General features: G+C 40.9%; 2 protein-coding genes across 2 annotated transcripts; one reads left to right on the top strand and one right to left on the bottom strand.

Moving 5' to 3' along the window:
- Positions 1-7,307: 7,307 nt before the first annotated feature.
- On the top strand, positions 7,308-28,442 carry SLC6A4 (solute carrier family 6 member 4). Its single transcript, XM_065418383.1, has 13 exons — positions 7,308-7,767; positions 9,711-9,845; positions 10,821-11,040; positions 11,294-11,432; positions 12,771-12,905; positions 14,793-14,896; positions 16,285-16,412; positions 16,872-16,984; positions 18,103-18,234; positions 19,911-20,010; positions 20,374-20,474; positions 23,489-23,656; positions 28,368-28,442. Exons 1-13 carry the CDS (start codon positions 7,308-7,310, stop codon positions 28,440-28,442), a joined length of 2,010 nt encoding a protein of 669 aa, XP_065274455.1.
- A 9,845-nt stretch (positions 28,443-38,287) lies between these two features.
- NSRP1 (nuclear speckle splicing regulatory protein 1) lies at positions 38,288-71,344 on the bottom strand. Its single transcript, XM_065418316.1, is given in 9 exon segments — positions 38,288-40,414; positions 43,044-43,152; positions 48,378-48,585; positions 49,705-49,836; positions 51,812-51,868; positions 66,408-66,495; positions 70,770-70,984; positions 70,987-71,037; positions 71,039-71,344. Coding segments are annotated over 9 exon segments (2,232 nt in total). The 3' UTR covers positions 38,288-39,348.
- Positions 71,345-72,089: the final 745 nt, after the last annotated feature.

The raw sequence follows: 72,089 nt of genomic DNA, 5'->3' as shown, positions 1-72,089 counted from the left end.
CCTTTCTCACACAGGATCACTGAGAAGCAAATGAGAGGAATTCTTTGTATGTTGCACACCTTGCCACTAGAGGTCACCATATGCCTCATGAAATAAACCAGCAGACACCAGTAAAACAGGGAACTGCCATAGTCAGGTCCGAGATGGGACTGGAACCCAGGGCAATGGCATTCCAAGAGGACTTTCCTACTAGATGAGCCGAAGATGTAGTTTTTGTGGATGGTGTAAATCAAGACGTTGCTAATGAGCTTTAGAGCCGTTCCCATTTACTCTCTAGCCACGGGTGGGAGTAACCAAAAGTCACTATTATCTAAAAGCCGTTTGGCCTATGTGAACTAATGACTTTGGTCTAGTTTCTAGTGAATACGAGTCCACAATTCACAGTGAGGCTGGCATTTTAGGCAGAGAGGTCAAGGACAGAATGGGTGCAGAGGGCAGACTTCCCATGACCCTAGAGGTGGCTTCTCTAGAGAAGAGTGAGGTACACTGGAAGTGGGTGAAGCTTGCACTGCTGGGCCCTTTCTGTGCTCTGTACTATACTCAATCTGTGGATAATGAGAGGACCGTGGTTTACAGTATTGTCAGTCTGTCACCTTTCACGGACCCCTAAAATCTTTAATCTCTGTGTCAGTACATTCTCCGCTCAGAACTAGAAGGACGGGGAGAGGAGCAGATACTTCGGGCCTCTGAAAGACTAAAACCACACTTATGAAAGGCAACACAAAACTAACTCCAGTTTCCAGGTCACATGTTCTTTATAAGCTTTTTCTTTTGTTTTTCTTTTGTTTTTTCACCCTGCAGCTGTTTCAGTTGTTGATAAAGAGCCAATATGGGTTTACGTAAGAGTGACCTTTGCAACAGCTCAGAACAAAAATAGATAATAAACTGTTATCCTTGACACTATTCACTAAAAGAGCCAAATAGTACTAGATACTACAGTGACAGAGAGAGACAGAATACAAGAGGGATCCTCCAGGATTGGCATAACTCTACCCAGGATCAGGATACCTATCCCGAGGGCCCCTCCACATCCCACAGTATGTTGTCCACCTCCAAGAACTTCACTTCTACTCGTATTAAATATTTATACCATTCATATAAATATAATCCCTTTGCATGTGTGCTGTCTTTTCTCTTAAGTTGTAGCCAGTAAAGAAACAAGACATTGTCTGCTGTCCAATGGCACTTTCTGGGTGTTAAAATCCTAGGACTGTGTGAAATTATATGCTAAATTTAGCTCACTGAGGCTCCAGAATTACACATCTGATGAAGTGAGCTGTAGCCCACGAAAGCTTATGCTACAATAAATTTGTTAGTCTCTAAGGTGCCACAAGTACTCCTGTTCTTTTGGCGGATACAGACTAACACGGCTGCTACTCTGAAACACATCTGTGCTTATCACTACACAGCTGTAAGTCTGTTGCTCAAGAGACATTTCCCGCAACAAACTGCTGTAACTGTTTTTTTAAAAAGGAGATCCAGTTCATGTTGAGGTCCTGGGGAAGTCACAACCCATTTTATGGGCTTGAAATTAATTCTACTGAAAATCTTACCAAAATATTCCAATTCATCTGGTATGTCCTTCCTTTCTATTTGAACGTGGGTGGCAGGAGCCCAGAAGGAGTTTTGTTCTAGACAGACAGAAAATCTTACTTGCCACAGACCTAGGTAATGAACCCTTTGGCTATCTTTTCTCAGTAAAAAAGAATGTGTCCATTTCATAGACACAGATTGACAGATGAAAGCATCCTGTAAGAATGCACCTGGATGCACTCTTTGTGAAATGTCCTTACTTAGCCATAAGTAAGCGCCTGGCTCATCCCCACAGTCTTGAGTACCCAGATCCTGGGATTAAACCCGATTCATTTAGTACCCTTCTTGGGATTTTTAGAAGAAATCTAAGTGAATGGGGAGAGATGGAGGGGCCACTTAGTTATGAGCAATTTAAATAGTTTCTTATTTCTTAAAATTCCATTTTGTACGCTGATTCTTTAAGGCTATGTCTACCCTGCAATTAAACACCTGCGGCTGGCCCATATCAGCTGACTTGGGCTTGGGCCACAGGGATGTTTAATTGCTGTGTAGATGTTCAGGCTCGGACTGCAGCCCAGGCTCTGGGACCCCATGCAAGGGCAGGGTCCCACAGTCCAGGCTCCAGCCTGAGCTCGAATGACTACACCTCAGTTAAACAGCCCTGTAGCCTGAGCCCGGTAAACCCAAGTCAACTGACATGGGTCAGCCATGGGTGTTTACTGCAGTGTAGACATACCCTAAAGGGCCCAAGTTCCCTGCCTTGGAATAATAGCAGAGGGATGGAGACACAGAATCCAGTGACAGTGATTGGAAAGAGGCAATAAAAACGATAAGAGGATGCAGCATGTGTAAGGCTAAGATTTGGTTACGGTTAGTTTTAGTAAAAGTCATGGACAAGGATCGGCAATAACCAAAATTCATGGAAGCTCATGACCTGTCCCTGACTTTTATTAAAAATAATTATGACAAAATGGGGAAGGAAGAGGGTCCAGCACCCACTGCTGCTGGGGCTCCAGGGTCCCCACACCCACGGTGGCGGAGAGTGCGGGGTCCCCCCTGCTGCTGGTAGCAGCTGGGAGCTGTGGGCTTGGGGCCGCAGGGATCCCCCATCACCCATGGCTGCAGGGGAGTCCCTGTCGGCTGACAGCTCCAGCCCTGCCACTCTGGGACTAAAGCAAAAATGTTACAGAGGTCTCTGGGAGTCACGGATTCCGTGACTTCCATGACCTCTGTGACCAAATCGTAGCCTTAAGCATGTGTAATACATTTGTTTAACTCAGTGTTTCTCTCTGGATGTTGCATTTCCCCATGTCTTGCCATAAAACCACTTCTTTTTAATTGCTTTCCAGCAGGTGCAGGACAATCTCCGTGAAATCATTGACACATCTTGTATAGGATACTACTTGCAGGGAATTCAGGCTAGGTCTCTGTCTAGGAGCAGAGGAACTGCAATACTAGAGAACATCATTGCTTGATTTAACCATATACCCTGCCACCAGCAGTGGCCTATACCTTATTTTCTGTTATATATGGAAAGCTTGTGTAAACTGGGAGGGCTCTTTAATGCTGTCAGAGAACAGAGCCTTCCACACGGATCTTCCACCTGCCCCCTCCTCCCCCTCGGCTTTTGGGGAAGTGGTGGGCAGGGCTGGTGGCGTTTCCAGGATATTTATATTGTGTTTGAACTGTATATTTCCATTGTAAGGGATGGCTGCCCACTGTGATTTTCATAAATATAATGTCTTTATTGTCCCGTTGAACAAGCTTACAAGAAAATTTAAATAGGCTGCTCAGGCTCCAACCAACTCACATTTTGCAGTGTGGTATGGAGAGCTGCCTTCCTTGAGGTTCCAGATTTAGTGTGTTCCCTGCTAACATCTGTGCACCCCCCTTTAAACACTGAAGGCCAGATTTTCAAAGGTATTTACGCCTGAAGATGCATAAGGTACCTAGTAGGATTTCAGAATGGTTAGGTACCCAGCTCCCATTGATTTCAATGCAAAATAAGCCTGCTCAGGTGCTTTCAAAAATCCCACTAGGTGCCTTTCTGCATCTTTAGGCACCTAAACACCTTTGCAAATCTTGTCTTGAGCTCTTTATTGAGCCCTCAATCCAATGCCCTGCCTCTGCTGAGATGTTAGCATGAGAACTTAGCTGGGGGTGGCTTTCTGTCCATCAGTGCTAGCTTAGGGATTCTGCACCCTGTCAAAAGTGATTTTGGTTAATGATGGCTGAGAAATATCCAGGTTTGATACATTAGCCACTGTGGCTTTGGAGCTGCACACAATTAGAGTGCAGTTGTCCAAGGGCACAGATCATGTCTAATCTCAACCAAACACTGGACTTGTTTGAGGAACAGTGCAGTAAGAGATTCCTTCTGGAATACAAAAATATCAATGTATATCTCCCAATTAGCCATTGGGAGACATAAATGAGCAATAAAGGATGGTGACTTGAATGGGAACAGAGCCCAACATAGTTTAAGTTGGAGGAGATGGAGGTTGACTAGAGATACCTTAAATGCTGATGTTCAAGGCATGGAAAGTTCAGTCACACGAGGTGTGTAGTCAGCTAAACATCCATTATTGCTTTCTAGATTACTAGCACAAGTGTAAAGTCCAGTAGGGCTCAGATTACTTCTCCAGATTTGTACCACACCCTCGATGCCGAAAGAAGAGAAGGAGTGGCTCTGGCCTTACCTAGATCTTTTATGTTAACATCCATGGCGTGAAGGTCCTCCTAAACTGTATGAGTTCCTCTGGGAGACTGGCAAGGGTTTGGACTCCAAAGATGCCCAGTTTTTATAGTCTTGCAGGTAAAACAGAAACCACTCGTCTTTGCTGTATAATTATTTTTTTCTGGGACTTTGAAGATGTTTCAGTCTTTGTGGATGATTAACTTACATTAGTAAAATATAATTAAATACTATTATGAGAATTTGGTGTTAACTATACAGTGCCTAAGACGAATATCTGGGTGACTGAGGAGTGTATACTGTATGAATGAAGAACTGATAAGGTAGCTGTGAATTAGTAGGCTCTATTCATACCTCCAGGGATCTAATCTTGACAGCTTCTTACTTGACAACTCACCTCCTCTTTCCTCTTACATCCTTCCATGAGTAGGAAGAGATTTGGATCTAGCTGTCTGGGCACAAAACTGGGTGTCAGGAACCCCTGGGTTTTAATCCTGGCTCTAACAATGACTCCCTCTCTAACATTCAGCTAGTAGCTTCACCTCTCTGCCTTAGTTTTCTCATCTGTAAAATTGAGGGAATACTTATTCCTCTTCATGGGGTGTTATGGTCATTATTTGCTGTTGTAAAGTGCTTTGAAAATGAGAAGTGCCACACAATAATTATAATTTGATATATTTCATGTCATGCAGTGGTGTGCATAGCAGTTTGCAGGCAGAAAGAAGACAAAGTCCATGCCCCAAGAAACCTACAGTACAAGAGCTAAATTGCTCGCTTATTCTCTCCCCTGAGTAAGGGGTGAGGCACAGTTGCATCACCCCAGCAGCAGACTCCAGAACAAAGTCACCATTCCTCTCCCACTCCTTCCTTGCTCTGAAGGAGAAGTAATTACCCCTTCTCCATGAGCACCTTGCTTCCCTTGGGATATTCTGGAGGGCAAGTGGGAGGAGAGGGAGGTGAAGCCAGGGCTCCTCCCACTGCCTGCCCCCTTACTTGCAGTGGGGAGTCTGATCTGAGTAGCCCCTACTCTCCCCGCATAGCTGGAGTCACAATCAGAGCACACGAAACATGAGAAAGGGTGGGGGGCTTACTGCCTCGAGCACTCAAGTAAGGGCTGTGACAAGCTAGCCCTAAATGAGCCAGAGATTACCAGGAAATGAAAACAAACTACGGCATAAAGGGAGACGAGAGCACCCCACGCAAGGGAAAGGGAGGAACACTGCTCCTGGGAGGACACTATTTACAAAGAGTTTTCCGCTATGTTAGGTCATTGCATTGTATTGTCTATGAGAGACTTTAAATACGCTTGGAAAGCACAAAACTGATCATAGTAGGATGTCCTTTCCAGTAATGCTTTGCTACCGGACTGGTCTCCTCTCCACGAGTCTAGCTTTCAGACCCAAGATAAACCTGAAGATGGGTCTCCAAAATAGAAGTGCTGTTATTTAATTTGTAAAGATAAGCATATGAATCTCTCACTTGTTAGTCGAGCACCTAAATAACTTCCATTTGCTATTTCTTTTTCACTGTTTAAAAAAAATAATTAAAGTAGCCCTGACCATCTTCCCCGCTTATTAATATTGCATGGAACCTCAAAAGATTTGAGAATGTTCTTAATTCAGATAAGTACCTTGCGGTTTGGATACTTAACTGAACCTCCCCTTAAACCTCTTGGATCTGCCAAATGTGGCTGATTTTGCAAGAAATCTCTGGTGAGATTTCTGGAGAGATGTGAATATGAAAAATAATTTGCAAATATGTAACGATGTGTTGAAGTAACACGTGCTATCCTTTCCTTAGGGCCGTGAGCCCCTCAGACAGTACAGCTAGAAGTCATGAGATGCAATTATGAAAAGGAAAATGCAGGCTGACTAGCCAGCAAATTCTGCCCCCAGTTGTGCAAGTCAGGATGGAGGCCCTGATTCAGTAGCGTAGCTGGGGGGGTGCAGGGGAAGCAGCCGCTTCCCCTCAGCACATTTTCCAAAAGTGGCGCCTTAGTTAGTGGTTACCATGGCGCCAGCGGGCGGGGCCCACGCTCCGCTCTGAAGCTTGGCCTGCCGGGCCGGCACTGGGCTCCTGCAGGCAAGGGGGGGCAGCACAGCCGGAGGAGCCATGGGGGGGGCCGTGGGAGCGAGGGGGGGTGCAGCATGGCAGCCCGCAGCGCGGCCGGAGGAGCCATGGGGGGGGGGGCGGCGCGGCAGGAGGAGCCATGAAGGGGCCGCGGGGGTGGCACGGCATGGCCGGAGGAGCCATGGGGGGGCCGTGGGGGCAGCACGGCACGGCCGGAGGAGCCATGGGGGGGGGGGGGCGGGCGTGGTGCAGCCGGAGGAGCCAGCCAAGGGGGGCGGGGTGCAGAGCGGCCGGAGGAGCCAAGGGGGCATGGCCAGAGGAGGAGCCAAGGGGGGGCGCCTTTTTAATTTTTGCTCCCTCTACTCTTAGAACCTGCCTACGCCACTGCCCTGATTGTGACACTGGTGTGGTTCCGCTGCACAAGGAGATGATAGGATATGGCAGGAGCATGCTGGGCTGTGCCTCCCCAGGAATGCAGTGAACTCTGTAGGGCACATGTGCTGGACAAGTTAGGGAACAAGCTGGACAGGGGAACTGTCACTCCACAGAGCCTGCAGTCCTCTCCTCATCTCTCCCACAGTGTGGAGGGTCACAAGTTGTTGGCTACATGGGGTGGCTCCACTCCTGTTCTGCAGCTGGAGGGGGAGGATTAGGCCCCCACTTTCTTTGTGGTTCTCCTCAGTTTGAGACACACTGACTAATCACAGGATTATCCTCTAAATGATACTTATCTCTTTTGGGGTGGTTTTATTTTAAAATAGTATGTTTTACTCACCATACCTGTAGTAGCTATACCTGTACAGCCACCAGCACCAGCAATCCTTGTAACAGAGTTCAACTCTTTTTCTGCTTCTTTGAAGCTGTGTGTGTCTGCAGTCCAGTGGACGTAAAGACAAGAGAGTTTCTGGCGGCAGTGGGAAGACAGAGCTTCAAGCAGCCACTTGACACAAGGGGATTCTAGTCCAGGTCACTCACAAATGGACAGCAGCACCATCTTTTAACCAGCAGAATGAAGAAGTCATCCAGCAATGAGACCCAGACTCTTACTTCTAAGAAAGAGCTCTTGGACTGTACGGAAGGTGAAGATTGCCAAGAGAATGGACTCCTGGTCAAGAACCCTAAATCCGCCCTGCAGCTGGTGGAGGATGGGAATAAGGTCCACCCCAGCCAGGGAGATAAAGGGGAAGCAGGTCAGATCTCCAATGGCTACTCAGTGGTTCAGAGCCCAGTTACTTGCAAAGGAATAGGAGATGGGGAAGATGTCCAGTGCACGGCCCCAGCAGCCACCACTACCACCACCACCACCACTTCCACCACTTGTGGGGTGGAGGCTCAACCACAGCTGCTGGAGCTGGAGGAAAGAGAGACCTGGAGTAAAAAAATGGACTTTCTTCTCTCTGTCATTGGCTATGCAGTGGATCTGGGCAATGTATGGCGATTTCCCTATATATGCTACCAAAATGGAGGAGGTCAGTGCTCAGCCCTATATGCCATTCCTTAGAAGCTGGCTTCTTTGAGTATAAATGGGTCACTTCTATGGCTCAAGTTAAACCTATGAGACCAAAAGTAAGCAACAAGGGATTATGGGGCAAGAGGAACTGATTTATGAGTAGGGCCCTACCAAATTCACGGTCCATTTTGGTCAATTTCTCGGTCAGAAGATTTAAAAAATAATAAATTTCGTGATTTCAGCTATTAAAATCTGAAATTTCACGGTGTCATAATTTTAGGAGTCCTGACCCATGAAGGAATTGTGTGTGTGTGTGTGTGTGTGGTTATTGTAAGGTTATTGTAGAGGGTGTTGCAGTACTGTTACACTTACTTCTGTGCTGCTGCTGGCAGCGGCGCTGCCTTCAGAGCTGGGCAGCTGGAGAGTGGTGGCTGCAGGCAAGGACCCCGGCTCTGAAGGCAGAGCTGTCACCAGCAGCAGTGCAGAAGTAAGGATGGAATGGTATGGGTATTGCCACCCTTACTTCTGTGCTGTTGCCTGCAGAGCTGGGCCCTCAATCAGCAGCCGCCACTCTCCGGCCGCCCAGGTCTGAAGGCAGCAGCACAGAAGGGTGGTATGGTATGGTATTGCCACCCTTACTTCTGTGTTGCTGCTGGCAGGGTGCCGCCTTCAGAGCTGGGTGCCTGGCTAACAGCCGCCGCTCTCCAGCTGCCCAGATCTGAAGGCAGCATAGAAGTAAGGGTAGCAATACTGTGACCCCCCTGCAACTCCCTTTTGGGTCTGGCCCCTCAATTTGAGAAACACTGGTCTACCCTATGAAATCTGTATGGTATAGGATAAAAGCACACAGAAGACCAGATTTCACGGCGGGAGGTCAGATTTTACAGTCCATGACATGTTTTTCATGGCCGTGAACTTGGTAGGGCAGTATTTATGAGATAGATTAAAAGAGCAAAATATGTCTAGAATCAGATAAGGGTTGCTGGGACATATACATCAACTAATAGATGAGGGCTATAAACACAAAGGTGGAAGAGGAATTATCTAGAATGATGCAAGATCCAGTATAGCTGGAACGCATGGGATGAAAATAAGAAAAGGAAAATGTAGATTTAAGATTAGGCAAAACATCCTGACCCTAAGATCAGTTGGACTGTGGAACAGTCTCCCAGAAACATTTAAATTCAGACTAACCAATATACCAGAAAATGTCAATGCTACAGGTGTTCAGTACAATCAAACAATGATTGTAACCAGTGAGTGCACTGAAGAAGGACCTATATCCCCTTAATGCACCTAGGCATTGTACCAGAGGAAGAAATTCTTTTATCTTTTGCCCCATTCTGCTGCTGCATCCATGGTAGCCAATAAAATCTTTGTCAATTCCCTGTATGTTTGGGTACAGAAGCCTGGGAATAGTACTGTTGACAGTGCCTGCTAGGAGACAATCTTACAATAGTTCACAACTTCATTCCACTGGAAACTTAGAGCCAGATTATGACCTTCCTCACAGTGGTGAGCATTACCTGTGGCACCTGAGAATTGGATTTTTAGCCATTAATGATACTCCAGCCTGACATACAGTAACTGAACTGCTTTGGTGCTTATGGCATTGTCTTTTGAGACAGATAGTTGCCACACATAGTGGTGAGCAGTTACTCGCATGAGTAATCCTATTGAAGATGATAGGACTAGTCATGTGAGTAACTGCTCACCAATGTGAGTAAAGGGGTCACAGGGTTCCCTTCAGGAACAACCCCACAAGTTCCGTTTTTTGTGACATTACAGAAAGTTTGTCTGGACTGGCCTCTCGAGATCACGGGGTCACATAGGTTTTACTGTCGTAGTGCAGTGCGGTGTGTATTGGCTGTGGGGCATGAAGAATTGCTCTTTATGAAGTGCTGATACTGTTACACCAGAAGTACTACAAGAAGTTACAGTCATGTCCTTTCTTCCTTGCAGGAGCGTTTCTCATCCCGTACACCATCATGGCCATCTTTGGAGGCATCCCCCTCTTTTACATGGAGCTAGCACTGGGACAGTACCACAGGAATGGGTGTATCTCAATTTGGAGGAAAATTTGTCCTATTTTCAAAGGTAGTAAAAGGAACAGGAAGCTTACCATGATCCCTTAGGGTAACTGGCAGAGATTTTCTTTAAGGGTGGAACAATTACTGAAAATAAGAGATAACATGAAGGGTTAATGTCAAGTGGTTTAGGGCCCACATTTAGGTTATGTAAGAAAGGCTTTCATGAAACCTAGAATTAATTACTTTTCAAAGTCATGTGCTTTTTAAAAAAGCAATGTCAAGTTGTTTTATTTACATAAACATTGCCCTAATTGTTTTCCAATCCAAAGGATGCAGTCTCCTACTAGAATCTGAAGACCAGGGAGTGAAACTGACTAGAAACAACCCACTCTACTTTCACTGTCCCAAGCCAGAAAAAAAAAAGCAAAACCATACAGAGAACATTATAAGGGTGAAAGTAAATTGAACTTTCAAAATTATTCCAGTTTTAATATTTGAAATGGTATTAGAAACACAGGTTGGGGAAAATATTGCAAATCCATTATTTTTATCCCAGAGATCTTTTAAACAAATTACCCTTCAGCTCCATTCCATTTCTCTCAGCCATCTCTACTGGCAGTGATACTAGAGGATCTTTTATAGTTGCCTTTTACAGACTTGTTATCCTTGCTCCCAGTACCCGAGTTAGATTTTGTTCTGTTTTGGTTGGTTGGTTTGTTGTTAGGGGTGTGGAGGATGAGGTATGCATCACAGTCAACATTCCAGAGACTGGGTCCTGAATAAGGCTAGCATTTACACATGTTCTGTTCAGAACAGGGATGCTTTTCTGAAGTGGGGCTTGGGCAAATCACCCCCACTTTCTGAAGACCCCACAAAGTTCCAGAGCAGTCTAAAAAAATATAAAGGGAGGCAATGGTGTATGTGTACCTATTTGGATGCCTCCGGCAGCTACTGATTTTAGTTCACGTGGATTATCCACTCCTGCTTTTACTGGACCCGGCCCTCACATTTCCACTCACATAACTGTTTTCTGCCTTACCAGGAATTGGCTTTACTATCTGCATAATAGCTTTCTACATAGCCTCTTACTACAATACCATCATGGCTTGGGCCCTCTACTACCTCATTTCATCCTTCACGTCAGAACTGCCATGGACCAGCTGCAAAAATGCTTGGAACACCGTCAACTGCACCAACTACTTCACCAATGCCAGCATTACCTGGACCCCACACTCCATCTCCCCTGCAGAAGAATTTTATACGTAAGTGCATGTAAGTGGAGACAGCAATATCAGAAAGAAGGGTAGAAAATGCAGCAGACTTTTCTTTAGAGGGTGACCGGGGTATTTATCAATCACATACATGGGTTTTTTAAGACTGTCTAGGGATTAAAATGCATGCAGTTGTGGGTATGTGTAGGATGGGGGTGTCTTTTATCTCTCGTGATTTAGAGCCTAAGCACTCTCTGTATTTGTTACACAAACATCAACAATGTGCTTTTCTCTCCTGTTTTAGCCGCCACATTCTACAGGTGCAAAGATCCAAAGGGCTGGATGATCTGGGAGGCATTAGCTGGCAACTGACACTCTGCTTATTGTTGATATTCACTATTGTGTACTTCAGCATCTGGAAAGGGGTCAAAACATCTGGCAAGGTGAATGCAAAAGCAAGAGGAAGTTGCTTGGTATAGCATAATTTCTGCAACATGTCTGGAGCAGCCTATTAACATGAGAGAAAGTAAGCTTAGAATTGTCTTCAGGACAGGGACTGCAAATTCACGTACATGTGAATAGTGAGTGCTACTGTAATCTATATAATACATGCTAACAGCATGTTGGGTTGCTGTTCTGCATTTAAAGATCATCCTACCCAGGGGATCTAATGGGTGTGGAGGGTGATCTCCGATTACTGCTCTGTTGAGCCTCAGTTCTATTGTTTCTTTTTCTACAGATGGGCCTTGCTATCTGCTGTCAGAGCAAGCCATGTTACCAAAATAGGGCTGCTTAATGCACATTCATTTACAAATAATAAGTACCATAATAATAAATCTTTCCACTGACAGAGAACCTCCTATGTGAGGACCTTACGAAGATTGGTGTTGTTATTCCCATTTTACAGAAGGGGAAACTGCAGTGCAGAAAGGTTAAGACCAATGTTTTCAGAAGGGTCAGCTAATTCTGCATGCCCTGATTTCTGAATGCCCAATCAGAGACAGTTAGTGCCTGACTTTCAGGGGTGCTGAGCTTGGCATTTCTGAATCTCCTCATCTGGAGTTGTGAGTACTCAGCAGCTCTGAAAATCTGGGCCTAAGGGTCCCAGGTTAGGCACCCAACATTTGTGGACACTTCTCAAAATTCTGGCTGCAGTGACTTACTCAAGGTTGGACAATTATTGAGCAGCAGAGCTGGAAATGGATTGTAGGAGTCTGACTCCCATTCCCTGCTCTAACCACTAAACCAGGTTAGTCCCTTTTCAGATGAAAAAAGGCAGTGGTCGTGCACACAGATGGTATAAAATTAAGCAACTCGTCTGTCTTCTGACTACAGCTACAGCAAACCTGGATTCAGAAGCTGGAGCTGACTGCCTCTGAGAATGCATAACTATCAGTGGGGCAGTCAGACCTATGGTGTTGAATAAACTAGCTAACACACCATAAATAGTGACCTGGGTGGCATTAATGAAGGCAATGTGACCTAGTTGTTAAGAGGAGGGGAGTAGGAGTCTGGACTCCTGGGTTCTAATTCTTAGCTCTGCTACTGATTCACTGCAGGATGTTGGGCAAGTCATCTAACTACTCTGTGCTATATTTTCTCCTTCATTTAAAGTATAGTAATACGTAATTGTCTTTGTAAAGCACTTTGACAACTTTGAATGAAAGGTGTTATAAGTCTAAATATTACTGTTCATTCGACATTGTTACCATTATCACCACTTAGCAGTTTCCCTCAATTAGTACCCATGGCAAACACTGTCTTAATGTTTTCTCTAACAGGTGGTGTGGGTGACTGCCACGTTCCCTTACATCATACTCTTTATCCTGTTAATACGAGGGGCCACACTGCCTGGAGCCTGGAGGGGGGTTGTCTTCTACCTGAAGCCTGACTGGCAGAAACTCCTGGCCACTGAGGTAAGGAACTTGTTGTAAAGGGGCAATTGATTTCAGCCTGTAAACTTGTACACTTTTCAGAACAAGGCTACTGTCAGCATAGTAAATAGGTGCTTATGGATTCTGAAGCTTAACCCTGAACTCCAATTCTTTTAAATCTTTGTACAAATTTTTTTGCAGTTGTAACAATTAGGCAAGGTAGAGATAACCAAGCTGTTACTGCTTCTGGTCCTACTCTGCTAGCTAACCTTAATCTAAACTAGTGGGCTACCCTGTAGCTCAGCTGACTGCCGGTAATCAGCAGATGTTGGAATGGGCTAAATCACCTTTAATGGAGTCCACTATCAGGTGTCTGGACTCAGTGCCTGCATTTCAGAATTGTGCATATTGCCACCACTGAAAAAACTCAAGCCATCGGTCCCTAAGCTCTGGCAGATGATCCCGAAGAGACCCTCCTTTCCAGCCAAGTGGTGCTTGACTCAGGTGGAAATCTCCCACATACTCCATGCAGACATGGACAGCAGGAAGACTATCAGACTCAACACACTAAGCCTGATGAAGTGATGACAGCTGGGCCGGTGTGAATGTGTGGGGAGAGGGAATACACCACACAGGCCTACAAATACTACCAACTTTAGGAGAGAGAGCAGGTATAGGGACGAGACCATAATAAAACAAAACAACACGTCAACCCAGTGTCTGGTTTAGATTTGAACCCGTGTGGAAGAGGCACTCAGTCCATCAGGATGTTGACTGCGTTTGCTTCACTACACATGAAAGTCACTAATGGGGAGGGAGATGGAAAAAACCCAAAGCAATAAATACAACAAATACAAAGATTACAAACTCTAATGTTTGTGAGTCTGCAGCTTCCCAGCTGATATGAAGAGTTTTCAATGAAGAGGAAATGAAGAGACACCATTTTCTGATAAAGCAGCATCTCCAATAAGGAACCACGTCTTCCTAAAAGCAATAAAGGATATTGGTATTGTATTGAATATATCTGAAGTGAGGACAGCAGATTGCAATCTGTGCGCTGGCTGGCAGCAGAGCTCTATCCAGGGGAGGTGCAGGCTAGCCGCACAGAAGGAGCATGTTAGAAACGAGCTGCAGTGAACTCCATGTTGCAATCAAGAGGGAATAAAGGAACCAGGACTTTTCCTTTCAGGGATGGAACAGAGATCAACAGTTTGGAGACGCCACTCAGTAAGACTCCGACCAGTGTAGCACAGTGTTTTTGTAACCAGGTCATCGCACTTTTATCTGACATGGCTACAACATGGTTGAGTTGTGTTCACACAGCTGGAGTTGTACCTACACCACCAAATGTATTTGGATCAATCCAGGGAGCAATCCCACAGTGCTTTAGCCCAGAGGACATGCGCCCAGAGACACACATGGGGCAATGCACTCCAGATGTCCTTCTGCACAGAGACCCTGGAGGAAGGAAGACAGGCCAAACCCATTACAAAGGCACAGTTACAATGCAAAAACAATGTGCTACAGGAAGACGCCATCTGTCAGCCTAGGATACTGTCAAGGGTGAAACACTGATAGCTGCCACTGTTACTGAATATTTACTGTGTTGTGTATAGAAATGGGGTAGCATTTCACCTATGGTGACCTCCTCGAAGGATAAATCCTAATTATGCCACAAGTGAAAATAAGTATGATGGCCTCACTGTGCTGGGTATTTGCCTCTGTCATAAAACTACAAAAGTATTTGTCACACTTCAGCACAAAATCTTTGATCTATGTAACAAGCTCGTAATAAAATGTTTGTTAAAATAGGACTAGACTATATACAGGTTGTTGAATCTAATTCGCAGCATCAGTGGACTGTAGAGTGGCATTTGCTCTATGTTTAACATCATCCTTTCTTGATCCTCTGCCTCTTACGTTTTTCAGGTCTGGGTGGATGCTGCAGCTCAGATTTTCTTCTCTCTTGGTCCAGGTTTTGGGGTCCTACTAGCTTTTGCCAGCTACAACAAATTCCACAACAACTGCTACCAGTGAGTTCCACCTCAGTGTAAGAAATAGTCAATAAAAGGATGGTATTAGAATGTAAACAGTCTGGGTATTTTTTAAAAAAAAGAGAAACGTAATGCTGGTGAAAGTTGCCAGGTTGTCAGTCCTGTAGGATGAATTCTATCTGCAGAACAGGTACATTCCCTTTAGCATCAGAGCAATCTTCCCTCACATCACACCCAGTCAATGTACCCCACCTCAAGGCAAGTTGGGAGTTTGCTTTCCATGTCTAGACAATTATTATTATTAATTATTTGTGTTGTGGTAGTACCCAGGAGCCCCAGTCGCTGACCAGGACCTCTTGTGGTAGGCTCTGTACAAATATGGAACAAAAAGATGGTCCCTCCCCAAACAGTTTACAACCCATGTAATTCTTGATCTTTGCTGAAACTGCCCATAAGGGGGGCAATTAATTGTAGAGGCGAGGTTGTGATGCAGACACCTGTCCAACAGGTGGACTGAATCCACCACAGAACAGCCATCAGATTGTAGCAATATTTAGTTACTGCAACCAGATCAGCTATAACTTGGTAAAGGGCTCCGTGTGGTTGTTTCCTTATTTTCTTAAGGATGTTTATTATGTCCTGTGAAATTAAACCTGCAAATCATTATTCTCTCTAAAGCTATTACTATATCATTCCGAATCCAGTATTAATCAGATTGGTGTGGTGTGTCTGGTATGCAGCCAAACAGAGACAGCCAAACAGATGTTGAATGAAATGTCTGAAGTTCTTCCTTAGACAATTCAAAAGTCTATCCAACAGAGAACCAATATATCAACAGACAAATCTGTAGTGCCCCAATTTGCTGGGCATAAAGGAGAGACACACCTTGTCTCATTCCAAGACAAGACAGGACATCAACAGGGCTGGGGTACAACCTTTAGAGATTCAGGCTGCATCATACTGGTAACTGCTAAATGGGAACTATCAATGGGTCTGGGAGCATGGTCCGTGATCATCTCAAAATGTTTTAAAAACTACCAGTACATATCAGTCCAGTGATCATTTCACCAGTGAAATGCAGCTGCCTTTGGGGCAAAACAGCAGACAGGTGGACAACCAGCAGGGCAGAAGAAAATGTAGCTAAGGACATCAAGACAAAGCCTTACTACTCTTGTGAAAAATGCTATGGGATTTTTAGCATCCATGCAAAGACAGAACCTTAATTTTCCTGAGGTCTTTCCCAACACACCCTCACATATTAACATATATGGATCAGTATTTATACAATCTGGAAAGTTGAAGGGCTGTATTGAAACATGCTCCCAGGTGGTCTCGATAGTTCAAACTCAATACTGTGCCTTCTGGCAATGCACCATTCTTTCTGGCAGATGTTCGCTCTCTGAGATGCATTGGGTTTTCTCTTCCAGGGATGCATTGGTTACCAGTACGGTGAACTGCATGACTAGTTTTGTGTCTGGATTTGTCATTTTCACTGTGCTTGGATATATGGCTGAAATGAGGAATGAAGAGGTGTCGGAGGTTGCTAAAGATACTGGTAGGGGAACTTATTCTATTGCTGTCTTAAATTTCCTCTGAAGTTTTGATAGAACTTGTTTGATTACATTCCAGATGGGGAGATATTCCTTCCACCCAAACATGACCATGTAATCCATTTAAAATTCAGGATCAGGGGAAAGACCCTGGCCTGGACAAACACTCCAAACTACGCATAATGTTTTGTATATACTATGATTAATCATACTACTTTATGCCAAAGGCCCTAACATAAACCAATCAGCAGCATATGGTGTGCAACACAGCTCCAAAATTGTTCTATGAAGAGAAAAGAATGTAGAAATCATGTTACATGTCACCTAGTGAACCTTACTGTGGGTACACACGGTAACACTCCCCTGTGGACAAAGGCATTTCCAGGTGTGAGTGAAATGGTCCCTCTTTTTCAGAGCAGTAGGGTTGACCTGTAATAATTGCCTGTTCTCCCTCTTGGTACCAGGGCCCAGCCTTCTCTTCATTACCTACGCAGAGGCCATTGCAAACATGCCGGCTTCGACTTTTTTTGCTATCATATTTTTCTTGATGTTACTCACTCTGGGATTAGACAGCACGGTGAGTGTATATCATTAGTGAGAGGGGCCATGAATGGATGGATGGGGTTAAGCATTTGGAATTATTCCAGCATGTTCCAAAACAAATCTGCAGAATTAATACATGAACTCTTCTTTTCATAATAGAGCAACTATACTAATACTTAGAGGTCCTTGGATGAAGGGTGCTAAATAAGTGCAAAATGCATTGCAAACAGTCATTAATCTTTATAATCCCTGGATCAGAGAATAGTATTTATTATCCCTGTTTCAAAATTGGGGAAACTGAGGCACAACAAGATTAAATGGCTTGCCCAAAGTCACACAGTGAGTCAGTGGCAAAGCTGGGAACAGAACCCAGAATATTCAACTTCTAGAACCCAGCTTTTAACCAGCAGGTGATGCTCTCTCTCTTCTTGTATATTGGAAGCATTTAATTACCTGTCAACATGCAAATGAGTGACATGTTTCTGGGATTTTTCACAGGTAACAGGATTTAGAAGGTGGGAACAGAAGGTGGATTTCTCAAAGTGAGGCAACGTGCTATAAAGATTTTGCCACATAGTTATTGCAGATTAAGGACCAAATTCAATCCAAAATCAACTCCACTGACTTCATAGTCTTGGCTACAATGAGCCATTTACTTATTATTTATTATTTGTAATATGGTAGTTCCTGTTATGTGCTAGGCACTTCCCACACACATGAGACAAAATCCCTGCCCTAAAGAGATCAAGGTCTCTGAAGACATGATGGGGATGTTTCCAGAGCAGTCATCTCAATCCTATCACTCAGACACATGCCAAAGGTTCATTGTCCTAATTGTATCTTATGGTATGTCTACACTTAAAACACTATAGCGGCACAGCTGTAGTGCTTCAGTGTAGACACTCACTACAGTGAGCCGAGGGGTTCTCCCATCGCTGCAGGTAACCCATCTTCCCAAGAGGTGGTAGCTAGGTTGACAGAAGCACTGTAGCTCTGACTTTCTGAGGGTGTGGGTTTTTCACATGCCTGAGAGATGCAGCTATGCGGATGTACATTGTCAGTGTACACCAGTTGTGGGGTGTATGTGGGGAATGCAGGATGGGAAGGATGCTTTCTTTCTTTCTTTCTATGACTCTTTTCTGTGCCTTTCAGTTTGCAGGGCTGGAGGGGGTGATCACTGCGGTGCTGGATGAATTCCCACATGTTTGGGGAAAGCGCAGGGAATGGTTTGTCCTTGGTCTGATCATCGCTTGCTTCCTGGGGTCATTAACAACCCTGACATTTGTAAGTACCGCACCCAACATTGTGAACCTTGCTTATTGGCAGTAGGCTCTAGCTGACATCTGCAGGAGGGAAGTGTTTCCCAAACAGAATCTCAAGGAGTCTCATCAAATATGTGAAATGCTCTTAGTCCAGTGGAGAGGAGCTGTTTTCCTTATGGGATCAGAGACTGTCGGTGGAATGAATGTGAGCAGTCGCACTCATGAGGGAATCTGACAATATTGTAACTTGACAAAGTTCCAGTGTACAGTACATAATAAACCACACAAATACTGCCCAGACTGGTACTACACCACTAAGCAGGTTCATTCCAGCTGTTTAACCTTTCAAACCTGCACCCAAAATCCCAGCTTTTACAAATTTAAAAATTATCAGTTTAATTTTCAAAGGGTTAGAAATAAATTTCAAATCAAGAGAAGGATGGATAAAAAATCCTGTTCTAGAAACTAACATAAATGGAATTTAGTGAACTGGAGTCCAGAAGTCCTGGCACGGGATAATGGCTCATGTGAATCTGCAGCACTTACATATTCCTTCTCTCATACAGGCCAAATATTGCTCTGAGTTACACTTGTGCAACCTCTGTCTAGTCATTGGGGCTTCATTGCTGTAACAGGAGCACAAATTGGTACTAAGAGGTCAGCTTTTGTAAAAGATGTGGGGAAAAAATTCACTGGCTTTTACATTCCACTGCTTGTTTTATGAGAAATTCCCTCCTGGTTTAAAGTATTTACAAGGAGCCAGGTTCCTGTAGAAGATGCAATTCTCTTTCTTTGTAGCTGAGTCCAGATCTAGGAGGAAAGAATAGAACCTAATGCTGCCTTTGTTTTCTGCTCAGTGACTAATGCTCAGGGACAGAGAAGGAAGTTGCCATCAAAGGAGGGCATGGAAAAGCACAGATCCCATCTGATTAGCTCATTAAAATCCAAATAGAAATGCCCGCTGCTTCCCTTTCAGTTTTTCTGCATGGCCGTTCTATTGGCAAAGGATGATCACAGAAAGTTAAAGCAAGGATACTGGACAAGTCATTAGTACTGTCAAGTATTACTCAAGGCCAGAGCAGGCAGGAAGTAATGGGATAGAGTGAATTTTGCACTGGTGAATGCTCTCTTTCCAAATGGGGACAGTATATGACTAAAGAAGGAGGAGTACTTGTGGCACCTTAGAGACTAACAAATTTATTTGGGCATAAGCTTTCATGGGCTAAAACCCACTTCATCTGATGCATGCAGTGGAAAATACAGTAGGAAGATATATATACACAGAGAACATGAAAAAATGGGTGTTGCCATACCAACTATAACGAGACTAATCAATTAAGGTGGGCTATTATCAGCAGGAGAAAAAAAACGTTTGTAGTGATAATCAGGATGGCCCATTTCCAACCGTTGACAAGAAAGTGTGAGTAACAGTAGGGGAAAAAATTAGCATGGGGAAATAGTTTTACTTTGTGTAATGACCCATCCACTCCCCGTCTTTATTCAAGCCTAATTTAATGGTGTCCAGTTTGCAAATTAATTCCAATTCAGCAGTTTCTCGTTGGAGTCTGGTTTTGAAGTTTTTTTATTGGAGTATTGCGACTTTTAGGTCTGTAATTGAGGGACCAGGGAGGTTGACTAGTAGTACAAAACTTCTGTTCTGGGGATTTTGGCTAATCAGTGCCACAATCTCTTTTCTAGGGTGGTGCATACGTAGTGAAGCTGTTTGAAGAATATGCTACAGGCCCTGCTGTCCTAACGGTGGTGTTTCTAGAATCCATTGCGGTGGCCTGGTTCTATGGTAAGATTGTTCACGCACTTACAACCCATGCTGAGCAGACTCCCGGACATTTGCCGAATCGCGTTTCTGCCAGCTCTGTGGACAGGGGCACTGATGTCACAAAGAAAAAGCAATTTATGGATTACTGAATCTGAAAACAATGTTACCAGTTACTTTGTCATGTAAGCACAGTACAATCTTGATCTCCAGATGTGTTGGGAGACACTGAATGACTTTGGATAATGGAGGTTTCTGTGTAATGAAAAGGTTGCAGGGACATGACCACACTGTTTCCTGCTGGATGCTAAATTCACTTCCTGGTTATATCAATGTTTGAATAACTTTTTTCTCCCTGTCACCTCTACCTTCCATTTATTTTCATAGGCATCAACCAGTTTTGCAGTGACATGAAGGAAATGCTGGGCTTCACTCCAGGCTGGTACTGGCGACTCTGCTGGGTAGCAATCAGCCCCATCTTCCTTTTGGTGAGTTCATGTTCCCAGCCCAAGACTGTCACAGTTTACTAGTGTAATACCTTAGAGTTCCAGATATGGGATTTTCATTTACATAATATTCATGTTCTACTCTCTAATGCCAGCTTTTGGAAGCTAACAATATTAAATCAATGAGATGAATCTGATAAAAGCAGCTAGGACTAGTTAGTAGATCAACAGAGTTTGTTTGGGTCTTTTTTGTTACTTAGATAAACAATGATGATACTAGAAAACTTTAACAACCTGCAACACAGGACAAGACTAATTTGATCTTTGCTGCTTTACATTTATGACAGTGAAGTAAAATAGTAAAAGATGCTGATAAAAATCACAGAAAAAAGAGAAATTAAGATAGCTTATAAATCTGTTGTTTGATCAGCCACTGCCTGGCAACTTCAGAATACACCTACCCAAACTCTACCTCACCAGATAGCATCCTTCATAATCAGAAACTGGAGCCAGCGTCCCCACAGCTGACTTGGCAAAGTTATTAGTAACATTTTTAAACAAAGCCTTCATTCCCTGTTCCAAAATTAGTTCACCCTGTCTTTTATTGTTGCTTGGCTTGGATGCAAGGAGAGTAAGTCAAGATGGAGGTTTATGGAGTCAAAGTGTCTAGATTTAAAGCCTACGCTGTGAACTCAAAACAACACAGCTGGGATGATTAATGTGTGTTTAACTGTTTTCCATTTTATTACCTGTAGACAAAGGAGTAAAAAAAGCTATAAATAGATGTTTCACCACAAAAATAATTTATACACTACTGTCCTCTCCATGATCCTGAAACAATAAAACTAAATTACATGAAGAGCAATATAGTTTCAGTGATGTGGTTACTAGGCAAAATTGATATTTACAGTCTCTATGGAAACTAAAATAAGAAAAGCCCAGACGTAGGTTTGGTGGTTCTCTATGGGAATTATAAACATCTAGTGCCGGGAATCCTATGATGAAATTCTGTGAAAATTAAATTAGGATGCTTCCCAAAACAGTCACTAACATTAATTTTGCAATGTACCAGTTTAATACTTAAGCACCTTAGGTTTGACTTTAATGGGAACAGGAAGCACTGAGTATCTCACAGGGTCGGATCCAATATGCTTTAGCATAAAACTGGAACGCTGCAATCTTAGTATTAGAGTAAGAAGAAAAACATATAAATCCAAGAACTATTGCATTCTACAAGTCAATCTGAGGTCCGGGGATCAAACCACAATGATTTCTGGCCTATAATCAACACAAAAGCTGGTGAGTAATCTCTCAACCATACAGCATCTGCAGGCTGCTGACAATGAATCAAGTTCTGGAGAAGACTGCCAAATGCAATGAGTTGCTGCTGTAGATAGTGGAAATTCCTCTATTTGGTGTTAAGGAAGAGTTTTAGAAGTACTTGAAGAAAAACCAGAAGTTCCATGTGACCTCAAAGAATTCTTGAAACATTTATACAACTAGTATAATACTATTTAAGCTTGACAAGCATGGAGTTACACAAGAAAACACTCACTTATCTTTAACTTTTCACCGTCTGCCTGGAGAACACATTCAAAAAGCTGGACTCTGAAGAAAAGTGCATAAAGATAAAAATGGTACATGAACCACTTCAGATTTGCAGGTGACATCTTTGTTTAACCCCTGAAAGAACTTGAAGCAATAACCTGAGAAAGGAACATGAAAAGCAAGGAATATAGATGTGTGTTAAATATACACAACATAAAAAACACTTTCTAATGAAATTGTGGAAGAAGAGGAAAAAAATCACAGTAGATCAGAATAAATTATAAACTTTTACAGAGCATATGTGGGCCAAGTGGTGCATAGCATTCCAAACCAGCCCAACAATAAAAGGGAGAGAGGAATCAAAGTTGGATGAATCCTCTGGAAGGGTAAACAGTGTCTTCAAGAAAAAATTCTCTCACCCCTGTTCATTACCAGACCTAACTATTGGCTATGGGATTCTGGATATCACTGGATTCAAATGGAATTTTTTTTTTAACCATTCTATCTTAAAATTCAGTAGAATTTTAGCATTGGCATTCAAACATACAATACCAGATCAGATCTGTGGTCCATTTATACATCTAAGGGCTAATATGATCCTTGGATGTATAAACAGGAAAGTATGGAGGTGATTTTTTACCTCTGTATACAGCATTGATGAAGCTGATAGTAGAATACTGCATCCAGGTCTGGTGTCCACATGCTAAAACAGATATTGAAAAAGAGGAGCGGGTGCAGAAAAGAGCTAGAAAAATTATTCAAGGACTGGAGAAAATACCTTCCAGTGAGAGACTTAAAGAGCACAATCTGTTTAATAAATAATAATAATTAAAAAACATTGAGAGGTGACTTGATTATGATGTATGAATACCTTCTAGGGTTGAAAATACTGGGTACTAGTGGTCCTTTTTGATCTAATGGAGAAAGGCAGAACAAGACCCAATGGCTGGAAGTTAAAGCCAGACAAATTCAGATTGGAAATAAGGCGCACATTTTTTAACTGTGAGGGTGATTAACCATTGGAACAAACTACCAAGGGAAATGTTGTACTCTCTTGCTCTTGATGTCTTCTAGAAGATATGATTTAGTCAGACAAATTATTGGGCTTGACACAGGCGTAACTGTGTGAATTTCTCTGGTCTGCAATCTACCAGAGATCAGACTAGGTGATCTAATGGTCCCTTCTGGCCTAAAAAAATCTACAAATCTAGTCCAATATCCTGTCGCTCTGTTTGGATTCAAGAATACCCAGGTCATTATGGAATAAATTGTCCATAAGAGGAATTTTCTTATCAGCTAAGGTGGCTTATGACCTAAGCATGAGGGTTTACATCCTTTCTAATGTAACTGTGGATTTTCTCATTATTCATATAAGTGCTTAATCCTTTTTTGAATCCTGCTATGCTTTTGGTCTCAATGATTTATTGCAGCAGTTGGTCCCAAAGGCTAATTACGTGCCATGTAAAAACATTGTGTATTTGTAATATTTTGTTGCATTTTTATTTCAGTTCATCATTTGCAGTTTTATGTCCAGCCCTCCTGATCTACGGCTTTTTGACTATAACTATCCCTACTGGACCACTATAGTGGGTTACTGCATAGGAACCTCCTCTGTTATCTGCATTCCAATCTACATGGCTTATCGGTTGATAATCACCCCAGGAACACTTAAAGAGGTATCTGATGTGTTTTATTTGTTCAAGTTCATTTTTGATGGGATGTACTTCCCACTCCACTACCCAGCCATACATAAGAAGAGGTGGGGAAATACTGCATAGGTACTGAAGACAAAAAAGATGGTCTGTAAATGATGCTCCCATATTTGCCAGGTGCTGGATGTATGGATCAGCACTGTAAGAAATACCTCTCTTTAACAGTTAAATCATGCTGTTAATACAAAGGAATGGTGGGTTATGTATGATAGCAGAGTGCCAGCTCTGCAAATAATTAAGGTTGAGAATTCCTTTCTGTTTAAAGAACAACTCTTCTGAGTGCTCTAAAATCCACACGGTTGCACAGATTGCCTTGAAATTAGCTGTGCCACATGGGGATGTGGGGTAGGCTAAGTGATTGAAATTTGGGGTCTTTTGAGCAAGCAGTTCCTGAGATACAGCTGTCCCCAGGAAATCAGCTTTTCTTAGGTCTGAGCAACTTTTTTTGCTCAGACCTAAGACTCAAGCCATGGCTCTGCAAGCCCAAAGGGTCTCAGTCACTCAACATTTACCCCAGACAGTGCCAGGGACCCACTAACCTTTTGGAGGAGCAAAATTGAAAGTGAGTTCGGCTCTTTAGGCAGGCGCATGCTAACACTTACAAGCCAATGGATTATACTGTGCACATGTGGACAGAATCCCAAAAGAATTACTAGCCAAGCATGAGTCACAGGACCTGTGTGACTCAAGGGGACATTACGGCCATTGAACCTGAGCAACGCCCAGTTCAAACCCAACCCAGGGTAGAAAGCTGAAATGAAACATAGGCATGTTGCTAAAAACTGCCTTTGTCCAAGGGTGTTTGTTTTTATTTTGGGGAAATGTAATCTGAGTACAGCAGAAACTTCAGAAGGCATTTGTGCTATTTCAAAAAGGAAAGAAATTACACATGTGAAGGATTGCTGGGAGAGGAGGGGGATTTAGGAGACAGGAGTGGAAGGGACGAGGGTTTGGGTCTTCAGGGAGGCAAGGGTGTTATACAGAGAAGATAAATGGGATTGGTTTCGGGACTCAGGTCAGGGGGAGAGAGTGGGGATGATGGGGAAGTGTGAGGGGTGACAGAGATGGGTGGCAGGGTAAGTGGGAGGAATTAGGGGTGCCTGTCATCCTCACATTCTTCTCTTCCATGTGTGTGCTGGGAACAGGGGGATCCTGACCCTCTTGGGGTGTCTGAGCTCCTCTCCTTACCCCCTTCTCATGTGAACTAGGATCTGTGGGAGCCCTGTCCCTCTGAGGATGCCTCTCTCTACAGGAGCCTGAAGTCCCTATGTGGAATCTGGGAGGCCCTGTCACACAGAAGGGGTCTGGGCCCCTTGTCCTTGCCTCCCTCCTCTCATTCCTCTGAGAATATCCCATGAGATGAATGGGCCACTTCACACCTCTCAGAGCCTGCTCTGCTTTCAGGTTGAGCCTGTGCTGGGAAAAAGGCTATAGCAAAGCAAGTTGCTGATTATTAATTTCATACCATATTATAGTGGAGCACTGTCCAGTTCTGCCATCGTTAAGATTGTGAAGATGTTTCTGTTTAAAGGTTAATTCTTTTAAGTGCTCTAAAATCCTTGTTCTTCCTCACTGTGTCTTGAAATGTGCTGTGTGCTGTACTGGGGAAGGGTAAATGATCCATAGTTGAGAAAAGGATTTCCAAGATACAGCTCCCGGAAACAAACAGGTTTTCTTAAAGTTCACAGATTTCTACCCATTTCCTTGTGCACACCTGGGTTCTCAAGTGCTAGTGGCTTAATGTGACAGGAAGGGGAGGGTGAAGTGGGAATGGTGGCAGAGGGTGGGCTACATGTTGTGGGGGATGATGGCAGAGGAGAGTGGAGCAAGAGAGCTCTACCAATCTTCTCTCATACTTAAAGTTACTGTTCTCCTCGTCTAATAAAACTTGATTTTGGGGCACCGATGACTCTCTCACTGGGCTTTTAGTAACTCCAAACATTTCAAAGCACAGCCATTATCCCTACTTCACTGTAACAAGGTGGGGAGTGGGAGAGGCACACACTTAGGTATCACACAGCAACATCATGGAGAGAACAGTGGACTGGGAGTCAGAAAACCTGGGCTCTATTCCCACCTCTGCCTCATGCTTGCTGGGTGACCTTGGCCATGTCACTTTACTGCTCTGTGACTCAGTTTCCCCATCTGTACAATGGGGATAATGATGTTTCCCTCCTTGGCAAAGTGCTATGAGACCTATTGATGAAAAGTGCTATGTAAGAGCAAGGCATTATCATCATTACCTGGCCACAACTGCATCTCAGCTGTACACCTGCATGGTAACTAAAACTGCCTAAACGACCACTAACTCCTACTAACAACATTTCTGTTAAAAAAAATCTAGGAAATTCACTGACAAAAAACTTCGCTAATGGAGAGTTAAGGTTGCCCAATGGTATCTTGTGTCCTTCTTGAACGTCGAGTTCAGCAAAACTCAAGCTGTCTGAAAACCAGGAACTGAAGAGTTAAGGTACACCCACGCTACCTTAACTCCCTCTCCTCGGAGCAATGCCTCAGTACACCCATAGCACATGCTCACACGCTCTCTTTGCACAGTACTCCACAGGAACTACCTACACATGCCCAACACTGACTCCATCTGCTAAATTTTACAACCTCTTCACCCTTATGCACATGATGCCATCTCACACTATGCTTTCACTTACCCATCATTAAACCCACAGACCACACATCTCCCACCTAGATGCTGAGAATCCCCCGGCAAGAGGATCCATGTGCCCAATGTTACATAACACAGAGCTTAAATAAAGCATACTGGATCTTTCAAGGTACACATGGACCTCTTTCCTTAGATTACACACATGAGGGTTAGGGAAAAGGGCCATACACACACCAAGAGGGGCACAAAGCCCCAGATTGTCTCATATTACAATCACAGCTCTGTCAAACTCTCCAACTAACCCTCCCCTTTCGATACAGCTATACCTAACACAGCGAATGCAGCTGGAATGCACCCAGGCAATTCCCAGGGACTACTGCCAGCTCCAGGGCTGCAGACTACAGTTGTGTGGGCGTGAACCTTAACTCTGTATTGCCTGGTTTTCAGAAGTCTGAGTTTTACAGAACTCAATGTTCTGGAAGGGCACAAGATCCCACTGTAACCTTCATTCTGTGTTAGGTTTTTTTGGTCAGTGAATATTTAAGATGGTTAAGTGCTGAGAATTAGTGTTTGACTGGAATAATATACATTGGTGAAATGCTTTAAGATCTTGGATAAAAGGCACTATAAATGTGCAAGATAGCAGTAGTAGTACAGTGTGATGAGTGTTTCGCCAATTACCCTGATTTAATCACAACAAGGTTGATCCTTGCATGGTTTACTTCTGAATCTGTTTTGGAAGGGGCAGAGGATGGTAGAAGATATGAACTGCTTTGCTCTGACAGTCAGCCCACAAAGGGTTTTCTCAGGTTTGGTCTACACTAGGATAGTAGATCAGTAGAACTATTTTGCTCAGGGGTGTGAAAAATCCACACCCGATAGCGACACAATTGCACTGATCTAACCCCCAGTGTAGACAGAACTAGGTCGATGGGAGAATTCTCCCATCGACCTAGCTAGCCCCCCTCGGAGAGGTGGAGTACCTACACCAGCGGGAGAAGACCTCCCATCAGTGTATGTAGCATCTTCACTGAAGCGCTACAGTGGTGCAGCTGCAGCGTTTTAAATGTAGACAAGTCCTCAGACTTTCAGCAGTAGCAGGAAATATGCATCTCTGCTGGTCACTACAGAAGGTGGAAAATTTTATTTTGGTTAGAACAGGGGTCGGCAACCTTTCAGAAGTGGTGCGCCGAGTCTTCATTTATTCACTCTAATTTAAGGTTTCGCGTGCCAGTCATACATTGTAACGTTTTTAGAGGATCTCTTTCTATAAGTCTATAATATATAACTAAACTATTGTTGTATGTAAAGTAAATAAGGTTTTTAAAATGTTTAAGAAGCTTCATTTAAAATTAAATTAAAATGCAGAGTCCCCCGGACCAGTGGCCAGGACCTGGGCAGTGTGAGTGCCACTGAAAATCAGCTCACATGCCGCCTTTGGCATGCATGCCATAGGTTGCCTACCCTTGGGTTAGAAGATAGAGGCCTAGCAATATATTCCAAAGAGGTTCAGTCAACTCTAGCCATAGGCTGAGGAAGCAATACTAGTTTTGACCTAAATCTATATAGACACACCATCCTGCTTCCTCCACCACAAAAACAAAATAGAAATAGACACAACCACCAAAACCATCCATCCCATATTTTACACAAGATCCACAGCAAGCTGGGATGGAATTTGGAAACTTTAATTATTTATATGTAAATATCCATTCAGAAGAGATATGCTCAATAAAGTTGGTAGTATTTAAGTAAATGATCCCGAGGGCATTAATGCAAAAGCTCTGTAAATTAGCGCGGATGCTACCATTTATGTCAACTAAAAAAAATATAATAGTTTGTACTTCTATAGCACTTTACATCTTTAAAGTGCTGTACAAACTAAGTCTCACACCACCTGTGTGGCGCAGGTAAATATGTGAGTCTTTTAAAGGGGGGGTCAGATTTTTCTTTAAGCTAAATCCTTTACAGTGTCTCTTTTCAAGTAACTGCAAAGTTCTACCTGAAATCTAAATTTGCACAACGTTCATCTAACGTGTTTTTTCTTCTCAACAGCGTATTCTAAAAAGCATTACCCCGGAGACAGCCACAGAAATTCCCTTTGGGGACATCCGCATGAATGCAGTTTAGTTAACATTTTTGGGGGGAGGGGAAAAGGTGTAAAAGTTTAACTTTTCCCATGCTCCCCAACCCTCCATATTCCCCTTTCCAAAGAATTGAGTTTCCACTGAGCCAAGGAATGGGTGGGTGTTTTCCATGGAGGCCCAGACAACGGCAATGTGCATCTGGAAAATTGGTGCCTCCAGCATACAGATCCAAACATTTCAACAAAATCTGCTGCGTACTTCAAACCAGACTACGAGTTCACTGCTGAACTGATTCATTCTGAAAACATGAGGATGTCTGTATGGGAGAGAATGCATAAACCACTATAGGATGAGTATCATCCGTTAGGATTAGATTTAGAATCTCAAATCTGTGACAGTACTCCTGTATTTTTCTCAATGTGATCATTTGTACTGGACCATGTTGTATTTGCTTCTAAAGATCTCATTGCTTAAACTGAGTTGAAAAATACAGGAAAATAGTTCTGATAGCCATATATTACCTGAGTAATACAGAATTTTATTGCTTAAAAATAATAGGACCCTCATATCCTTGTTTTGCTGTGGAGTAGGCAGAGAAAGATGTAGGAAACAACCCTGAAAAGCACTATGTATGAAGACTGTGTCCAATTGCACACACAGTTGGTAGCATTATTCCCCTTCCTTCTTTATACCACTTACTTTTTTGCACTTTATGGACCATACCAGTTTTCATTAGTTATTTCTTGCATAACAAGCACTCCACAAAAGAATGATTTTTAAAATTTGGGACTTCACAAAATGCTCAGCCTCTTCTCTATTCTCCTCTGGTACCAGTTATACAAAACCCTCAGCCCATCCAGCTCTTGGTCATAGGTCAGCTGGCAAATGTTTAAGTTGTTAGCAATTGCTACACTCTGGTGCCATCTCCCTGTCTCTTTTAGCTGTATATTCATGATGACATTTTACAGACAGACTTAGCTTATTTATTCCTTTAGAAACTAGCCCAGTGGTGAATTGTTTGGAGGTCAGATGCTAGAGGTTGGACCATCAGAGCTACATAGACTTCTTTTACAGCTTTTTATGGGAATTAAACTGTGGTTTTTCCTATTGTTTCCTGTTGCAAAACTAAAGCTTAGGGGAACACTTTATACTGGTTGGCACAAATATCAAGTCTAAAAATTTTTACAAAATGTCATGAAAATTTACTAGCTCATGTACTAAATCAGCTCATCCAGTCTTTATCTAAAGATAAAGATAACGAAAAAACAATGCTATTTTACTCACTCTGGGCCAGTGGTGAGTATAATTCTGCAAGGATGAATTCTAATCATATCTTGATATATACTTAATTGAGGTATTTAATTGCAAATTAAGTTCTACGTACATTTAAATTCATAATAGTCTATAAGTACTTATGCCTGTCAAGCCAGAGGGTAGGTTAAACAATGATTACTTTTGAACTCAGTTGCATTTGCCAAGTGAATTTCAGGACCATGGAATAACTATGCAGTTATATGGAAATTGCTTAGTTAACCCTATGCAGTTAACATGTAAGTAAAGGAGATATGCGTTATACTATTACCGTCACTAAAGCCTCACCAAATTTTATTATGAAACCTATCACAACTGAAGCTAAAATAGAACATAAAATCTCCTTGTACATCATGATTTGCCTATGTTAAAAATGAAGAGGTTGCCATACAAGAATTCATATAGGCAGGCATCAAGACATTTCTTCTGAAAGAAAAAGCTTACACTGAAACATACTACAAAGAACAGATCATTTGCACAGAGGAGTGCAACCATGATGTTTTTGCCTTTTGAATACTATACCATTTTCATCTTCTCTCACAAGACTTTTCTGCTTATGCATACAGACACCCACTTCAAATAATGTCTATTACACTTAAGCCATAGACTTAAGACCACTTGTCTTGTAGGTCTCTAGCCCAACTCATTACACAGAAATAATTAAGAGCGATGACTGATTAATTCTGTCTCAACTGCTGACAAAGGCTTACTAGGACCACACAAGTCATTTCTAAAGGGAATAATGTCTCACAGTGCCATGAGAAAGATAAAATGAATCCATGTCTCACTGGATGATGACTTGCAAGGAGTAACTTAGCAATTTACCCCTCACGTATATTTAAAAACAGCTTCTAAGATGGACTTAATTTTGAGGGGACACACACATAGCGTATCTGCAGGATTTGAAGAAAAGTTATTTAAAATATGTCATGGGCTATTTTATAAAATGTATAAAAACATCAACAATTTAATATTCAAAATGAAAACTGACAAACCAGAAAATTAGAAACCATTTGATAAATTGTCAAAAGTTCAAACTTTTCTGTCTTAAGTTTATTGCTGAAAATATACATATGAAGTGACAGGGTGGGGGCAAGCAGGATAATTACATATTCCCAGCATCTAATTTGGGAAGGAAGAAGTCTTACTATATCTTCTCTATTCTCCCTAATTTGTGTCCAGCCAATACCAGAACTGTGAAGTGTTTGTTTTTTTTAAATGGATACATATTCTAAGCTGAATTGTTGCCTGAGCCAATAGCTTTCCTGTTCCTTGCTAGGCTCATTCAATGACAGCTTTCCCCAGCCCAAACAGCACTGTTTAAAAAGGGATTTTTCCATCTCTACTTTCTAACTTACAGTAAATCCAGTTGCAAACACTCCTTCAACAGACATTTGGCTGTCTTCTGTCAGGAAGGAGATGGGGGTGGTTAGGTTCAGAAAGAGCATTATCTTCATTGAAACCAAAGTTTTCTTCCCAAGCCCTTGTGCAGAAATTGAAACTCAGGATGAGTTCTGGTGGAATAATAATTTTGCAGAGTAATAATGGCAGAAGTCTCTGCTTTTTAGTGGGAGGTGGAAGAGTACTGGGACTCTTCAGCAGTAACATTATGGTGCCATGTTACAGCTTTATAGATGTAACTGCAATTGCAAAATAAAAAAAATCTTCACTTGCATTATTTAGACAATAATACACAACAATCTGACTTTCTGGGTGGTTACAGCACAGAAAATTGATTAATTGCCCCAGAAATACCAGTGTTTTCTAGAGGACTAGGAGACAACCAGGAAGTCTGGAGTTTAAAAACAAGGCCACTGACCCACTGTGTAACCTTGGGAAAGTCATTTGTTTTCTCAGACTCAGTTTCCCAGATGAAAAATTAAGATAAGCCTGCTTGCCTGTTTCACTGGAGTTCTGTGAGGACTGATGCCTTTTACCACACTTTGAAGGTGAAAAGCACTGTAGACATGCAAAGTACTAGGAAGTAATTTTCTAGAACTATAGATTATAGTTCATAATTGGTGTTACACATTTTAGATGCTGTAAAAGGCAGATGGGCTGAACTGTAAATTTGCTGAGCATTACTGACAGGCCTAGAACACTATTTGCTGACAGCCACTCAAGAAGTCCTACTCCCTTCTAGAATTTTTCCTCCAGTAACCAGTAAAAGAGTCTTTTAAAAGTTCGTATAATCACTAATGACAGTATCAGCTGTTTCCTTTATTGCTTTTTCAAATTCGAAGGAAAACTAGTGTAATTTAATTACAAAGTATATGGACCTGATCCCACAGCATAATCATATCAGCTTGCACAAAGTGAATGTAAAATGCTACCAAATCAAAATGGCATTCTTTTGCAGGGGCTTACATGACTACATAAGGTGCTAGGCAGTGTGGGATCATGCCCCTTGCCACTAACGAGGTTGTTGATACTTTATTATACTCAAGACACTGGCAGCCTGATTCAACTCCCAGTGAAATCAATAGGATTGTTATAATTGACTTCACTGTGAGATGGATCAGATCCCTAAACATGAAACCACTGTCTTGGCAATCTGATGAAGCAAACGAGGGCCCTGATTCCACAAAGCACTTAAATATGGGCCTGACTTTAAGCATGTGAATAGTCATCCGGAGACTTCTCACTTACTTAAAGTTGAGCTCATGCTAGGTGCTTTGCTGAATCAAGGCCTAGGACACAAGCATCAGCTTCCCCATTAAAAAGCCTTATTAATCAGAAAGTTTCAAGTTCTTGTAAGGCAAATTCCACAATTAAACAACTGGTTAACTTGGTTGCCAGACCATGGTAAAATTAACTCCCAACACATCTTGGAGTCGTTGAACCACTAACTATTGTACTTGTATGCACTATCTAAAGGAAAGAAGGTGTAGGCTAATATTGGGGCAGGTTTAGTTACTTTTTAATCTTTTAATGCCTTCTGAGGAATGAGTAACACGGGCACATTCTGGATATCTAGAATGTCAAGAGAACATTCAGATTTCTGAAGGGAAAATGTTAGATAAGGTAGGTCCCTTTCTAAAGCCCATGAAACTACTCAGACATGATAGCTGGGAGATGCATTTTACTTCATATAACAAGACAAATCAGAAGTGGTATCACTTTTCTTCTCCTTCCTGGAAGTTCCTTCGTATTGATGATAACCAGTATGACTCATAGTATTAAAATACTGGGACACAGCACAATCAGCTTAAGTAATTCTATCATTCAACCCACACAACGTTTAATTATAATTAGAATGTGGTAGTACTGCCCACAATGTGCGCAGTGCTTGCCAAGCACGGATGAAAATATAGATCCTGTACTAAAGAGCATTCAATCTTAAAAAAACATGCAGGAGGGACACCCTCTAAATCATTTCCTTTCCTCTCCCTACAATGATCAAATGTCCTGGGTTTTAAGGGGACGAGTCCATAAGCAGGGGAAGGAACCGAGAGAAATGTTTTCTTTGCATTTATTATCTATTCTGCGTTATGTAATTGCAGAAGTGCACCATGTTCTCATTTACAGTCTTGGATTTCCATGGAAGGCTGACGACTGGAAATGAAACGTTCTTTAAGAAGCAGAATATAAATACTGGCCTGTTGAAAACTTTGCTTCATGAAAGTTTATTTGCTGTTGAGTTCATGGTTCAGAATTCAGTTGAGCAATTCTGTAAATACAATACAGATCATTTTAAATGACTCTGAGCTCGTCACAAGGAAAATCCATACTGAAGTCTTCCCAGTGCATTCTGGGAACAGGGCAGTCAGGAAGCCTTCCAAAAGTATATTAAAATGCACAGACCTTTCTTTTTCAGTGTAATGCAGATATACCATACACATTATATTTCATTCTTTAAAAGCTGAGCCATCAAGTTGCTTTAGTTCCTGTGAACTTTTTAATTGCAGGTTGGTTTGAGGTTTTTTAAATCCTCCAGTCTTATCACAGGTTGGTCTCCTAACAGTGTGTAAGGAAAATCAGTCATGTCAAATCATCTCTGGCTAGCTCAGAGACAAGCAAACTGAGGCCACGTTGTCTGACCTCATTTATTTTTATCATTATTAATACTTTACTTTCTTTTCACATCCTTCTTAAATCATTTATGAGTAATCAACAACTGTCCCTCAGCTCAACAAGTAGATGTAGATACCTGTATTAGACATGGAACATTACACCTTAGCTCTACTTATGCCACACAGGCTACATTGGATTTGGAAGCATTTCAGGCAAATGGATTCCTTCTCCTACTCCTTGGCTCACCTACCACATAACTAGAGCCACCAGTAAATAGCACACCTTGCTATGAACAGCGATAAGGGAACTTCCAAAACCAGTTTTATCTTTGTGAACTGGGAGTGTGTTTACCTTTCAGACTTTAGTAAGAGAATTAAACTGGAGTTTTATTTGTATATTCCCTCTAACTTGTATATGATGCACTTGTATTAATTTATGCAGTTGTTTAGTTATGAATGTTCCAAGCTGGATTGTAAGTCATCAGTATGTGCCTTGTCTTGTAAACTGTTATTGTAATAAATTTAATATCATAATAAATATGCACGTGTCTGTCCCACCTCTTGTGGGAGATAAAAGCATGGATTCAGAAAGACACTCGTTTTCCAGTAATAAGATTCAGTTTCAGCAAAAAGCAGAGTATCCACGCAGTTCACTACGCTGACAAGACTGCCTCAACAAAAGGCGGTGTATCCCCTTAACTGTTTGTATGCTGGCCCATCCTTGAAAACATCACTTGAACTCCACTGTAATAGGAATATTCATGACATTTGTTTAAACAGAATCACAAAAGCAAACTCCTCCACATTTGGAATAGATGCTTAGTTGCTCAATAAACTTGCATATCGAACCAACTCTAAGGTATTTGTGAATTAACATGGCTTTGCATTTAGATTTTTAAAACTCCTCTTTCATCTCTGTATATGTAAGTCGGATGAACAGAATATCAGGGAAGCAGGTAGACTGATGCTGCTACAGTTGAGCACCAAGGTTTGATTAACGTTTCCATTCAAGACATATATGCCAGGAATATTAAATGGCACTCTTTTCAGACAATTCACCTTTTGTCTTGATTCAAACTGTAGGCAGGTGCAACTCCACTCACTTCACTGGAATTTAACCCCTCTATAGCAGGAATTTGGCCTAAAGTTGTTAATCACTATCAATATGAACCCCATTTTTGTTCCCTTTGCATTCTGACACTCAACTCAGGATGCAGAGGAACCTCAAGCTTATCTCCCATTCTACTACTGAACTTTTACAGACAGAAAAGGTGTTTTATTATTATTGATTTCCAAAGGGAAAGAGAAAATAAAGCAGATGGAACATCATATTCAGTATTTTGTAAATCACCATTTGCAGCTGAGATAACCAAAGCCTTGGCAGGCAATGCCTTCTCAAACACACTCCCTTTCATGGAAAATGTTTAATTCATTGTAAACAGAACTATAAAAGGACCAGTCCACACATTTGTTGCTTTTCCCACCCTTGCTACTGCTAACATTTCCTCTAACCACTGAGTAGGTGTATAGAAATGACTATCCTTTCTCCCCAGCCTGCATTAATGAATCAAAACCAGGGTTATCCAAAAGCAAAATACCCTGTTAAACATTACTAAAATATATTGCAATTGGGTTTAGAAAAGGCTGAAGCAATGATTTTGGTGAGGGTTAGGAAAGTTTTCAAAGCAAGAGAGTGCCAGGTTTGGCAGGGTAGATAAGAGAGAAAACTTGGTGGCTAAGATGAAGGGTCAGAAGATAAGATACTGGGGCCTCTTTTGGCTTAGCCTAGGGACAATCCAACTGAAGGCACTGGTGGTTGGCCACACCACTCTCTAGTTCAGTGCAGTCAGACTGATAAAACAGCTTGTGATTTCCCTGTAAAATGTAAAAGCAGATATATCACCAATATTAAAACAAGCAAAAACCAATTCTGTTCTGAGAAACATTTTATGGCATGTTGAAAAGGAGTACTGAAGGTTCTGGCATAATTTCCCAAAACTGACTAGGACAATAGTGACTCACCAGCTGTTCCCGAACATATAGTGGATAATGTTTTCACCCCTCAACTCAGAGAGCCGAGGTCACACAAACCACAATGTGAGCCTCCTTGATGAGACATTTTTAAACTTGACAGATCCACCCATGTCAGTGCAACACTTTTCATCATCCTTAGCAGGAAATGACCAGTTCACAAAATATTAGGAAATTAATTCTCTATTTGAGGAAGCTCTGGAGTTTGAAAGAATTGTATGTGATACCTCTAATTGTGTGTTGCAGAGCTTCATGATTGGAGTATACAAACCTGTTTCCCAGCACTTCAAAACAGTAAGGGATATTTACAACAATAGAGCATTTCCTAACCTTCTAATCAAGCACTGATAGATGAATTGCAGGGCATTTCCTGAGGATTAAGAAGCAGTGGTCCAAACTGCAGTTGAGAGATGCCTTGATGGTATTAATCCCTGGAAAATGCCTTGTTCCAAATTCTTTGTTGCTACTATGAAAACTGAGTGCACAAGGAACACAGACTTAAGGATATTTTATTGTTGATATATTTACCCACACGACTATAGAGAGCATTTGAGCATTAATGTCTCCGATAGTGGACAACTGGATTGCCCAAATCATATCTCGGCATTCCATTCATTTGTTTCATAAGTCTCTGACATGCCTCACTCACTAGAATTGTGCCTGTACTGAACAAGAACAGAAACTGGACCAGGGGATGCAAGCAAGTACAGGAAGGATTATGGTATTTAACATAACCTACTTTTTTTTACACCCTAATTTTCAGGGGCACTTTATATTGAGTTTATAAATCACTTCAAATGTCACATCTTTTTGCATTAAAGATTCATTTGGCACAATGCCATGTTCAACTTCATAGGCCCCTAATGGCACGGCTAAAATCTAATGACGTAACTAAAGAGCACCAAGACAGATAATCAAAAGGAGGAATATCACGAAGATTTCACCATTTCTTCCAAAAATTATCCTCGGATTCCCTTGTTCGTAGTTACTAAATATGTGGAAATGAATAGGGCCTCAACACAAAAAATTAGGGAAGAATGTCTAGAAAAATGTGTACATTTCAAGAGGGAAATTAAGATAAGATTTCTGCAATGTTAAACACTGAGTAGCACGGCAGTGTAAAACTCACCTGGCATCCGCATGTTATGCATGTGTTGGTGATGGCCTGTTGTATGTAAATGGACATATTCTATGGGGCTGTCCCAAAGAAATCTGAATTTGGTCAAAGATACTGCAGAATTAGTCAAATACTCACCTATAGGTAATCCTTCAGAAAGCTGAACCCGACCTTTTTTCTTTTTAGTTTTAAATCTGCGTATGTGAGTTTAGTGTTGATGAATGATGCTGGAGTGACAGCTGTAGAGAGGGAAAGATTCTCTTTATCCACATAACAGGTATAGAATGGGCAAGCTTCCTCACATTGCCCCATCAGTGTGTAGTAGTAGGAGTCCACTTAAGACCATTTTGAAGAGAGGTGAGAGGATAGGTCAGTTTCTGTGTCCATTCAATACTTGGCCTCAGTGTTAAGAAAGCTAATAAAAGTGCAAATCAGTGTTAACGATGGTAGGTTTTGTGAAATTTATTTCTGAGCACTGTTGGCATGTACAGGGCTTGCATTCTAAAATAGACAGTATAGTCAGGATATACAATACACTAGCTGACCAATGAGGTCTAATCTCAAAATGGTGCACAAAAATCTGACTTTGATGGACTGAGTATTACTGAAAGCCTTCAAAGATGTATGATGTGTTATCAAGGGACTGTATGAAGAGTTGTTTGGCCGATAAAAATGGAAAACTCTTCAAAACATAGTATGTAGCACAAAGACAAGAGGGAGAGGAAAAAATAAAGGGAGCAGGTAAGAAAGCTTGGGGTGAAGCAAAAAGAAATGAGAAGAGAGGTACATGCAGGGGCAGACCTGTTCATAGTCCTAAAAGTGGAGACCACGAACATGACCTGGATGAGAAAGGTTACGGGAAGCTACTGCAGGGATTTTAATAGGTGAATTAAATGCTCTCTATCCCATTACAAATCCCCTGATTCCAAACTGATAACCACTGATAAGAGTTTTACAAGATTCCTTTTTTTTTTATGTCCTATTTTAAAGGATCTCTGGACTTGAATCTGCCTTCCCTGAATACCCAAATCTCTACCTGAAGCCAACGGCAGCTTTGGATCCACAAGGAATGCAAAAATCGGGGCTTTTTTCAGGGTGAAATAAATAATTGTAATGAATTGGAAAAAGATACAGGATCAGACAATGGAAAGTCATGGACACGTTTCCTTTTTGGTTAGTTATAATTTCACCCCAGATATCTTGAGTCAGTTACAGACTGATTAAATGGCTTGTCGGAACTCAATCCCATTCTTAATATAGAAAAACCCTTGTCATGGGTATTGTAAACATACTCTAAATCTCAGTATCTTGGCCATATAATTTAGCCTGAAAACACTCAAAGTAATGAGGCTCCATGCAAGTGGTCAGCTGCAATGTTTATTAGGGTTTTTAAAAATCTGTTTTTACATTACAGGAATGCAGTAAAATTATATCTAGAATGTCTAAACCATCTTTTCAGCCCAAATTCTTGACGCTGGCACAGCCACTGTTAAGTAAAAGATATACACTTTCCAGGAAAAAAGTATAAAAACTACCAGGAGGATTGCTGAAAGTATAATTTAAAAATATGATCTTTGCCAGATTTCCTACTTGCCAAGTGACGGTTTAGAGTGACTTTTACTACTGTTCTATAAACCCCTGAAAAAATGGGTTTATTCTGGCAAGTTTAACATATTAACTATAGCACAATAAGCAGGTATGACTGTAATACATGAAGTGGAAAGATATAACTGATTTGTCTCATAAGGAAGCAATACTGCAGCTATTTCCACTAAAGGTTAGCAAAGTACAGGCATCAAAGAAAGATTTAAGCACTGAATATAGTACATAACTTACATTTTATTTAAATATTTCTGTACATCAAGCACCAGAAACAAACAAAAAACCACGAATATGTTATATACGTTCAAATCCAAATATGTCCAGATGAAATTTACCTGGTTTACAAAATACCACAAAACATACAGGGTCACCTAAATTATTATTCTGTTTATTTTGCCTGCATATCCCTCTCTTTAAAGTTCTCTCTCCTGCACACTCTCTGTTAACTTCTCTGGACAGTGAGATCTGACAGTAATGTCTGAGAACACTGCTGCTCCAGAAGAGGGGTAGTACTGGTATTAGCTGATAAGGATTATATGCAGGCTGGCATTGAGGTATTCTCACCTGTATCAGTTTAGAATCCATAAGTGTGACTCCCTGTCTTTGAATAAATGATAGAGCAAGCAGAGGCTGAAGGCCATGATGGACAGAACCAGTCAAATTAAACACCTTGCCTGTACATTTGACTGGATGAATGTACAAAGACCATCAAAACATTTCAAAACAGAAGTTTGTTTTATTAAATTACTGAGTTTAAAAAAACCCAGAAATAAATGGTCAGGAAATACTTTCACTTCAACATAGAGTTCCTGCTGCAGTGATTTTTCCACCTGTGAAAGTGGATCATCTCTTGGTTTATGGCCACTGAAATGAAGCTAATCTTCTTCTTTCTCAATATAGGATTTTGTGCTAACTCGTGCCATTTGCCTAGCCAAGTAGCGATCCCTTGCTGATACCACTGTCTCTTCACTGCTCCGCTTGGCAAATTTGCTCACACACAGAGATTTTTTTTCCATCTGCTCTGCACCTTTTTGCCCTTCTTCTTCATCCTTACCTTTTGGCTCAGGAAATCTTTCAGAGCATGAGATTCTCTCCTCATTACTCTTTCTGTCCTTTGCCTTTGTCTCTTTTTCCTGGTCACACTGTCTGTCTTTTTCTAAGGATCTAGGGCTACTTTGCTTCTTGTCCCTGTCCCTTTCTGAGGCTCGAGGACTACTTTCCTTCCTGTCCCTGTATTTCTTGTCATCTTTGTCATCTCTCTCTCTCTTTTCCTTCAAATGTTCCTCCTTTTCTCTGCATTTTTCCCCTCTTTCTCTATCACTGTATCTGTCTTTGCCATTTCTTAGTCGTTCTTTTTCTCGTTCCCTTTCTGAATTCTTGTCCTCCCTCTCTTTCTCTTTCCTACCTTCGTCATATCCTTCTCTCTCTTTTTTATCTTTCCCCCTCTGTTTGTCCTCCGGCTCATCCCTCTTTCTGTAGTTATCTTTACTGGTATGATCCCCATATCTATGTCGGTCTTCCTTTTCCCTCCGGCGATCCTTTTCCTGGTTTCTATCTCTTCTCTCATGATCCCTTTCCTTGTGGGGCTCATCTTTTTCCCTTCTACCTATTCCACTCTCTCCTCTCCTAGGACGATTTATATGGGTTTTCATGTGGTGACTTCCCTCCTCACTGGAAGACTCTGATGAGCTGGAGTGTTTCCGGCTCCTGTGATGTTTGGAATCCTTCTCACTGCTCTCAGAGCTGTCTCGACTTTCCTTCTTTTTAGAACTAGCTCTGCTATTTTTATGATCATCATCACTACTATCACTTTCTAAGTCACTGTCCGCATCTGGGTTATCCTCTTCCTTAGCAGGGGTTCTAAGTCTTGGTCTCTCATCTGGACTTTTGTTTGTTTGGATGGATTCATCTGAATTAGTGGTAGATTTTTCTTCCTTTATCCTAGATTATTTGTTGTTGTTGTGGGAGGGGAAAAAAAAAAGATATTACATAGCCTGCAGTGTCAAACTATTCTGGAGTTTGTGACTTCTTGTTGGGACTTGAGCAACACTGTTAAGAAGTGATGCAGCTGAAAATTCTAAGCAGTCAAATCTGGTCTACTGTTCCGGTTCTAATATTCCAACTCTGAGGGATTTGTATTGAACGTTTGCATCAGGTTCTTTGGTACTGTATATGTCCTAGAAAACAGCAGCTTTGATTTTCAATACACTGAAAAAGTAGGGTTTGAATTTCAAGAATGAGTAGTTTTACAGCTCTATCATCCTTATTTAAAGGACAGGACACAGATTTGTATCTTGGTAATATTATCTACACGGCACACCCTTTCCTAAGTGTCTCACAATCCTACCCATGCCACATAGTTCCATATGAGGAAGAAGAGGGAATTTTTTTTTTGGTGTCTGAGAGTTACAAATACAACTCTCATTATTTCAGTAATAGCTGTAAATAGAACTCATGGTAAACATACGTCCTCATAAGACACTACAAGTTTTAAATTGCAACACAATATTCCTGACTCTCTGTGCTTGTTGGCTAGGATCTCACTCTTGTGGTTAAACTGACACTAGCATCTTGCTACAGTTCTTAACTTGTTAAATATAATAAAACAGGAAATGTGGGACAAACTCTCAGATATCAAACTTGGACAACGCCCCAAACTGTTACAATACCACAGTCTTTTTTGACTGATAAAGTGTATTTTTAATTCCATAGCCCGCATGTCTGTTTTCACTAATCATGTAGCTACAGCAACAGTTTGTGGTAAATACTCCTTGGGAATCAGTGGACCATCTGGTTAGGCTGAAACTTTGATACGAGGTTTAAAGCATGGTTATTCTTGGGAAAATGACTCTAAAAATTACACTGTAGTATTCCATAGTTATTCTCTTTAAATGATCTTCCAGATCTAAATGATGAAGTTTATAAGTCAAAGGTGAAATTTTTATTTGGCAGTGCTGCAAATTCTGTCTGACATCTGAAAATCGAGATGTTTTCTTTCTGTACCTTACACCAGCTTAATGAAAAAAATCCACAAAAATCTACAACTCAGCTGACAGTTTTGTTGGATTCAGCAGAATAGATTCCTACTTGTCTTCCCATAGATTAATTAGTTCTATAGGACTCAGAGCAGCAAAACTTGTTTCTAGTAAATAATTATGGTCTGAACACCCAGAAAGCAGATACGCTGACTAAGAAGCCACCATTCTGAAAGTCACTTTTCTGAACATAACTGCACTTAAATACTGCAGTTTCAAACTGAGAGAATTGTTCAAGCAAATACAATACCAAGTGGGTTAATCACTACTGCCATTGCTTCATAAGCATAGCTAAATCAGACAGTAGCATATGGATGGCTTCATAAACAGGCAAATGTGAAAAGCACAGTTCATTTTACTATTACAGAAGAAGAGTTTTGTTGTTACTCTTAAGATATACACTTTGCTGGTGAAACTTAAGCCTGATACAGAGCTGCTTTAGAAGAGCATACTGTTGTAGCAGCTGGTCCTTTAAATCTTAGAGTAGCCCTAACTTGGCCATTTTATATCTGACTGATGGAGGTATGCTAGTAAGTATGCTGACCTCCTGCTATGTTTTCCCCTAGTTTTCTCTGTTATTTCTGAGGTGGTGGCACAGCCTCACAATAAATACCAGCCAGAAGTCCTGTCTCTCAATAGGATGAGTAGCTCTAAAGAGATAACCTTCCTCACTTTAACTAAGAACTAATTTGAGACTCCATTCAATTTCAGTCCCAGGAAGCCTCCTGATTCAAGGTAATATTCATAGTCTTAGGATACAGCACACACATCTAATCATTGAGGACTTTCTAAGGTCCCAACAAATTAGTTTTAACCTGGATGAAGTGCCTTGAGTGGTCATTGATTGCTATAACGCCTTCAGTAAAATTAAAAAACCCAGCCAGCATCTCAGCCAGAGACGACCCAACTGTGTTCCTTCTATATTGGCCCGAAAACACAGCGCCATTTAATTATTTTGTTGTACACAGTACATGTAAAATTTAAAATATTCCCAATGGACTTGCTGTAAATTTGATTGCTTTCCTTTTGTCACAAGTATTAAGCAAATCAAGAAAACTGAAATATTTTTTCATATTTACGGTTAAATGCTGTCAGCTACAAAGACAGAGACTCATGTGTTCCAATTTTCCAGTGGGTGATAAAATGAAGTTGCACAACCATTAAATATCATTATCCACCTGAGCCCAAAACTATCTTTCTCTTGCTCTGCCTCTGGTAGCAAAACTTTTAATGTGGCTTATTAAAAATTATACAATGTTAAATTAAAAACTAGCTTCGAATAATGCTAGAATGTATTACCAGTGTAAGTAAGTATCTCCTTAACCCTACTAACCCTTCTCCTATTCTATACTTTCACCCAGTGATGACGATTTTTCATTTTCCAAAGGATGGTGTAGTCAACTCTGGAAAGCAAGCTCCTCCCCCACCTGTGCTTTGGTACTGCCATTCTTCTTACTAGGATTCTACTGACACTGGGAATTATGAACAGCATGAAGAAACTTTACATATAAAATCCTTCTGGAACTATGTCCTACCTGGCTTCACGGAGGCTGCATTTGGGCACCTCTTCTTCCCCCACTGTCTGGTTTAAAAGATGTCTGTAAAATCCACTGAGATCCTTCTGTTTGGTCACATCCAGGCATGCTAAGGGAAGCAAGATAAGAATGATGTTACAGTTTCATGAGCATTAACCAGACCCTATTTACATATGGTAAACCCATAATCCAGAAAGAGATGCTCAGGACATTGAAAATGTAGAAGAAAGTAAGTCTACCAGACTTGATTATTTTCCATTCTAGTTATGCTGGCTACTGCTTTAAGGCTAAAAACAGTTATCCTAATCTCTGGGATATGTGACTGTAAATCTGGCATGAGAATTGCTACTAATATTGCTGCAGCCTCCTCCTAAGCAACACTGACTCACTATTCTCCCTTTAACAGCTACTCCTTTCCAGGTGCAAAAATCATGCAACCAGTACTGATATTATGAGTGAGGTTCTACTCTATTCCCTCACATCCCACAGCGATCTGCCAGGGTAAACTACAGTCACAAAGTGCACTCTCATTCAGTCCAGTGTGTTACTCTCTGCTCTTCCTTCACTGTAAGTAGTTAGAATTCCATACCTTTCATCACCATGGATTTTTGACAGCTTTCCACGCCCTCACCTTTAGTCCTGCCCTCTCTTTGTCCACTGAGTTGGCTGTATGGTTTTGGAAGTCCCACCTCCCTTTCCAGGGCCCCTAGGGATAGTTGTTAACAGATGCATTTTTGGTGCTATTGGCCATTTTGGAAAAAAAATTAAAATGTATTTAATTTATCCTTATTGGAAAAATTAAAAATAAATTAATGAATATAGATTTTGTACCTTTTTTTCATTTTAAGAGGGAAATACACTTTTTATTCAGTTAGTTTTACTAGGATAGGAAAAAAGGAGATGTGTTAACACACACACAAGTATTATTAATATACAGAGAAAATATAATGGTTACATATGTACTGGGCATAGTTGTTCTACAGCCAGCAGCTTTCAGAGTTGTCCAAGAAAGTTTTATATATAATCAAAACGTATTAACATCTTTGTAGAGCTATGTGAAAAACTATTATTTTTCTTGATTTTATTTTTCATCTTCACATTGAAGCAGCCCCAAAGAATTAATTTTTCTGTGCTTATATAAAACTTTACATGGTATAGTATACCTTGTACACAAACTAACACCTAGCACTCCTCTCTTACCACTCATAAGCATTTGGTTTTGTTTTAACCAAAGAGGAAAAGGTCTAGTGAATTAAAAATTACAATACAATGTTTGAGAGACAAGGTAGGTAAAGTATCTTTTATAGGAACAATTTCTCTCACCAACAGAAGCTGGTCCAATAAAAGATATTACCTCACCCACCTTGTCTCTCTAATATCCTGGGACTGACACAGCTACAACAACACTGCATAATACAATGTTTAAAAGATATACTATCCTAACTTTTTTTTAAATTACCATTGGCTTGTTTTTAAAATTTTGCCTAAATAAATTAATTCCAAAACATGCAAACAAAAAACTGTAAAAACAGTTTACAGGGATATAATTTACAAAACGTGGAGAAAGTTTAGGCTCCAGAGAATATCAATATCATACAAAATCCTCCTTTACAGAGGTGGGCTAAAATATAAAAAGACAAGTCATAGCTTTTTAACTGATTGAAGACAGAGATAAAGGCAGCAACTGACACACCCACTCACCCTGCCTGTCCTCATGACTACCCCTCCAGGTGCAGCCTAGGCAATTAATTGGCCCACCTAATCACCTTAACCTCTTCAGATCTTGTGTGAGGTGGACACCCCATCACAATGACTCAAGTGGAAGATCCTCCTTACCTAGGGAGGGAGACATGAAACTGTTGTATAGAGGACAAGCTGTTTGAGAAAGCCTGTTATCAAAGCCTGGTATGCCATTGGCATAACCAGTGTTTGAAATACTGGAACTATGCCATGACAACAGGGGGTCACTGCTGCTGATGTTCCAAGAGTATATTTGTGTCTTTGTTTCCCACAACTTCACAATACTTTAAGAACATAAGAACATAAAGTAAAGTAGAGAAAGTAAATAAGGAAGTGCTATTTACCCCTTCTCATAACACAAGAACTAGAAGGAACCAAATGAAATTAATAGGTAGCAAGTTTAAAATGAACAAAAGGATTTCTTCACACAAAGCACAGTCAACCTGTGGAACTCTTTGTCAGAGGATGTTGTGAAGGCCAAGACTATAACAGGTTCAAAAAAGAACTAGATAAGTTCATGGAGGATAGGTCCATCAATGGCTATTAGCCAGGATGGGCAGGGATGGTGTCCCTAGCCTCTGTTTGCCAGAAGCTGGGAATGAGTGACAGGGGATGGATAACTTGATGATTACCTGTTCTGTTCATTCCCTCTGGGGCACCTGGCATTGGCCACTGTCGGAAGACAGGATACTGGGCTAGATTGATGTTTGGTCTGACCCAGTATGGCCATTCTTTTGTTCTTATGTAGAAGATGGAAATTTTAGATATTAACTAAAAGAGTCAGGAAAAGAGCGCAGGACAGAGTTGGAGGACATGTTTTTTTAAAGGTAACTAAAAGGTCAGGAAAAGGGGCCAGGGGAGTGGAGGTATCGGACTAGTTAAAATACCACCCTGGCTTACACAGGAAGTGAAGGAGGCTATAAAAAAAATAAAAAAAACCCCAATATACAACAAAGGGAAGAAAGAAGATGCTGATGATAATAAATAAAAATCAGAGGCCAGGAATTGCAGAAAATTTATAAGGGAAGTAAAAAGACAAAGGAGAAATCTATAGCCAGCAGATTTAAGGACAATAAGGGTTTTTTTGGTATATTAGGAACACAAAAAATTCTTACAATGGTATTGGTCCTTTACTAGATGGAAATGGTAGAATTGTCAATAATAATGCAGAAAAGGCAGAAGTGTTAAATAAATATTTCTTTTCAGTATTTGGGGAAAACAAGATGATGTACTCATAATACAGGATGATAATTAAAAACACTTTCCATTCCAATAGTAACTTGGGAGGATGCTAAACATCAGCAATGAATGTTAGACATTTTAAAAATCAGCAAGTCTAGATAACTTACATCCAAGAGCTTAAAAGGGCTGGCGAAGGAGTTTGCTGGACTGTTAATGTTAATTTTCAAATGTGTCTTGGAACACTGAGGAAGTTCTACAAAACTGGAAGAAAGCGAATGTTGTGCCAATATCTAAACAGGGTAAATGGGACAACCAGGTAACTGTACACCTGTCATCAATCCTGGGCAAAACAAAATAATGGAATGGCCAATACGGGACTCTATTAATAAAGAATTAAAGAAGGATAATATAATTAATGCCAATCAACATGGGTTTATGGAAAACAGATTATGTCAAACTAATCTTGATTTTTTTTTGAGATTACAAGTTTGGTTGATAAAAATAATAATGTTGATGTAATATACTTAGACTTCTGTAAGGCATTTGGCTTGGTACCATATGACATTTTGATTAAAAAACTAAAAAGATATAAAAATCAACATGGCACACATTAAATGGATTAAAAAGCTGGCTAACTGACAGGTCTGAAAATGGAATTGTAAACAAGGAATGTGTTTCCAGTGGGGTGTCTCAGGGATCGGTTCTTGGCCCTATTCTATTTCACATTTTATCAATGACCTGAAAAAAAACAACGAAATCATTACTGATAAAGTTTGCAGATGATACAAAGGTTGCAGGAATGGTAAATAATTAAGAGGACAGGTCACTGATACAGAGTGATCTGGATTGCTTGGTAAACTGGGCTCAAGCTGAACATAAACATATACCTCTGGGAACAAAGAATGTTGGCCATACTTACAAGATGCGGGATTCTATCCTGAGAAGCAGTGGCTCTGAAAAAGCCTTGGGGGACATGGGATAATCAGCTGAACACAAGCTCGCAGTGTGATGCTGTGACCAAAAGGGTTAATGCAATCCTTGGATATATGAACAGTGGAATCTGAGCAGGGACGTTACATTACTGCTGTATTTGGCACTGGTACGACCACTGCTGAAATACTGTGTCCAGTTCTGGTGCCCATAATTCAAGGATGTTGATAAATTGCATAAAGTTCCGAGAAAAGGCACGAGAATGATTAAAGGATTAGAAAACATGCCTTATAATGATAGACTCAAGGAGCTCAGTCTATTTAGTTTAAGAGAAGGTTAAGTGGTGAGTTGTTCATAGTTTATTAAGTACCTATATGGGAACAAAAATGTAATAATGGGTTCTTCAATCTAGCAGACAAAGGTACAACAAGATCCAATGGCTGAAAGTTGAAAGCTAGACAAATTCAGTCTACACATTTTTAACAGAAAGAACAGGAGTACTTGTGGCACCTTAGAGACTAACAAATTTATTAGAGCATAAGCTTTTCGTGGGCTACAGCCCACTTCTTCGGCTGTAGCCCACGAAAACTTATGCTCTAATAAATTTGTTAGTCTCTAAGGTGCCACAAGTACTCCTGTTCTTTTTGTGGATACAGACTAACACGGCTGCTACTCTGAAACCTGCCATTTTTAACAGAGAGAGTAATTAACCACTGGAACCCTCTACTAAGGGTCATAGTGGATCCGCCATCACTGGCCATTTTAAAATCAAGACTGGATGTTTTTCTAAAAGATCTGCTCTAGTTCAAACAAAAATTAATTCTGGGACGTTTTATGGTCTGTATTATACAGGAGGTCACTTTAGATGGTCACAGTGCTCTCTGTGCTTTTGGCCTTACAATCGATAAATACATGTGTGTATTAACATTTCTTTATTCCTCTGTCATTAAAGCAATTATTTAATGGCTTTATTTAGAACTGTACTAATTGTATAAAAAGAATATTTCCCTCTTAAAATATGGAAAAGACATGAAATGTACATGTATTAATTTATTTTCAATAGTTCTAGTAGAGAAAAATAAATTTTAAAAGTATTTCCTCCCCCCCATGGCATATGTCCAAAAATGATAGTTAGGGGCCCTGGAAAGGTTGGAAAGGATAGAAGAGACGCTCAAAACCATGCGACCAACTCATTGGACAAAAAACAGGTGAAAATAAAAGGTGGGGGCAAGAGGCATGGAAATCTGTCCAAAATACATGGATGGTTAATCCCGTCTCAGCACAGGAGGTAAATGAAATAACTTCTTGATGTCCCTTCCAGCCCTACATTTCTATGATTACTACTACAGAACCCCATCTACAGCCTAATTCAGAGACCAGGATGAAAATTCTGTGCATCACACCCATGACCACTCTCTTTAACAGCAAAAGGCCACACTTTCCTTTTGAGGGAGAGTCATATTGGTTCAGCGTAAATCTCACCCTCCAGTGCTGCCTCCTTTTTTTCTCTTTCCTCCTCCTCAGCCCTTTCTTGCAGTTTCTTCTTATAGGCTGATGTCACAAAGGCCTCTTTGTCATCAAACTCTTCCCCTTCCATTTCACGCTCCTTCTGAATTTTTTTTTCCATTCTTTTTTCCTGCTCCTGCTTTCTTACCTCAGCTGCTTTGAGGATATTTTGGATGTATTTGGGCTAAGGGGGGGAAAAAAGAGTAATGAGATGGAATCAAGGTGGCTAAGAAAAGACAAAGGAGAGTTGCTGGGTACACTAAAAAAAATCAGTTTTTAGTGGAACAAAAATGGCAGTAGTCAGCCCAGCTAGTTTATGCTGTTGCCACTGCTGGGACAATGATCTCAATGAACTAATATAAACATTTGTCAGCTCCAGATCATGGGAATTTTCTCCTCATTAATGAAACAGCTGCATTCAACAAAAATCTGAGCCTAGCTTCAAGTGGTGTACTGCTGCTCAGGCTGAAATCAAATGCTTTCAATACAACCTTTCTTCCAGCATTTTTCCGTCTTGTGATAGTTCTCTCCCTCTTCAACTTGCTATAAGGGAATGGGATGCATTCTTCATTTAGACCTATCATAGCCTGACAAAACACTCCATTACCAAATGTAATGAGCAATAATGAAAGTGTGATTTGTCACAATAATTCAGCCATTTTCTGGAATAAGGAATTGGGCTGTGGAAAATGGTTCACATGTTATAGATGAAATATAATTACTTTAGCTTCTTGACAGACCCTATAGCAGCTGACTAGCGAGAGGCAGACAGTGTATCCTCATTGCTACAAAATTCGGTCAGGTTGCCCAAAGACAGCCCTTCCCCCATTCAGTTGGGTTGCCTGATACGAATAATTAATAAATAAATAAATAAATAAATAATAATAATATTAACAATAATAAATAATAATAGTAGTAGTATTGTTGTAGTGACTAAAGGCTCTATCAGGATTATCCCATTGTAACAGGCTCTCCAGAAATTCATGTGGTCCTTGTCCCACAGAATTTATGGGTGGGAAGCTAGTACAGAGCTTGTTGTCCTCCCAATCAACGACAGAATGAAATGGGACTAGAGTCCTGAAATATTTGATGAACAACCAGTTTTACAACACCTTACAACTACCAGTCTTACAACATCACAATTTTATATAACACAATTTTGAGCACAACACATGTGGGCCCTGCTACAGAATGCACAACGGGTTACTAGGATATCAAAAAAGGTAGTAAAATCAGTTAACTAGCCCTGGTTATTCCTAGCATACAGAGGTAACACAGACAGCATACATTTTCAGTTATGGACCTTTTTGTCATCTTTTCCTGAGAGCACTTTGGCATTACTTTCTTTCTTCTGCTGCTGCATTTCATCATAGATACTGTCATATTCATACACTGTGGAGTCTTCTGCCAAGGCCTTCTGAATCTCAAGTTTGGTCTTAAAAAAAAATGAGAAACACAAAGCAATGAAGCATGCAATTTTAAGCTTTTAAAACTTTGTATTCATATATTTTGCTTTAACTAGATTAGCTCATGATATAAATCTACTAGGAAACTGAACATAAATTCACCACGACTCACCAAACAAAGGACTTTGTATATGATCAGAGCTAAAAATAAGAGTAATTATAAGAAGAACGATATTTATGAGATAAGGAATAGAGTACAATGAGAAAACATAATAATTACAGCAATTAAGCTATTATGGATCCTGCTTAGTGGAGAATTACCCATTGAATAATATTCCTAGCTCAGATGGATTTTTTTAAATAAATACAAATAATAAAAAGTTTAGCCAATTTGTCCATCTATTTTTCTACATAGTTTTCTCTAAATATACTCCTATAGGTCATCTACAGAACTTTATCCTGTGCACTTTACCTCCTATAAATAACCTTGTATTATGTTTGGGCTAAGTGTAATTGTTTTCCGATTGTTGGGTCTCTCTACAGAATTATCATGTTCCTCCTGGACAACTTACCCCTGAATACAATACAAGACAAGACTCATTGTTGGCAAGAACTCCATTATACAAGAACTCACCACTTTTTTATCATCTTTAATTTCCCCTAAAATATTACATTCTCCCTCCAAAAAAAGTTGTTTAAAATATTCATTCAATAAAGGATCACTACATTCTACGCACAGAAAAAAATGCAATTTTTCATGGTTTTATGGTGTGTGTATTAAGTAACTCTTCAAGTTTTATTGTGTGTTGTAAACTATATTCAGCTCTATGGAAACTTCAGTTACAAAGTTTGCATTAGGCTATTTTTCAACTACTCCTGGACACAGCCAAAGAATCCCAAGAACAGTCTTTTTCAGATAAGTGGAATAATTTATTACACCCGTAAAAACATGGAAGCTAAAAACCAGCCTTTGTTAGGAGAAAGACTCCTACTTCACATTTGCTAAATTGGAACTAGAGAATTCTAAATCTGTTTTTAAAGAAGGTCTTGCATTGCAGATGTGATGTAGAAAATCACCATGTTTGAGCCAATTTTTAAACATTAGTTCTAAACATGAAATAAACTAATTATATTTCTGCCATTTTTTGCTTCACAGCCTGCTGTGTAGTAACACAGAACCAGCTTTTGTGTATGTGTTCTTTTCTTAAAAAGTCAAACAAAGACCATTATTACTTAGCTATAATTTCAGTTCTCTAAAGGTAGGTTACTATAGATCCCCATTCTTAGATTCTTATGGCTCTTACAATGATTTGGAAAGCACATTCCCAATGGATATAATGATCCAGATGCCTTATAATGTGTACCTTTGACCATGATCATAAACAGGTCAGTCCAACTACAACTAATCCTAACTTTCAAGAGTGTACCTACGTAAAAACCTAGAACTACAAATAGTAAATGACACTCTCTATAAGGCCCTGACCACTGTAAAATTACAACAAATAGTAAATGACACTCTCTATAAGGCCCTGACCACAGTAAAAGTACAATCTTATTACATATACTTTTATCTGACCTGGTTGCAAATAACAACATTTGAATTATGTTCACATTTCAGCCATTGTATGAGGTAGAAAAGTTGTACATAATGTTTGTGCATACATCACAGAGCCTAACTGTGTTGGTATCAATGAATTCTGGGAAAATCTGAGGACAGAGTACCCAAAGGACTTGCCCACACTGCAGCATGTGTGGCAATGCATTCTGGGATGTACTGATGCATGGAGAACTGGGAGTAAAGGGGACCGACCATAGTTACAAATGCATGGTTAAGAAGGGAGTCATCTTATCCACACTGAAAAAAAACTGTGTGCTGAAGTGGTTACAGGAAGACAGCCGGCCTAGATTGCTGGCAAGGGCAAAACATTGTTAGCTGGCATGGTTACTAATGACAGCAATTTCTTACTTTCTTATATGCATGAGGACTCCCACACCCCAACTTACTTGCTTCATTACTTGCTTTTTTAATGCTTCTTTTTGTAGACTCTCGCCCACAGATGTCTGTTAGAAGAGAACATGATTAGCAATAAAATTAGATTATTGTGTTTACACATGTTATATTAGGTGTTATTTTTCTAACACTATAATAATCCATAGCTTAGTTTTTTAATAAAGTGGTTTCACTGTATTATTATTATAACTTTTACAGCTTTTTTTCTGAAGAATCATAAGAAAAACTGAAAATTAATTAACAAACATACAACAGATCAGTGCAGTTGTACCATGGAAAGAAACTATCCCATATTAGTATAGAAATAATAATCAGTTTTACAACACAATTTCCAAGAAAATTACCTCACAAAAGAACAATACAATTTGGTCCAATTCAACAAAATCAGCAATCTCTGCTCAAGAGATACTTGGAAGTGTAATGCCACGGGGCGCTGTAGCACTGAGGTATATTAGCAGAGCAGTGGTGTGAGAACCCAAGACTGAAATAGTAAGGGGTAATTCAGATCGAATTGAAATGCATTGGCAGTGATATAGAGGAAAGCTTAAACCGTGACTACTCACACTATGATTCTAGCTAATGCAGAATCAACCCCTCAATTTCCTTAGCACTAAACCTCACTCGGTTTTTGCTACCAAAATAAATTTGTGGAAAATGAAACATAAAAACCCCACACTATATTAAGTAGTTAGAGGTCAATTCTCCCATCAATAGATTAATCTAATTTCTATTAACATTAGGGAGTTGTATGTGAACACTGAAGGATAAATATAGCTCAGTTTTTTTAAAGGTTAAAAGATTTCTAATGGCATAAAACGGGAAGGTCTTTGGTCAGAATTCACATGGCCTATGAACTCATTAGATCTACAATAATGGACACTATATTTTACAATAAAGTTATAGGAATTTGCCAATTCAAAGGTAACAGCAATTTAAAAAAATTGTCATAATGATCGTTATAATAATACCTTGGATATAAATATCAATGAATTAATTTCCTGATAAAATCTTTGCAGATTATGCTAATTGATCTTTTCTTGCTTCTATTATTCACATCTATTTTTTGCTGTAGACTAATTAGTGTACACTAACAAGTAGACACATAACCACAGTAGTTTTGTGTATTTGTACTTCCATAAGTTACGTGCAAATAATTTCCCATGGAATCACAATTACACAAAACTTGTGTGGTTACACACACACACAACTAACGACTTAATGTGTGTGTATACACCCCCCCCCCATACCTCATGATACTATAACAGGCATGAAAGAATTGTACACAACACCATAACCAGATACACTATAAGTATCCCTGCACTTATGAAACGGTTGTTTTGATTAAGTCCTGAGCTATGTTAGTAGTTTTGCAATTTGAAGATATGAAATGCCACTGAGTCTGAACTACGGTCATGTTACAATAATCATTTAATCCATTAATCTTTTATTTTAAACTTTTCAAGATTTTTAATATGTCAGCAAACAGCAGCATTAACCTTCCGTAATTTAAGAAAACACAACATCCACTGCTGAAAATGTCAATTAAGACAAATACAACTCTGTTTTCTAATAATCATATTTTTAACTGTAAAAATGTCTTAGTTACTGTTGTCTTTTTAACTGAATCCCCCCCCCCCACACACACACAAAAACAGTAGACAATATTTTGTTTGTTAAACAGATTCATTAAAGAGGACATGGCACATTGCCTTGTTTCTGTAGTTAGGTATCAATACCAGTCTTTTCCAGGGGGAATACTGAAAAAAACCTCTCTTTTGCATTTTGGCAGCTGATTTTTTCAATAATGCATGAAACATGCTCCACATCAGATTTTTAACAAGAGCATTTGTGTCATCAATCCCTAATTAAAAAAATGAAATGAAATGAAAAGTTTTCAGCAGGTAGAATATGTACGGATACCAGTATGCACTGAGGAAAGCCAAATAAATATAGCACACACAAATTCAAGCAGATCCGCTGATAGATGCAGCTTCTGCTATCATTTGGTGCTTGCAAAACAGCAATGTGCCATGTTCCTTGTTTCATATGCTGTTGAAATCATGTCAACATGGAAAAAAGCTGAGTGCTGTTTCTCAAGCTTTGAACAGTATTCAGTATATCAAATACAGATCTCTTCACTAGCTTATTCCAGCAGCAAGTACACACAAAAAGAACAAAACTTTTATACCTCTTTTGTATCCCATCTCTATAACCAACCAACCAAGGCAATATCTCTGAAAGGGCCCCTGATTGTTTTCTATAGCACAGTAACAGAACCAATGGTCCTAAGGTAGTTGTCAATATTTTGAAGACTGTATATGGGTATTCACTGAATACTAGAACTCATATTAATTTACCTGTACTCTTTTTTACAAGCTTTCTGCTATAATGTAACCTACATTCAGGAAAGAATACTAAAGCGGAAGGAGGCTAAAACCATTCAAAATATTCTTTTCAAGCCCTCCCCCTCAATAACTAACTTCCTTCAATATAAGTGACCATATTAGACAAGTAAAAGAGGAAGGATTGGAAAAAGCAGCTCTGAAACACTGCACATTCTAATGCTCTATTTTTCTAAAGGTTGAATACTGTGTATGGAGTGGGCCTTGGCAGGAGAGAGAAAAACCTAAAGTTATGTCCAGGCTTCAAAACAGTAAATCCTGTAAAATTGAGTAATAAAAATAAAGCATGATTTGTACTTTTGGGGAACACACAGTAGTAACTCCAGGATGGAAAGCTGAGGATTACAGTTATCCCTATCATTAAGAGGCAGCTCTCTTATCTAGCAGTGGATAACCTAAGGTGTGGAAACAAACCACATTCTAGGCCCAGGGCTTGTGAAGCTGAGCATGGCTCACAGACAACAATAATGCACTTATTTTTAGGAGGGTTTCAAACCCACTGCTGTTCTGCCACATCCATTGGTCAATTCATAGAATTACTGCAGTGGAGCCATCTGCCTTGCACTCCTGCCCAAATGTAAACCATTCAAAATCATGTACACACACAGTCTACAGTAATGCTCATGACTACATCCTTTACACTGCAACATACTTTTTGGACTGGAATTAGGATGCATTCATCTACATTTTCTATACACCTCTACCCCCATATAACGCGACCCGATAGAACACGAATTCGGATACAACGCGGTAAAGCAGTGCTCCGGGGGGAGGGGGCTGCGCTCTCCGGCGGATCAAAGCACGATCGATATAACGCGGTTTCACCTAGAATGCGGTAAGATGTTTTGGCTCCCGAGGACAGCGTTATATCGGGGTAGAGGTGGATTTTCGAACATTTTGAATGAATCCTGACTTCATTAATCCATTTCTTTTTTATTGTGGTTTTGGTAAGCACATTTTTAAAATAGCATTTCAGATTCTTTTCAAATATTTATTTAAAACTAAACAGTAACATTCATTTTAATTTCACATATATTACATATCTCCACAACATCACGTGACCAGCTGTATAACTTTCCTAATATAAGAGACTATTTAGGGCTAGCTCTGTGAGATAGTGACAGTGTTACACAGGAGACTATGGGCAGGTCTACACTACAGCTTACTTCGATATAACTTAAGTCACTCAGGGGTGTGGAAAAACCACCCCCTGAGCAAAATAAGTTACACCGACCTAAGAGCCGGTGTGGACAGCACTATGTCGGTAGATATTCTCACACCAACATAGCTACCGCCGCTCAGGGAGGTGGTGTAATTATGCCAACTGGAGAGTGTCGCACTAGCAGTACTACAGCGGTGCTGCTGTAGCAATTCTAGTATAGGCCTGCCCTTAGACACGACTCCAGTTCTTGGGGAACAAGGTTGCCTTCTGCTTGGCATATTCATAGATTCCAAGGCCAGAAGGAATCACTGTGATCATCTGACTTCCCCAGAACTTCCCCCAAAATAATTCCTAGAGTTTATCTTTTAGAAAACGTTTAGCTAACTTTCCCTTGAGACCCAGCTATAAGAGAGGGTTCTCCTAAGGGCTCCCTCAGGGTTCTCCTAAGGGCTCCCTCAGAGTGGAGGGGAAAGAGGAAAAACTATTTCTGTATTCATATCAAAATATTTGAAACACTGGTTAGAATAAAAAAACAACGATGAGTCCTTGTGGCACCTGAGACTAACAAATTTATTTGGTCATAAGCTTTCGTGGGCTAGAACCCAGCCTACAATAAATCAATTTGCTGGTCTATAAACATTATACAAATACAAAAGTAATATATGGTTCTCGTTTTTGTACATAAAAATCTAAAGAGGTCCACCTGTCATTTGTTTGTCCAGAGTGTCAGTAAGTTTAAGGAAAACAGCTCCAGTACAAACACCTCTTCTTATGTTTGGTGGGTGACAATTTCCTGTTCTGCTATGAGCACTGATAGATGAGAACTTCCTGTTCTTTTGTATTGTTTTTACTTATCAACAGTTCATTTATTAAAGGCCCTACAAACTCAGCAATCTGTCTCATGCTTTCTGTTTGCCCACAATCAAGCTATTCTTTGGAGGCACAAAGCTTATAGTGTAATATTTTCTGTAAAGAGCAAGTATTTTAACCCTATAGTGAAAACACACAGAATGCTCCTGTGCAAACCAAGGAAAACTTCTTATAATAGCATTAAGGCACTACAGTATATTATTCCTGAAAAATCTTCCCAAATCCCTCTTGGTTTCTTTTTCCCCCACATTTGAGTTTGAGCCTTCTTTCATGATTTTTCCTATACCAGTATACTCTCCTAATTCTTGTCTGCCAAGCAACCTCCCTCTCTCTCTCTCTCATTTTAAATAACTTCTTAAAATATATTTCTTCTTTACAATCATTCTTACATGGGTATGGAAGGATGTGAAGACCACACTACTGACCAGTGTTTTGAATTGTCTAAGGCAGGGGTAGGCAACCTACTGTTCACCGTTGTTTTCTCTGAGGATGCTGTTATGTTTAACTGGATCCATGTGGTTATGAAGGTGGACAACAATGAGAGCCACCCTGTTTGAGAACTGTGCTTGGAGAAGGTAGTGGTCTGCCAAGAATAGAACAGTGATTATTGCGTTTCCTATGACCCCTCCTAAACTCAAAAACACTTCGGGGCCATATGTGTAGGATTGGATATTGCCGGTTGGAGACACAAGGTGGTCAGTTCCAATAAAACGTTTGGGATGAGAGCATGAGAGATGTTGTCTGCGAGGGTGTTGAACTCTCTGAAGCGAGTAAGCCTTGGGCTTCGCCACAATAACAGTCAGCATACCTCTTGGTCACTCCAGGACACCTTTGATTGCAGTCAATTAGAATGTCTATGCTGATTTTAACTGTTGACTCACAGGTTAAGTGGATACATTTAGATTGTTTTTTTTAATCCCTGTGGATCCTCTTTTCCTTTTTAGGCCGGATGGAATTAATAAATAAATAATAATCATGTGAGATTCATTATAGGAGTTCCCCATAGCCTCCATTTTAAGGGGCAGCATTTCTAATGTTGTATTGTTGTAAATGAAGGGAAGGGATAAGATGCAGGGCTACGAAGAACAGAAAATAATTTGGGCCCCAAATAAGAGGACATCTCTAATAATAGCATAGATGCGTTCCAGGATATAAAAATGTGTTACAGTACTATTTCATTAACTTGCTGAAGTCATTTTAATTGTGGACATTCACAAAACAAAAGCCAGTGGAAGCCAAAGTCGATCCCCAAAAAGACAGCATAATTAGACTATCATATTGAACTTATGATAAATAAAGTGGTGGGGTAGCTCCCTTTGATAGACAACCAGCCAGCCAGTTAGCTGTCTTGGTATCTGTTCTCAGCTTGCTTTACCTGTAAAGAGTTAACAAGCCCACAGGTGAAAGGAGTGGGCACATGACCAAAAGATCCAATGGGAAGGTTAGAACTTTTAAAAATGGGAAAGAAACTTTCCCTTTGTCTGTTGTTTTCGGGGCTGCAGGGACACGGAGCAGCAATGCTATAAGCAGAAATGCTGTGTAAGGTTTGAACCAGGTATGAAAACAAGTATTTTCCATACCTAGAAGAAATAATTTGGATAGGGAATGTTTAGTTAGACGCTATCAGGTTTATTTCTTATTTTGGCTTGTGGTTCTCCTCTGTGCTAACTCCAGATGCTTTTGTTTGCTTGTAACCTTTAAGCTGAACCCCCAAGAAAGCTATTTTGGGTGCTTAATTTTTGTAATTGTTTCTTTTAAGATCTAGCAAAAAGCCTAAGTTCCAGATGTATTTTTTCCCCTTTTTGTTTTTAATAAAATTTACCTTTTTTAAGAACAGGATTGGATTTTTGGTGTCCTAAGAGGTTTGTGCATGTTGTTGGATTAGCTGGTAGCCACGGCTAATTTCCTTTGTTTTCTTTCTCAGCTCTTCCCGGAGGGGGTGGTGAAAGGCTTGAGGATACCCCACAGGAAGGAATTCCCAAGTGCTCCTTCCTGGGTTCAAAGGGTTTTTTTTTTGCATTTGGGTGGTGGCAGCGTTTACCAAGCCAAGATCAGAGAGACGCTGTAACCTTGGGAGTGTAATACAAGCCTGAAGTGGCAAGTATTAATTTTTAAAATCCTTGCGGGCCTTCCTGCACTCAAGGTGCCAGAGTGAGGATTCAGACCTAACAGACCTGTTTACATTGTTTCTGAAAACCCTACTGTATATATATTCCATACATTTTAAATACATGATTAGTTAAACATCCAAGAAACTGGCAAGGCCAGCTATCCCACTACATTCAATGACCTTGTCTGCACTATGACAAAAAAAAAATATGTTTTAACTCGAGTTAGCTATCTCAAGGTAAAATCCTAATGAAGACAAGACAGCTCATATTTCACATGAGTTAGCAGGTCAAGCTAAAGACTACTGGTAAACCTAGTCTTTAACTTGACCTTCCAACTCATGCGAAAACTACAAACTGCCTTGTCTTCATTAGGATTTTATCTTGAGTTAAGAGTTTTTCTAGTGAAGGCAAGACCAAAGATTACTGTATTTATGATCTGTGATCCAGTTCTTAGTTCTTCATCAGGAATCTCAGGATTTGACTCATTCATACTAAGGCCATGTCATACAGCTTTGGCAAAAAAAAGGAAAAAAAAAAAAAATTTTTAGTTACACCCACTTTAAGGCCCTGTTATATTGCTAGAGCCGTGTAAAGTATCATGAGAGCTTATCTAAATGGGGAAATTTACTGGAATCAGAGTCTCCAAGCAGGGAGTTATACTGGCATAACTACGCTATAGTTCTGCTGGTGCATTTCCCTAGATAGACAAGCCCTCAGTGTAAAGGAGAAGCAAGGCTGCAATTTCTAAAAGTTGCTAGGACAGGGAAACCTGCATGGAGGGATCCTGACTGATACGGAAACAGGCACCTCACTTGCTGTAAATGAAGTCTCAATTTGCACTAAAGGATGCTCTAGTAAACTCCATAGACAGGAGCAGAGCAAGCAACAATGCAGCAGTCGTACAGACAAGTCCTAGGTGAAGAGGAATATAGGGGACAAGTCCTTTTCAGAAATAATTTCTGTTCTGCGTTATTGTTAAAGACTCATAAATGATTTATTGCTATAGTCTACGTGCTCAATAAAAGGCTTTCCTAGTGGTAAGGGAAATTAAAACACAATTTTAAAGATTTTAACACTGAAAATAGTGAAAGAACAAATCCTTCCCTTGCTATGATAGCTACACATTAGGTTTTACCTAGTGTACTAGAATTAACAAGCCTCCTTTCTTGCTTTATCATTCATGACTAACACTTCATTTAAAGAGAATTTCTGTCCCACTAACATGGACATTTTGCTTAAATGAGCAAGCCAAAGGACTTTCTTCTATAGTAACTTACTTCCACTAACCAGCTTGGCTACAGTGAGCAGACTTTATAAGACATTATCACCTTTCAAATCCCTTCTAACAGATGCAGCAAGGATGCAGGCAAAATCTTAATGAAATATGCATAGTAACATTAAAAAAAAGGGAACACAAGTTTGGTATCTAATATATAATCACAATGACCAAGTCAGGTGTGCAGATTCCCCAGCATGGACTTTATTAGAGTTCAGTTATAAATACACAATCTTCAGACATTCGAGATGTAGTTCTGACTGATAAAGTAGCAGACAGGAAATGAAACCCCTCCCAAATGCTGCTCCTTATCTTGAAAAGCCCTGAAATTATTACTGAACTAATAAAGTAATTTTGTTTAAAAAGAAATGATTTTTTTTTATAAAGGCAGTTGTGAGATTATTGCTTTTTGCTGGCTGTGTACCACGCTGACATAACATGGTAAGTTCTGTATGATTTGTTATAGTGGAGTCTGGTCGTAAGGACGTCGTTAAACAGTATTTCAGCCTCCATTAAAAATCCTTTGGAGGAAAGGGAATTTAACTTAAGCTTTTGTTTAGTTATAAATGTGACATTAAAATTTGCCATTTGCAATCTTTACTTTTCATTGTTTTGTTTTTATATGTAGCATATTAATTAAATGACGGAGATGCTTTCATGAATTTTAGCAAGGCTTTACAGACAGCATCCATTAATATTACCCACATGCATAGAAAAATGTTTCTGGACAATAGTACTTGGTTACTGAGACATGTAATGCAAGTCCACAAGCAGTCTGACTGAAAACTAGTAATTTCCCCACTCCTCAGTTTCAAAGCGCTGAGGTCTCTGCAGTTGCAGAATTTTACACAGATTCTACGTTCTACAATAAAATCAAGATGATTAAATAATTATTTCATTGGATTTATTTTTTTTCTCCTCTCATTCTATGTAGAAAGATATGTATTGGAGAGCAAGGTGATCCTGGGGCTTGGCTTGGGATCCCTGGGTTCAAATCCCTGCCACAGACTTCCTGAGAGACCTTGGACAAGTCATTTAGGCCTGGATCCACAAAGGAGACTTAGGTGTTGTGATGCTGAGCTTCACAGAGCGTAACTTTTAGAGACCTAGAAAAATCACTGGAGTAACACTGAGATCCACAAAGCCTGACTTCGGCTCCTATAAAATGAATGGGGAGAGATAGGTGCCTTAGAATGTGATGCACAAAGACCTCATGGTAGGCAGGGAGCCGCCTAAGCTAGACAATGGGAGATGCAATGAGAAGGGTGGGTACTTAGCCCCACCCCTCTCTCTGAATTCGGTGCCAAGTCCTGGCTGCAGGGAGGCACCTATCACTGTTTGAGAGTCACAAACTGGGGGGAAGACAGGTGTTCGGCTGCCAGGGAACTGCCACCTTGCAGGTGAATGCCCTAACCACTAAGATACAGTCATTCTAACTCTTGCTCTGGCCTAATCAATATTTAATTATTCAATTAATTAATTTAAGTGGAACAACTTCAACAGGAGAGATTTAGGGAGATTCATGCCACAACATTCCATATCCTAGTGGTTGGGGCACTCTCCTCAGGCAGGCAGATCGCTGTTCAAATCCCTTCTCCTCATCAGGCACAGGGAAGACTTGATCCAGCAGTCTCCCACATCCCACGTCTCAGACTTTTAAGGCCAGAAGGGACCATCATGATCATCTAGTCTGACCTCCTGTACATTGCAGGCCACAGAACCTCACCCACCCACTCCTGTAATAGACCTCTAACCTCCAGCTGAGTTACTGAAGTCTTCAAGTCATGATTTAAAGACATCAAGTTACAGAGAATCCACCATTTACACTCGTTTAAACCTGCAGGTGACTCGTGCCCCTGCTGTAGAGGAAGACGAAAAACGCTAACCACTCAGCTAAAAGTTGTAAAAGAAGTCCTCTTCCCCCTGGCTGTTTTGTGTGGAATTAGACTACCTCTGAGCTTGCCTACTGGATCGGGCCCCGCATGTGAATTAGGTGGCCAAACACCCATCTCTCCCCTAGTTCGTGAATCACTCTGGGACTTAGGTGCCCGGTCACCTAGAGTAGGGCTGCAGTGCACATGATCAGAGCCAGAAACATAGACACCTAGGGAACTTTTACAGCAAAAACTTAGGCACCAAGTGAGTTGAGGCGCCTACAGGATTAGCTGAGCTGGAGGTTTGTGGATCTCAGCGGTGCCTAAAATCAGGACTTAGGTGCCTAAATACGTTTGTGGATCCCACTCTTGGTCACTCTGTGCCTCTGTTTCCCTTTTGTAATATGAACAGGAGTACTTGTGGCACCTTAGAGACTAACAAATTTATTAGAGCATAAGCTGCTCTAATAAATTTGTTAGTCTCTAAGGTGCCACAAGTACTCCTGTTCTTTTTGCGGATACAGACTAACACGGCTGCTACTCTGAAACCTTCTGTAATATGACATTGCTACTTCACAGGGGCAGTTTGTGAATTGCTCAGAAACTATGTGAATGAGGGACCTCAGACAGATATAGTGTTTCTTTTCCACTTGGGTTTGCTCTGGATTTTCCCCCACACAAGAGAAAAAAAGAACTCAAGTTTAGCTTTAGAAAACCAACGGTAATATTTGGGTAACAGATCTCACCTACATTGAAAACTTTTAGAGTGGCAAGTGGAGTGAGCATAATATTAAAAAAATTAAAACATTTTTAAATTAGAGTTTAAAATTCACAGACTGTGGGCATGATTAAAATTCTCAGAAGTAAATTTTGGTTGATAAAAACATAACATTGTAGTTAGACGCAGAAGTTAAATATACTGTAACGCTACCTCCAGAATACTTATCTTCTCTTTATCTATGGGACAACATTTAAAGAGGATAAAGATTCTGCTTTAAACTCCTTTGTTATATAGCAATTTAACAGTATGTTCCTAAGATAATCAATTATTTTTATTTGTAAAATACCCAGCTCTATCCACCACCCATTATACTGTTGTCTCAGTGCCTCAATGCCAGGAGCACACACCAAACTGTAATTTGCCTGGGTTGCTGCACCCTCTGCTGGAGCAGGTAGAAATTATTAAGTTATAACTATATTTTTTTAAAAGTGGGCTGGATAAATTTAAACATCTTGTATTTTAAACAAACTAATTTCTTGGCTACTAGTAAGGCCATAGATTATTCAAACTAATAATACAATTTCCTTTTCACCATTTACTTACTTTTTGCATTTGTCCAGCTTGGACAATAAAAATTAATGAAACAGTTTTGTTTATAACCTGTTCTCTTTCAGGTTCTCTCTGCTGAAAAAACTGGATGGCAATTACTGTTTACATTGAATATTTTGGAACAAATTACTGATTTCTATTGGGCTTCTACTTTTTAAACATTTTATTTTAAAAATCTAAATGTTGGCTCAAATCTGCGTTGACAATATTTTCTTTAAATTAATGTGCTGATACTTTATGCTCAAATTATTAAGGTAAAGGTAAAAGAAAATGTAATCTTCCATCCTCCTGAAATGTTAAAGGGATATGGATCCATTAAAAAAAAATATCACACTGCAATCTGAAAATGTGAAAACTAGTACTGTGAACTGAAAGGGATTAGCTGGGGGAAATAACGGTTTGTAGTTTATTTACTTTTTGTGTTTGCTAGCACTTTGTGTATAGCCATTTTCACTGTTTCTCCTGCATAGGCCTCCATCCTGAAAACAAAAGTGCTTAACTTTTACGAGAGGAGTCCCACTGAAGTCAACAGGAGAACTTGTGTGTATAAAGTCAAGAATAAGCATAAGTGTTTGTGGGATTCGGATGTCAGTTGCAGTAGATGAAACTACTTTAAACTCGCTTCTTGAAAATGACTAGATCTCAAGCTGCCAGTGTTGCCTTAAACATGTAGTACAGTACTTCCATAATATTTATTCTCAAAATTCTTCACAAATGTCAACTAAATAATCTTCAAACCACTGTGAGGCAGGCAATATATTAGTACTTCTAAAATACCGAGCATGACAATCTGTTTTTAGTTACCATAATAGTAACTTAGGTTATGATTCTTTACTATAATCTGCTAGCATGGAACCCCTGAACTTTAATGGAACTCCACGTGGGTACAAGGAATCCATGATAGTGGATCTTAAAGCAGCACCGGGGCCTTAATTAAAAGCTCTTCCAAAGTTAGGTTCTTTAGTTTCAGTGACGGAAGAATTTGGGAAGAACATTTATATTATTGGCGTAAATAGGGATTTCTTAGGAAGCGATTGCTCACTGAAATCTAACAAATTTGGAGATCACAGGGTAACTCTCTTGCTATATTTGTGCTGTATGTTGGATTTATTAGAGAAATAAGATATGAGCTGTATTTATTAGAGGTATAAGAAAATATGTTCAGCAAATAAAAAAACCTAAGTCTAAGTACTTGAACGTTCTTATGTCTTATAAAACAAGCTCTCAGCTTTCCATGTAGTAAAGACAACTTGTTGCAAGGTGCTTTCTCCATCTTGATTTACTTTTCTTTACATACAGCAACATTAAAATGATGGAAACTCTCAGCAGATATTTTTCCCTTCAGACTACAATTTAGTTTAAAAGCTTTGTGGTGGCAAATTTTTCAGCCTAGGAATTAAACCTTTGGGATTTACCTTCTCCTTGACCTGTTATCTTCCACTTATAAAGTGCCAACTTAGACAAATTTAAGGACTTTGTGTGAAATCTTACTTCCACTAACTTTAGTAGGGCCAGATTTCATTCTTGATTTACTACTTTTCATGTCACTCATTTATTTTAAATTGATAAAAACAGGATTGTGTGTATCAAATACGGAAAACTTACATATATTTTAGCATATTTTGCCCTAGTAAACATTGAGACAGACTGCAGGAATGTTTCCGAAGCTTGTGAGGCAACTTACAAGCAAATTGTGAATAGGATGCTTAGTATGTTTTTCATTTTAAACTTCTTACAGATAGCATTGTTATTGGCAAATTAATTCACTTTCATAGTTATATTGCTCTAAACTGAAGCTGACAGCAGTTACATTTGTCAAAACAAAACAGTCTTGATTTAAAATGTGACATTTTAACATAATTTTCCCCAGGTCTCAGTTTTTGAGGTTTTTGCGTTTTAGAGCACAAAATATTGTCATAACAGTAGTGACTGATTATCTGAGACAGCTGCCAAAATATGAATGTTTAAGCAACACTGTGAAACCCTAATGTCAATATAGAGCAATTTTTTAAAGGATTTAAATTGATTGGATTGCTGAGATTTTCACAGGAACATAGAGGAAGAACCAGAGTACATGTTTAGGTACGTCATGTACTAGCAGTACTGTACTGTACATGTCCTAATGCTCTACTTGAAACGTCATGGAAGTCATCATTCAGAAATTAAATTGCATCATCAAGAAAAAGAAATACAAAAAGTATATGGCATTCTTCTATATCCCAATCAACTAATGACAAAGCAGGAATTCTTTAAAATCTACAAAGTTTAGATTTCTAGAAGATCATTTCACTTCCTAATTATGCTCCATGCCAATTATGAACTCAATTTTTGTGAATGCTTAACAAAAATAAGCTGTCAAAGAATCCTTGTGAGGTTTGGCCCAGATCCTGCAAACATGTCCTTAACTTTACTCTCACAAGTAGCACCACTAAATTAAATCAGACTACTCACGTAAGTAAACTTAAGTGTGTGGGTAAGTGTTTACAGGATTGGGACCTTTGTTTGTAAAATTTTAAGGATAAACAATAATTCATCCTTGTGTTTAATCCAATCTGTTTACAAAAACATCTTGACTAGTGCAGTTACTTCATTCTGTTCCTGAGACTTACGATACATTTCATCTTTTATTTTGCCCACATGTATAATATGTTCAACTTGCTCACCCAGCCACCAAACAAGTCTATGGAATATTTCCCTTTATATACAGGAATAGAACATGTCAGACAGAGCTACAAACATAGGGATATAGTGTAATTTTACCTGTGTTTTTCAGAGTATAGACTCATAACTCACAAGTGACAAACCTGCGATAAATTATACTCCTTTTCAAACTATACAAAGTAACTTCAAATGTGTATGGCATAACCAGACAACTCTCAGGTGCACAACTCTGACTGTTTCTTACCTATTGTGTTAAAATAAATGAGAATTTGCATACACAACAGTGCTAATTTTGCACTATTTTCATTAAGATCCAGATAGGACTTCAAATGAAGTTGGATCAGGCTATTAGAGCACTGATTTGTATTTCAAAAATACCTAAAACAAAATGTACCCCCTTAAAAACAGTGCAGAATTCTGTGAACTTTAAACTGCACCATGTTCTTCAGAAATACCCCAGAGTACACACATTTATAAGCATTAGTGTAGACTTATTTTAGATATAGACACAAGCTGAAGAAATGAGCCGTTAAAGGTCTTCTGAGATTCTGGACGTAACCGTTCCAGAACAGCAAAAATCTATTTCAAAGAACCATTTGCCTACGGAGAAGTTAAGTACCTTGCTCAAGATCACACAAATCAGTGGCAGAATCAAGGAAAGAACTCGGAGCTCCCCAGGCCCAGATCTTTGCTTTCACCACTAGATCATGCCACTCAAAAAGGCATTTTTGGAAATGAAATGTATATTGAGTTTGGACTTCTTTTGTTATTAGCAGGTATCTGCCCATAAAATGTTCCCAGTCAATATTCAGCTCAAAGTAATCCTCCATTTAACGTACTGAAAAGCACCAAAATGAAATGTACATCTCAATGATACTCTGGAGAAAATTATTGATAACTAACCTCTTCATCAGAGTCATCTGCAAAGACTGAATGTTTCTTCAACATCAGAGTTTTCTGCAATGCTTTCTTGGGCAAAATAAGCCCATATCTGGAGAAAAAGGTTAGAAATCACCCTTTTATTATTATTGACAATAATACAGTAATATATGTATTATATTCCAAGACAAAGAAAACAACCACCCAATTTTAAAAATAGAAAATAGCATACTAGCAAAATCAGCATCAGTGCCACTGTTATTGGGCATAATTTAGGACATTATTTGGTACAATGTAGCCAATCTTGTCACCCATTCATACACTTCTCCTACAGCAGTCTTTATGCTTTTTTCCATGCCACCGACTCTGCAGTCAATGCCCTTCCAGAGCTGGTCCACAAAGCCAGTACCCTCTCACTTAAATCCCTCCTGAAGGCCCACTTCTACCGCAAGAAGAAACTAGTTAGGAGTCTTTATTCTGCAAAGGATTAAACATGGGCACACCTCGAAAAATAATTTTCACCAATAATCAAAATTCACAGATAGGTAAGAAAAATGCTGCTTGTGAACTTATTAGAGTTTAAGGATATTTACTTTGTACACTTTGATGTGACATTAACAATTTGTGTTTTAATGGTTATAAAGTTTTAACTTTTTGAATCTCAACATCTACTGTCATTAAATAATTATTGTCTGCCTCCCGTTATCTAATGTCCCATAATTTTACGCAACCGTGAAAATTTAAATTGATAAAAATAGAAAAATAGTTAAAAATAAAATTGATATTAACCGTTGAAATTATAAAAAAAAAAATCAAATTCTGCCAAACCTACAAATAAGCATTTGTCTTTCTTAAGAGATTATTTCCACTCTTTTGGGAAGGGTTTGTTAGCACAGAACGCTGCTGCATGTTTCCTCACCAACATAGGAGCACATCAAACCTGTAGCTGCTGCCTACAGAGGGTTCCTGTAGAACAGTGGTTCTTAACCAAGGGTACGCGTACCCTGAGGGTACACAGCAGTCTTTCAGGAAGTACATCAACTCATCTAGATATTTGCCTAATTTTACAACACGTGACACAAAAAGCACTAGCAACGTCAGTACAAACTAAAATATCATACAATGACTTGTTTATACTGCTCTATATACTATACGCTGAAATGTGAGTACAATACTTATATTCCAATTGTTTTATTTTATAATTATATGGTAAAAATGAGAAAGTCAGTCATTTTTCAGTAACAGTGTGCTGAGACACTTTTGTATTTTTATGTCTGATTTTGTAAGCAAGTAGTTTTTACGTGAGGTGAAACTTGGGGGTACGCAGGACAAATCAAACTCCTGAAAGGGGTAGAGTAGTCTGGAAAGGTTGAGAGCCACTGCTATAGAATATCAAATCAAGTTCAAGGTCTCAGTACTATTCTCAAGGAATGCAAAGGCCTGGGCCCAGGCCATCTAAAAGATCACCTATTATTATTATTTATTACTTGTACTGCAGAAGTACACCAGGACCTAAAGATCCAGAATGAAGTCTGTAGTTGATAACCCCACTCCACTGCACAAATGAACTCTATGGTGTAAGAAACAGAGCTTTCTCAGGGGGCTGGTCCTGGACTGTGGAACAAACTCCCACAGGAACAAAGGACAATCCCAAACCTTACCACCTTCCCCTCCAAATTAAGGCACACCTCTTTGACTGGCCCTCTGGTATATACACACAGAACAACAGGTACATTAAACAAAATAAAAACCCACCAATACAAAACACTCCATTGCGCACACAATTCCCGCCCCCAGCAGAATGAGAGAGAAGGAACTGCATGTGACAGATGTTAGTCATGCCACTTAAGGCACTACTGGAAGGTGCTCTGACAATACGGGCAGGTCTACACTACAGCTGGGATCTACGCTCTGAGATCGATCCACCAGCAGTCAATTTAGCGGGTCTAGTAAAGACACCCACCCCCCAAACAGGAAGAGTAAAGTAAGTTGAGGGGAGATTTTCTCCCATCAACCCCCCACGGTAACTCGACCTAAGGTATGTCGACTCCAGCTACGTGAATAACGTAGCTGAAGTTGCGTAGCGTAGGTCGACTTACCACAGTAGTGTAGACATAGCTTAATGTGATGAGTGCAGTAGAGGTGGGTAGGTAGATAGGCTATCTGCCTTGAGTGATGTAGGTTGAGCTAATTTTTAAGTGTAGACCAGGCCTAAGAGCTCCTAGGGGCAGGGAACAGGTCTTCTTTCCTGTTTGGAAAGGCTTTGAGAGTTGTACAGGAAGTAAACAATAATAAATTTGACCCCAAAATTAGATTTGGGAAAAACAAACTTTTACTAGCTCTAGACCCAATGATATATTTCTATTAATTTGATGCAAGAAGCTTCCAGGCTAAACAGTTGCTTTTAAAACAAACAAACATTCCCTTGCAATGTTTGCCTTTTCCAAAGTTGCCCTGAGACCCTAGAGCCCAAATTGAATAAAACAAAACAAAGTGATTTTGTTGATTTCCAATTCCATTGCCCAAGCTAAGGGAAAGACAGAAAATAATTAAACATCTGGATGGGGAAAGGGAAACTGAGCATTAAACCTCCTTTGGGTTTAATCATCTCACTTGGGGTCACTGACATGGGGACAGAAATTGGCTACAACAGAATTGTAAAGTTTTTAAAGCAATTTGTAAGTCTTCTGTTTATCACACAGCCCCAGGTGCAGATTGCTTCTGAGCACGCCACAATCCTCCACACTGTTTTGCAGGGGCCCACATGAGTAACCCCATTGCCTGAAGGTGGTGTTTTCAAGAGCTGCCCCACATCCCCAGCATCTGCCCCATGTCCTCATCCACCCTCACCATCCCACCCTGTGCCCCCAACAGCATCACCCTATCTCCTTCCCCAACAGGACCCCAGACTCCCCACCAATCCCAGGCCCTGGTGACCCCCTCCATGTCCCCCTGGGGCCCTATCCTCTCAGCCTACCACACAGGACCCTATATCCCCAAGGCCACTCCCCCACATTGTCATTCCCCCAATGCCACCATCCCCCCCAACTGGCCCTCATGTCCCCTCATCTCAACCCCATTCCCTAGGTCCTCATGGGCCTCCCCCCAGGGCCTCTCCCCCAACCTCCCCCTCACTACCACCCCCATGGCATCATCTCCCCCCCCACACAGTCCTATAGCCTCCCATGGACCTCTCCCCCAACCTCCCCCCACTCTGCCCTCCCCCATGGCACCACCCCCCAACCCCATAGCCTCCCATGCCCCCACAGGCCTCTCCCCCAACCTTCCCCACTCTGGCCTCCCCCATGGCACCACCCCCCAGCCCCATAGACTCCCATGCCCCCACGGGCCTCTCCCCCAATCTTCCCCTCACTGCCCTCCCCCAGGGCATCATCCTCCCCAGCCCTATAACCTGCCATGCCCCCATGGGCCTCTCCCCCATACTGCCCTCCCCCATGGCACCATCCCCCCCCCAGTCCTCCATGGGTCTCTCCCCCACCTTCCCCCTCACTGCCACCCCCCATGGCACCCCCCCCAGCCCCACAGCCTCCCATGCCCCCACGGGCCTCTCCCCCAATCTTCCCCTCACTGCCCTCCCCCATGGCACCCCCCCAGCCCCATAGCCTCCCATGCCCCCACGGGCCTCTCCCCCAATCTTCCCCTCACTGCCCTCCCCCAGGGCATCATCCTCCCCAGCCCTATAACCTGCCATGCCCCCATGGGCCTCTCCCCCATACTGCCCTCCCCCATGGCACCATCCCCCCCCCCCAGTCCTCCATGGGTCTCTCCTCCACCCTCCCCCTCACTGCCACCCCCCATGGCACCAGCCCCATAGCCTCCCATGCCCCCACGGGCCTCTCCCCCAATCTTCCCCTCACTGCCCTCCCCCAGGGCACCCCCCACAGCCCCATAGCCTCCCATGCCCCCACGGGCCTCTCCCCCAATCTTCCCCTCACTGCCCTCCCCCAGGGCATCATCCTCCCCAGCCCCATAGCCTCCCATGCCCCCACAGGCCTCTCCCCCAATCTTCCCCTCACTGCCCTCCCCCAGGGCATCATCCTCCCCAGCCCTATAACCTGCCATGCCCCCATGGGCCTCTCCCCCATACTGCCCTCCCCCATGGCACCATCCCCCCCCAGTCCTCCATGGGTCTCTCCCCCACCCTCCCCCTCACTGCCACCCCCTATGGCATCACCCTCCAGCCCCACAGCCTCCCATGCCCCCACGGGCCTCTCCCCCACCCTCACTGCCCTCCCCCATGCGCTTCTCCCCCCTCCAACACTGCCCTCCCCCAGGCGCTTCTCCCCTCCCCGCCACCTCCCCGTCCCCAGAGTCTCCCTGGGCCTGCGCCCGCCACAAGCCGTCACCCGCCCGGGCCCCGCTCACTGCTTGCTCGGCGCCGCCATCTTGGGGTCGGGCGCGCTGCGCTGCTGCATCCGGGCACTGGCCGGCGGGCGCCGGTTCCTCCTCGCGCCGCGGGGCAGGACCCGGTCAGCCTGGAAATAAGGTGTAAAGCGTGTGCAGGGGTGAGAGGAATTCGCCACGGGAACAGTTCCCCCGGGGCGGGGGGAGTCGGTGGAGCTCACACGGGTCCCCTCTGTGTGACACGCAATGGCCAGTGAGTGATACTGGGGGGGGGGGGCGTTTTATCCCCCCCTCCCCAGGGACCTTCTCCGGGGCCCTGCACAGGGAGAAGCTGCTTGTAGCGGTGCAAACTGGGTATCAAACGCCGCCAGCCCCGTCAGAGGGGAACTCTCAGCTGGGGGCGTTGTACCGTCACCTGCCCGCTCCCCAGGCGGGACTGTCCGCTGGAGCAGGGGAGAATCGGTGACCCTAACACCGCGCATGGAAACAGTCTGAACAGAGCAATGACATGCCGTGAGATGCTGTTGCATCCAGAGTCCAGGCACAGATGTTTTCTTTTTGGAGGAGAACTGATCGTTTGACAGTGTAAGAATCATGCTATGAGAAGGAGGGAAACAGGCTTTCTCCAAGTGATGTTTAGACTGGGTACATACAAGTCCTGGTACTCTCTGCTTTCGTTAGTCTGATCATCTCTACCTTAATGAAGTTCCTTTGTCTGCTGCCTGCCTCACAATCAGCTGTGCACACTCTGCCTGCAATGGACCTTTGGCTCCTCCAAATTGTGATCAAGCTCCAATGCAGTGCAATGTTCAGATGGGTGACAGCAGTACAGGCAAGTGTAGCTGAGGTCTTAGTTTGGTTCAGTTACCTGAAAAGGTGGAGACACTGACCTAGACAAAGCCCTGGTGTGTTACCTGACTCGCTGAAGCAAACCATGTAATATATAAGCACCCTTCCTTTTTTGTTCCATTCATAAAGCTTAGTAAGTAATTTGTATTCACAATGGATTGTTTGTGAGCATCTTCTGAAGGGACAAGTGCTTGTGGCTATCAGTATATCTGTAAAGACATTGTTGCTAGAAATATCACTGCAAGTGACCTGAAAAGCCTTTCCCCCAACAAAAATATGTTATGGTTAGAAGCAGCTATCAGATAATCACCATCGTTTTATATGGGGAGGTTAAAAGCAACCTGCAATCTCAAATTAGAAAGTATTTGGAAGACATCACACTTTGTCAACTAAATAAAGAAAAAGAAATTTAATTTCCCAACATTTTATTAAAAAACTGATTCTGCCAAAAGATACTTTATTGCAAAGATGGGGAGCAGTAAAGTTTGCTGT

This window comes from Emys orbicularis, chromosome 17 (assembly GCF_028017835.1).
Source record: "Emys orbicularis isolate rEmyOrb1 chromosome 17, rEmyOrb1.hap1, whole genome shotgun sequence".
Lineage (NCBI taxonomy): Eukaryota > Metazoa > Chordata > Testudines > Emydidae > Emys > Emys orbicularis.
This window is presented reverse-complemented; position numbering and strand designations above follow the sequence as displayed.

What these genes read in the sequence shown, in the direction of transcription:
- SLC6A4 (XM_065418383.1), top strand. Translation starts at nt 7,308, where the DNA reads ATGAAGAAGTCATCCAGCAATGAGACCCAGACTCTTACTTCTAAGAAA. An exon ending in ATGCTACCAAAATGGAGGAG is followed by an intron (nt 7,768 to 9,710) that starts GTCAGTGCTCAG and finishes TCTTCCTTGCAG; the next exon opens with GAGCGTTTCTCATCCCGTAC. An exon ending in GGAGGTTGCTAAAGATACTG is followed by an intron (nt 16,413 to 16,871) that starts GTAGGGGAACTT and finishes TCTTGGTACCAG; the next exon opens with GGCCCAGCCTTCTCTTCATT.